The sequence below is a fragment of the Apodemus sylvaticus genome, chromosome 2, assembly GCF_947179515.1.
Source record: "Apodemus sylvaticus chromosome 2, mApoSyl1.1, whole genome shotgun sequence".
Classification (NCBI taxonomy): Eukaryota; Metazoa; Chordata; class Mammalia; order Rodentia; family Muridae; genus Apodemus; species Apodemus sylvaticus.
Window position 1 is genome coordinate 96,636,461 of NC_067473.1, and position 72,089 is coordinate 96,708,549.

General features: G+C 37.5%; 1 pseudogene and 3 gene segments (V, D, J or C); all 4 read right to left on the reverse strand.

Moving 5' to 3' along the window:
* Positions 1–4,256: 4,256 nt before the first annotated feature.
* On the reverse strand, positions 4,257–5,722 carry LOC127677979 (immunoglobulin kappa variable 2-29-like). The segment is given in 3 exon segments: positions 4,257–4,379; positions 4,995–5,311; positions 5,674–5,722. Coding segments are annotated over 3 exon segments (489 nt in total).
* A 10,342-nt stretch (positions 5,723–16,064) lies between these two features.
* LOC127677980 (immunoglobulin kappa variable 1-39-like) lies at positions 16,065–20,342 on the reverse strand. The segment is given in 3 exon segments: positions 16,065–16,384; positions 16,504–16,601; positions 20,308–20,342. Coding segments are annotated over 3 exon segments (453 nt in total).
* Positions 20,343–22,080: 1,738 nt separating this feature from the next.
* Positions 22,081–22,685, reverse strand: LOC127678743 (immunoglobulin kappa chain variable 12-41-like). The segment is given in 2 exon segments: positions 22,081–22,499; positions 22,626–22,685. Coding segments are annotated over 2 exon segments (372 nt in total).
* Positions 22,686–54,993: 32,308 nt separating this feature from the next.
* Positions 54,994–55,612, reverse strand: LOC127677981 (immunoglobulin kappa chain variable 12-41-like; annotated as a pseudogene).
* Positions 55,613–72,089: the final 16,477 nt, after the last annotated feature.

Consider the following 72,089-nt stretch of genomic DNA (forward strand, 5'->3'; position numbering starts at 1 on the left):
TATAATAGAAGGGAATAGACAGTTAAATGTTGGATCTATGTAAATCCTTGCATACACAATGTACAAGTCCCCAACGCTATTTTTCTCATAAAATTTATCTCTTCACAAAAAATCAAGGTCTCTCATGATTATTTATTTCACCTTCCTCTATGGCAGAGCTTCTGCCTGCCACAGAGGAATTATGTCTGTCTCTATGTGAGGCACATATAATTAATATACATTGCTGAAGTGTTTTCTTTGCAGTAAAATACTAAAAGTGTAAACCCTGCATTTATAATGACCAAGTTAATAATTTATTGCTGGGGAGATAAAAAGAAAATGCTGGGTAACCTTTTTTAATTTAAATTATATTATGGAGCTAGTACCATGGTTCATCTAATAAAGGTTTTTGCTGCTTTGGCCTGGTTACATGAATTTGGTCCCTGGAACACATAGAGAAGGTAGAAAACTAACTCCTGAGAATTTTTCCTTAGACTTTCACATACATGCCATAATATATATATATGTGTGTGTGTGTGTGTGTGTGTGTGTATGTATGTATATGTATATGCATATGTATATGTAAATGAATATGCATATGCGTATGCGTGTGCATGTGCATGTGTATGTGTATATGTAATGTATATGTATATGTAAATATATACATATACATAAACTAATAATGAATAGAAAAAATTTAAATCATTCTTACTGGGCTAGCATTATACTCAGTTGGTTGAAGAATTGTTTAGCATGATCAGGGTCCTGAATTCAATCTATACCTCTGCATAAACCTGGGTATGCTGGTATACAACTATGATTTCAGCGACTGGGAGATTGAAGCAGGAGGATCAGGATCTCAAGACCATCCTCATCTACATAGCAATTTAAGGGTAGCCTAGGCTATAAGAAGCTGTCTTCAAACAAAAAACAATATTTAAAAATATACGATGCTCAGAGCTTCTGGGTTAGTTAATATCCACTTATCAGTGATTGCATTCCATGTACATTCTTTTGTGACTGAATTACCTCACTTATGATGATATTTTCCAGTTCCAACCATTTGCCTACAAATTTCATGAATTCATTGTTTTTAATTGCTGAGTAGTATTCCATTGTTTAAATATACCACACTTTCTGTGTCCATTACTCCATTGAGGGACATCTGGGTTCTTTCCAGCTTGTGGCTATTATAAATAAGGTTGCTATGAACATAGTGGAGCATGTGTCCTTATTATACTCCGGGGAATCCTCTGGGTATATGACCAGGAGTGCTATAGCAGGGTCCTCTGGTAGTGTCACGTTCAGTTTTCTGAGGAACCTCCAGACTGATTTCCAGAGTAATTGTACCTTCTTGAAATCCCACCAGCAGTGGAGGAGTGTTCCTCTTTCCTCACATCCTCTCCAACACATGTTGTCTACTGAGTTTTTAAACTTAGCCATTCTGACTGATGTGAGGTGAAATCTTAGGGTTGTTTTGATTTGCATTTCCCAAATGACTAATGATGATGAGCATTTCTTAAGGTGCTTCTCAGTCACCCGAATTTTTCATGTGTTTAGATCTGCACCCCATTTTTAATAGGGGTATTTGGTTCCTTGGGGTCTAACTTCTTGAGTTCCTTGTTTATGTTGGATATTAGCCTTCTATCAGAAGTAGGGTTGGTGAAGATCCTTTCCCAATTTGATGGTTGCCGTATTGTCCTTTTGATGGTGTCCTTTGCTTTACAGAAACTTTGTAGTTTTATGAGGTCCCATTTGTCAATTCTTGATCTTAGAGCATAAGCTATTGGTGTTCTGTTCAGGAACTTTTCCCCTGTGCCCATGTCCTCCAGGGTTTTCCCCAGTTTCTTTTCTATTAGTTGCAGTGTGTCTGGTTTTACATGGAGGTCCTTGATCCACTTGGAGTTGAGCTTAGTACAAGGAGATAAGAATGGATCAATTCACAATCTTCTGCATGCTGACCTCCAGTTGAACCAGCATCATTTGTTGAAAAGTCTATCTTTTTTCCACTGGATGTTTTCTGCCCCTTTGTCGAAGATAAAGTGACCATAGGTGTGTGGATTCATTTCTGGGTCTTCAATTCTATTCCATTGGTCAACTTGTCTGTTGCTGTGCCAATACCATGCAGTTTTTAACACTATTGCTCTGTAGCATTGCTTGAGGTCTGGGATATTGATTACCCCAGAAGATATTTTTACTGTTGAGAATAGTTTTAGCTATCCTGGGTTTTTTGTTATTCCAGATGAATCTGAGAATTGCTTTTTCTTTCTTTTTTTTTTATTCGATATAATTTATTTACATTTCAAATGATTTCCCCTTTTGTAGCCTCCCCACTCCCCGATAGTACCGTAAGCCCCCTTCTCTTCCCCTGTCCTCCCACCCACCCCTTCCCCTTCCCACTTCCCCGTTCTGGTTTTGCCGAATACTGTTTCACTGAGTCTTTCCAGAACCAGGGGCCACTCCTCCTTTCTTCTTGTATCTCATTTGATGTGTGGATTATGTTTTGGGTATTCCAGTTTTCTAGGTTAATAACCACTTATTAGTGAGTGCATACCATGATTCACCTTTTGAGTCTGGGTTACCTCACTTAGTATGATGTTCTCTAGCTCCATCCATTTGCCTAAGAATTTCATGAATTCATTGTTTCTAATGGCTGAATAGTACTCCATTGTGTAGATATACCACATTTTTTGCATCCACTCTTCTGTTGAGGGATACCTGGGTTCTTTCCAGCATCTGGCAATTATAAATAGGGCTGCTATGAACATAGTAGAGCATGTATCCTTATTACATGGTGGGGAATCCTCTGGATATATGCACCAGTCAGAATGGCTAAGATTAAAAATTCAGGAGACAGCAGGTGTTGGAGAGGGTGTGGAGAAAGAAGAACACTCCTCCACTGCTGGTGGGGTTGCAAATTGGTACAACCACTCTGGAAATCAGTCTGGCGGTTCCTCCGAAAACTGGGCACCTTACTTCCAGAGAATTGCTTTTTCTAACTCTAAGAAGAAGTCAGTTGGGATTTTGATGGGGATTATGTTGTATCTGTATATTGCTTTTGGAAAGATGGCCATTTTAACTATATTAATCCTGCCAATCCAAAAGCATGGCAGATTTTTTCCCCTTTCTGAGGTCTTCTTCGATTTCCTTCTTCAGAGACCTAAAGTTGTTCTCATACAGATCTTTTATATGTTTGGTTAGAGTCACACCATGATACTTTATATTGTTTGTGGCTATTGTAAAAGGTGTCATTTCCCTAACTTCTTTCTCAGCCTGTTTGTCCTTTGATTATAGGAAGGCTACTGATTTGCTTGATTTGATTTTATAACCAGCCACTTTGCTGGAGTTGTTTATCAGCTGTAGAAGTTCTCTGGTGGAGCTTTTTGGGTCACTTAAGTAGACTATCATATCAATTGCAAGTAGTGATAATTTGATTTCTTCCTTTCCAATTTGTATCCCTTTGACCTCCTTATGTTGTCTAATTGCTCTAGCGAGAACTTCAAGTACCATATTGAAAAGATATGGAGAGAGAGGGCAGCCTTGTCTAGTCCCTGATTTTAGTGGGATTGTTTCAAGTTTAGACACAAGAAGCATATCAAATGACTCCCATGAAGAAGTAAGGAGAGGGCCCTGGTCCTGGAAAGGCCTGATCCAACATTGTAGGGGAGTACCAGGACAGAGAAATAGAAGGGAGGTGATTGGAGTATGGGTATAGAGAAAGCTTATGGGACATATGGGGAGGGGGGAACTGAGAAAGGGGAAAGCGTTTTGGAAAGTAAACAAAGAATTTAGAAAATAAATTTAAAAAAAAACAAAAATATAGGATGACAGAAATTAGGGAGGGAAGTTACATTAACAAATAACATAAATGCTATTTTATTTGATTATGTATTTTTGAGACAGAATCTCATGTATCTCACAGTGGCCGAAAATGGCTGTGCATGCCAGGGTGGTCTTGTACTCATAGGGATTTACCAGTCTCTGCCTCCCAATCTCTGGGGTTTATAGGTGTGTACCACCACAGTCAGCATGTATAATTTTAACACTGATAGCTGTGAGTGTTCCAGCTCAAATAATTATTTATGTGGTCATCATCTTCCTTGAAATATTATGACAATAAATTTCAGTCCTGAACTTTAAGTTCTGAATTCAGTCCTGAATTTTAAGTCTTTATTATATTTAGCTAAATAAGAAAAGAAAAAAAAGAAGGTATACAATAATAAATGCGTTGGCAATTCCTACCTAAGAAGCCCCTTCATTTTTCTCTTTCTAATACTTTACATTGCAACTGCAATTTCTTCTCCCTCCACTTTTCCCAACTCCTCCACTACCACTGCTGCAGCCTCTGCCTTCATTGCCACTGCCTGCACAACCACAACCATCATTACCACCACCACCACCTCCACCAACAACAACAACACCATCATCAACAACAACTTTTCTGTAGAGATATTCCTCCTCCATTTCTCTTCAGAAAAGAGTAACTCAAGTGCTCAGAGAGACTAAAGAAATTATCACAGAGCCTGAACAGATCTGAGCGAGGTCCTCCACATTGATTTTATCTTTGTTTGTGTTCGTATTCTTGTGGTACTTCTTTCTAACAATGTAATTAGGGGTGTCTTTGACCCTTTTGCTTCTCTTAGGAGTATTCTCCTCCTTTCTCATTGGTCCCTCTTCATTTCTTTCTCTGCTTGCCAGCAACACAGAACATTAGCAACCCCACTTTTGAGAAGGGGAATTGAGAAGTGTGTTCAAGAAGGCAAAAGTACACCTCAGCTTTTACCTTAGACTTATAAGAGAAGGTCCTCCCTTGACAGCAATATACAAGTTGTCAAGGTAATGAGTCAGGATTATTATTTTGAAAAATAATAAAATGATTTCTATGCACAGAGTAGAAATATTAAAACCAAACTAACACCCTCAGAGGAAAAGCCTGTGAGGAACCTCAAATGAGCAACATATTTTGGCAGTTGGGCCATCTGAAGCAAAGAAGTTTTTGTTAGTGTTTGTGTTACTCTGGAAAGAACATGTGTAGATTGAAAACAGTAATATATTCCAACATCACCAGCTTCCACACTGCTGATTTTCAGTGTGAAATCTGTCTCTGATACACTGCCACTAAACCTATCAGAGACTCCATATTCTTGGAGATATACCCCATAGATGAGGAGCTGCGGAGACTGTCCAGGCCTCTGCAGGTACCAGTTCAAATAGGCGTACCCTTCCATATCTAGGAGACTTTGAATAGACCTGTAAGAAATAGAGGCTTCATCTACTAAAGTGACCAGCAAGGAAAGTGAAGTCTGGGTCCTCATAGCATTAGTACTGGAACCTAAAAAAGTAAGAGAATATACAAAGTCATGTAGACTCCTCAAAAGTAATATTTTAGTTTTCCTTTTTGTTATTTATTTAAAGTGAAAATTTTATATCTTTGTGTGGAGTTTTTGTTCATATACCAAATACTTTGTCACAAAAGAAGTGACAATTAATTCATAAAAGGAGACTAGACAGAAGGCACAAACTCCAGATACATCTGCATGAAAATTATCTGTGGAGCCAATTTTCTCTCTAGAATATTTTTCACACAGACCTAAATCTCAAACACAAATAATGCAACTGGAGAACTGCTATCTTGTTTCTCACTGAGCACCTTTTCCAACCACATTTTCCTTTGCCATTTCTCTCCCTCCTTACCAGGAAACCAGAGCATTAGCATCCCCAGGAACTGGACAGGAAAACTCATTTTAAGAAGAAAAACCCTAAAGATGTGGTCATTCAAGGCAAAATTATAGCTGAACTTTTATAGCTCAAACCAACAAGGAAGGCACCACTTTAGGAATAAATATGTAAATATCATGGTGTGTGAAAAATATAGACACAAGGAAGAGTAATGTAAGTCTCTTATGTTTATAAAAATTAACAAATATGATCTTTTATGTTAGGGGTGAAATTGGTAATACAAAATATGTTGTTTGATAGGACAATTGCATGACAATGAAAAATCTCAATATGGAAGTAACAGAGGTTTGTATTGCTGGTAATGAAGACAAATATACCCTGGTCATCCTCTGGGGGATGCTGCTTACTCTACACAATGTGACACAGTAAGAGTTGGCCTTTATTCTAGTGCTGATCTAGACAGTCCATCTGAAAACATTATAGTACATGTCTGTGTGGATGCCTGTCTGAAAAGGTAAAACTTTTAGGAATATTACATGTAATTATTAGGAAATGTCATTCCCTAAGGAGAAGTGAATTACTCCATATGAGCAGAAAAGTAAGCAAAGTATTTTAAGGTTTCTTTTTCCTTTTGGTCAGAATGTTTTATTATATTAGGCATTTTGGTATTGACCTACAACTATTCTTTTTCTTTTCCATATTCTTTGTTACATTCCAAATAATTTCTCCCTTTCCAGGTTCCCCCCTCTCCATATGTCCCATTAGCTCAATTCCTTCAACCCTGTCCCCAGCAACCCCCTCCCTCTTCTTTGGCCTAGTAACCCTCTACATTGCTTCATCAAGCCTTTCCAGGACCAGGGCCCTATCCTTCCTTCTTGTTGGGAATGATTTGATATGTGAATTGTGTCTTGGGTATTCAGAGCTTCTGGGCTAATATCCACTTATCAGAGACTACATTCCATGTGTATTCTTTTGTAATTTTGTTGCCTCACTTAGGATGATATTTTCCTGTTGCAACCATTTGCATAAGAATTCCATAAATTCATTGTTTTTCATTTCTGAGTACTATTACATTGTGTAAATATATCACATTTTCTGTATCCATTCCTCTGTTGAGCTTATATAAATAAGGCTGCTATGAACATAATTGGGATGTGTCCTTATTGCATGCCAGGGAATCCTCTGGGTATATGCCCAGGAGTGGTATAGCAGGGTCCTCTGGAAGTATGCCCAGTTTTCTGAGGAACTGCCAAACTGATTTCCAGAGTGGTTGTACCAGCTTGCAATCCCAACAGCAGTAGAGGAGTTTTCCTCTGTCACCACATCCTCACCAATACCTGCTGTCTCCTGAGTTTTTAATCTTAACCATTCTGACTGGTGTGAGGTAAATCTCAGGGTTGTTTTTATTTTCATTTCCCTAATGACTTGTCCCGACCCGCAGGACAGTCAACAGGGTTCCTTTAAGCCACCTAGAGGAAAGGCGATGGGGCAACAAGACACAAGAGAGAGAGGCCGGACAGCCTGTCTAGTTCTGATCAAGCTGTCAAACTTTAATTTCCAGACAAGTCAATATAAAGGGAAGCATACAAGGTTTGGGAGGGGTAAAGGGGGGAACAATCTCAGGGGGTTGGCATCATTTCTAAGAAACAGTTTCTCATAATTCCTGGTAAAGCTAGTTATTGCTGTTGGAATGTTGGCATGATAAAAGAGGGGTCATGAGGCGGTGAAGTGGAAAGGGGTTGCTATAGTAATGTATCTACAGATGGACTTCAAAGGGAGGGGGTTTTGAGATTTATGTAGGAACAGTTCTTGGCATCTACAGATGAATTTCAAAGGGAGGGGGTTTTGAGATTTATGTAGGAACAGTTCTTGGCATGGAGATCTAAGTGAGAATGACTCCTGGTATCGAAGTCTCCTGGCATTGGGAGCCAGGTGGGGATGGCTCCTGGTATGGAGAGTTCTTGGCACTGAATTCTGAGGATGGCTCCCGGCAATGACTAATGATGTTGAACATTTCTTTAGGTGCTTCTCAGCCATTTGAAATTCTTCAGGTGTAAATTATTTGTTTAGCTCTGTACCCCATTTTTAATAATGTTATTTGGTTCTCTAGAGTCCAATTTGAAGATATCTGGGAAGTAATAGAAACATATTTTGTCCAAGAGCTGATAATGTTAGGTCAATGTGTCTCAATCATGTGATTTTATAGGCATTAAATATCACATTTTATGTGCAATCATAATTCTGTGAAATGATTTTAATGCAAAACAACAACAGAGGGTACAAAATCTCTCTCTAGCATATCAATACATTTAATAGCTCTACTACCATATGAAATTGAAAGGGTTTTATGTGGTAAAGTAAACTATGGAGCATTCACTATATGGATCTGGCAAATACCCACCATATGTCCCACAGGACTTGCATACGTAATTACAAGAAAGACCTCATAAAGGAAAGATTTTTTCTTAAGAGAAAAACTCCCTTAGAATTTCAAATGATGTACAAGAAGAACATAGGAGTGCCCTGGTTCTGGAAAGACTCAGTGTAGCAGTATAGGACAAAACCAGAACAGGGAAGTGGGAAGGGGTGGATGGAAGAACAGGGAGAGGGAAGAGGGCTTGTGGGACTTTTGGGGAGTGGGAGGCTAGAAAAGGGGAAATCATTTGAAATGTAAATAAAAATATATCGAATAAATAAAAAAAACATATACAACTAAAATAAAAGTATTTCAGAAATGAATAAATAAATGTTCTACATTTGTTATTTGTGTTCTTACTGAATTTCAGGAAAATGTTTTCCATTGTGCCAGTATTGATACCTCATCATGAAAAATGAGAATATATTTGTTTCATGTTAGATATGAATAAGAACCTAAGCTGTCAAGACCACATGCTGTCACCCACTTCAAGGAGTCTGAGTTCAAAGAATGCTATTAGTGAGAATAGTTTGGATTTTCTACTTACAGTTTCAGGATTGCTTTGACTCTGACTGTCATTACCTGGGGCTTTATGTAGAGAAGTTCACTGGGGAGTAATGTCATTTGTCAGAGCAGATGAGAATTGACAGTATACCTCATCCACATCACTAAGTAGGGGGAAAAATATTAACTCGTCCATGCTTAAACAGATGCAGTTCATGTTGAACTGACGATTTCCTGAGCACTATACTCAGGAAGAGAGCTACTAGATGAAAACATCATTGAAATAACACTTCTGGGCATTAGATAATCTTGATTGAAAGGAACCCATTTACCCAAACTGTCCCAATTCAGTACTTCAGTAAATTAAATACAGAAATGCTGTTGTACCACTTGTATTCAATGAATGCTATCCTTAAAGAAAAAAAGGAAGGGTTTTTTATTTGATTAGAAAATTAATAAGGGTATACCAGAATGAATATGACCACAGGAAACCTTTTCAACTGAGGTCTATATTCTGGTATTGACTGTAATGATGCCTTCGCGAGCTTGTACACTGGCTTACAAAAACTTCATATTGCATACATGCAGTTTAGTTAACTATCTTCTAGTAAACTTAATTTTAGAAGAAGACAGAGAAAATCAAGGAATAAAGGGAAGATATAGCAATCTCAGTTTGGTAGAGAAGAGTCTGGACTTTAAGCTCCTGTGTTAGACACTGGTGGGTTAACCTAAGAAATAAAAATTCTTCTATGCTTTTCTTATAATCACAAAACTTTTACCTGATACTCATTTTACTATGTTTCTTTACTATGTTTCATTGGTTTGGATTTTTTCATTTGTTTACATTTTCATTTAATTAAATAAAATAAGGACTAGTTCTTTGAAAATGTAATATATGTATATAACAAGTTCCGATTATTTCCCCTCACATGCCTCTTGTCTTCCTCTAAATGCTACCTTGCATTTTTACCAGGACATTTCCTAGGTTAATGACAAAATGTTTGTGTGAGTGTGTGTGTGTGTGTGTGTGTGTGTGTGTGTGTGTGTGTGTGTAACACATCCTACCAAGACCCATCTACATCGACACTGAATTGGAAATATTCATTGCAGGCTGTCAGAACCATCAGTGGGTAGAGAGTTAAAAGTAATAATTTTCCCTGTCACAGAATCACAGAATTAGTCCTTAGTTCATCAGTAAGTGCTAAATTCACAGATATTCCCTCTGTCATCCATTATTCACTGTTATCAGATATATTTTTGGACAGACCCAATGTGTACGTTCCTAGCAGATGAGAGATTGTAATTGTGATAGCTGTGTTTTGTCCAGAAGATGACAATTTGCATACATTCCACTTCTGAGAATCTTTTCATTCCATGGGTATTTGATGTTATTTATATGGTATAAATGACTTGCTGATAGTTTAGCACTCATTTGTCTCTTTCAGCACTTTGAACAGCCATAAATCTATTCATTTGGTACTCTGCTCATGAAAATGACTTCTTGGTTAAAAACAAAGGGTAGATTTCCCTTAAATATATAAATATAAATGTTTCTAGAGAGAGAGAGGGAAATTTAGCACGTGGTCAATTTACCTGACAAATATGTGATTCCGACTGAGAGCCTGTGATCTCAACACCAAGTGTGTTTGTCCATATTAATGTTTTCTTCTCTGGGATGATTATCAAATAAAGTAAGAAGCATTTTGTTACATAACTGTACTGACACTGATGGGCAGATCGGTTTGCTTGTCAGTTTTGGTTAGTAGATGGTCAAATTTCTGTAAGGCTGAGAGCATCAATGACTTCTCTTCGCCTGCAAACTTCAAACTATAAAATCTAACTCTCTTCCACCTTGATTTCTTGTTATTGTGAATCCAAAGTATATGCTATCATCAGCATTGTGACTGCATCACCTTTATTTTGTAGACAAACAAGAAGCAAGACAAGCCACTATTTGTTTGGTGGCCTCTGTCACCTCTCTGACCAAAAACTCAACATATTTTAGTTACCACTGCACTGGAATTTTGTTTAATAATATAGTTCTGGTGACTTTTCCAGCCAACAGGATACTGCCCTTAAAACATTTCTACATTTAATAAATAATACCTTTGTATGGTAGAAGAATATGGGCTTTCATGTGGTTCCTTCATACTTATGGCCAATTATTTATTGAGTTGTTTTCTATATAGTTTGCTTTTTCAGTACTTTATGTATTCTAGATATTGATCATCTGTCAGATATACAATCGATAAACATTTTCTACTTTTCCATAGAAATGTACTTTTGGTACATATTTTGCAATGTTTGTATACTGTTATCATTATTAGGGACTTATCATAGCAGCCCTATTTATAATTGCCAGATGCTGGAAAGAACCCAGGTATCCCTCAACAGAAGAGTGGATGCAAAAAATGTGGTATATCTACACAATGGAGTACTATTCAGCCATTAGAAACAATGAATTCATGAAATTCTTAGGCAAATGGATGGAGCTAGAGAACATCATACTATGTGAGGTAACCCAGACTCAAAAGGTGAATCATGGTATGCACTCACTAATAAGTGGATATTAACCTAGAAAACTGGAATACCCAAAACATAATCCAAACATCAAATGAGGTACAAGAAGAAAGGAGGAGTGGCCCCTGGTTCTGGAAAGACTCAGTGAAACAGTATTCGGCAAAACCAGAACGGGGAAGTGGGAAGGGGTGGGTGGGAGGACAGGGGAAGAGAAGGGGGCTTATGGGACTTTCGGGGAGTGGGGGGGCTAGAAAAGGGGAAATTATTTGAAATGTAAATAAATTATATCAAATAAAAAAATAAACAAATAAACAAATAAAATATTTTTATTAATTATTTTTATACACTCTATATTTTATTCCCCACCCAGTCTACCCTTGTCCACTCACTGATTGTTCCACATCCCATGCCTCCTCCCCTCCTTCTGTCTCAATGTGGATGACTGTACTCCATACCCCACCTGACCTCTCAACTCCCTGGTGCCTCCAGTTTCTTGAGAGTTAGGTGTATCATCTCTGAATGAGCACAGATCAGGCAGTCCTCTACTGTATGTGTGCTAGTGGCTTCATATCAGCTAGTGTAGACTGCCTGTTTGGTGGTCCAGTGTTTGAAAGATTCCGAGAGTCCAGATTAATTGAGACAGCTGGGCCTCCTACAGGGTCACCCTCATCTTCATTCAGTCTTCTCTAATTCAACAGCAGGGATTAGCTGCTTCTGCCCATTTATTGGGTGCAATATCTGCATCTGACTCTTTCAGCTGATTGTTGAGTGGTCCAGAATGCTGTCGTGCTAGGTCCATTTTTGCCAGTGCTCCACAGCTTCAGTAATAGTGTTGAGCCTTGGGACCTCCCCTTCCACGAGATTCCACTTTGTGCCTGTAGCTGGACCTTCTATTCCTTGGGCTCCTCTCCATTTCCATCCCTGCAGTTCTTTCAGACAGGACCAATTATGGGTCAGAGTCATGACTATGGGATGCCTACCCCTCTTCCTCACTTGAAGTCTTGTCTTCCTATTGGAGGTAGGCTCTATAAGTTCTCTCTCCCTACTGTCAGGCATTTCATCTAAGGACCCAGCCTTTTAGTTCTATTTGTTTCTCATGTCCCAGATGTCTGGTGTGTTCTGGAGGGTACCCCCAAACTCCTGTCTCCTGAGGAGGCCTGTATCCATTCTTTCTACTGGCCCTGAGGACTTCATTTCTTTTCCCTCCCCTAATGTCAGATCAGGTTACCCTCTCCCCTTCTCTCCCCCTCCCACTCCATCACCCCTCTCCTCTATGAATAACACCATGGTCAAAGTAATTAATGAGGAAATGGTTTATCTCACCTTACATATTTCAGATTACCTTTAGTCACTGAGGAAGTTCATTGCAAAAATAAAGCAGTGCAGGAACCTAGATATAAGAGCTGATGTAGAGGCCATGAAGAAATCTCATTAGCTTATTCCTCATGACTTGCTCAGCTTAATTTCTTATAACATTCTAGACAAAATGCCCAAGGGTGCAGAAAGTTAGCTATAGGACATATTTATGTAGAAAAATTTTCAATTGTGATTTCCTTTGCTCAAAAAACTCTAGCATGTGTCAATAATAGCCTGTCACATGTATGACATTTATACTATTCTATATGCTTGCTTATCAGTCAACAAACAAATAATGTACATTTTGTATTTAACCACAGGTGTTGAAGTATCATTTTCACATTGAATCCTCATGTTCACATTTTAAAAAGTATACATATTTTTTCAAATAATAAATTTATTTTTAATTACCACATTCTAAAATTAATATGATATTTTTAAATAGATGAATGGATGAATATGATATAAAGTAACCATGGATGGAATCCCAGTCAGAAAAAGAAGAAATCATGGATTGGAAACAGAAACTGCATGAATCAACAAGGTCATCCAGAAAAGACAAAATTAAAACTATTTATTTTTGGTTATTTTATTTATTTACATTTCAAATGTTGTTCCCTTTCTTGATTTCCACTCTGAAAACCCCCAACCAACCCCCTCTTCCCTTTGCCTCTATGAAGGTACTCCACACACAAACACCAACCCATTCTGGTCTCACTGCTCTAGCATCCTCTTATGCAGAGCTATCAAGCCTCCACAATACCAAAGGCCTTTCCTCCCACTGATGTCAGATAAAAAATTTTCTGTTACATAAGCAGCAGCTGCAGCCATGCATCCCTCTATGTGTACTATTGATTGGTGGTTTTGTTCCTGGGAGCTCTGGCTTGTCCCGTTAGTTGATATAGTTATTCTTTCTGTGGGGTTTCAATCCCCTTCAGCTTCTTCAGTCTTTCCCCTAACTCTTGTATAGGGGTCCATTTTTTCATTAATACAAAACTTTATCAAATGTTGAGAAAGTATGAAGTATAGAAACAATAAAATAATGATTTAAATGTCAGTTATTACTAGAAGAGAAAAAAATGATCAGGGCTCAGAGGATCGTGAAACAAGATTGTATGAAATTACAATGAAAAATATTTTCCATTATAGATGTGTTGAAAGTTATGTTATGTAAAACTAAGACAGAGTCATAAGGTAAGCCCTGTTTTCTGAAAGATAATGGTGGACCAGTGTGGGCCCATTGATTGTGACAAGTATACCTCTGTAATGAGGGATTCTGATAATAGTAGGCACTGCACATGAATAGGGGCTAGTGATATGTAGGATATTTCTGAATTGAATTAATCTATGATGGAAAATTTTCCTGAATATAAACACATTAGTGTAATCTAACAATCTCTTAAAGGATAAAAAATATAAAAATAACAAACAACATTATAAAGTTATATTAATAGGTGTTATCAATACAAAATACACAAGCTATGTGAGAATGACAATTATTTACTACTCCACCATAGAAAAAATGTCTCTTCCAATAAATTGTTGCTGTTGGATAAGTTTGAAGAAGCCAGTCTGGGAGGCAGTTGTGTAAGTGTTTTCTCTAAGCAGTATTTTTCTTTAGTTGTATATGTTTTTTATTTATTCAATATATTTTTATTTACATTTCAAATTATTTCCCCTTTTCTGGCTCCCCACTCTCCAAAAGTCCCATAAGCCCTCTTCCCCCCCCCCTATTCCCTCATCTACCCCTTCCCAATTCCCTGTTCTGGTATTCCCCTATACTGCTGCACTAAGTCTTTCCAGAACCAGGGGCCACTCCTCCATTCTTCTTAAACATCATTTAATATGTGGATTATGTCTTGGGTATTCCAAGTTTTTTTGCTAATATCCACTTATTAGTGAATGCATACAATGATTCATCTTTTGAGACTGGGTTACCTCACTTAGTATGATGTTCTCCAGCTCCATCCATTTGTCTAAGAATTTCATGAATTCATTGTTTCTAATGGCTCAATAGTACTCAATTGTGTAAATATACTACATTTTTCTTTGTATCCATTCCTCCGTTGAGGGACACCTGGGTTCTTTCCAGCTTCTGGCTATTACAAATAGGGCTGTTGTGAACTTAGTGGAGCATGTGTCCTTATTACATTTTGGTGAATCCTCTGGATATATGCCTAGGAGTGGTATAGCTTCTTTAAGCATTAAATATAAAGAATAGAAATATATATCTATGTATGATATTTTAAATCACTCTCACTTCTAATCTTTTTAAAATTTAAATTTTGTTTATTTACATTCCAAATATTGACCCCCTTCCCAGTCCCCTTTCAAGGAGTTCTTCACTCCAGCCCCACAATTGCCTCTGAGATGGTGTTTTCAATCTTACTCACTGCCCAATGACCTGCCTCCCTCAACCACCTACACTCCCTCACCCACACAACTCCCCACCTTATCCCTCTACCACCACATCCCTTTTCCCTGGAGCATAAATCTTTTACAAGATTAGGCACATCCTCTTCCACTGATACCAGGCAAGGCAGTCCTCTGCTACGCAGGTGCTAGGGGCTGTGGACCAGCCCATGTATGCTCTTTGGATCTTGGCTTAGTTTCTGGGAGCTCCCAGGAGTACAAGTTAACTGGAACTATTGGTATTCCTATGGAGTTGCAGTCCACTTTGCTTCTAACAACTAGCTAGCAGCACAAATGACATCCATAATATCAGTATGACTAAAAACATGCCAGCATCTTCCCTCAGTTCTAAAGATAGTACAGGTAGCCTATATCTCAAACTCAAGTTCTTGGAAGAAATGACATTTACTGTAGGTTGATTTTCTATGGAATTATACTTCTTTGAGTACTAGATATTATATTACTCTAGGAAACTTTTTTTCCAAACTATACTATGTTTAAACTTCTTTGGAATATACCACCTGACACCAGATACCCCAAGTCTAATCCAGGTTGATGAAGTCAATTTAAACTGAGTCTTCTTCTCAAATCTTTGCAGTTTTCTTACTCTCCTATACACTGATAGGATTACCCTCCCTCAGAGGATAGTAGAGTGGTTAAAAAATTACTTGAATTGGAATTATCAGAAGCTAGGAATCATATGTGATTTGGAACTCAAACCCAGATATACTGGAAGAACCATGATCATTAAACCATCTCCCTAGACTCCCTTCCAAGATATAATTCCTATACAAAGATAAAAATGTTTTGGCTGAAATAGCTCCACCTTGGATTATGTGTGTGTGTGTGTCTGTGTGTCTGTGTGTCTGTGTGTGTTTGTGTGTGTGTGTGTGTGCATGTTGACAACCCTGTAGAATGAAGCACAGCTGCTTTCATGATTCTGTTATTCAGAAACAGTGGTTTATTTGTTGTTGTTTTAATTTCTGAGTCATGAGAATCATTCCCTTGTTTTGATACTAGGGCTGGGGAAAAGGACAGAGATTCCTTACATATAAATGTTATTCAGATTCCAACACAAAAGCATCACATTTACATTTAAGCCTTGGCAACAATAAGCACTCTCAGAGACTGATCAGCCAGTGACATCATGAGGAGAAGTTGGGCAGCCTGTGCTCTCACTTCTGCTTCCTTGGGTGATTTATGTCATGGCTTGAATCACTGTGAGAGGGGTACTTACACTATTTTGACAGTAATAAGTTGCAACATCGTCAATGTGCAGGCTACTGATCTTGAGAGAATATTGTGTACCAGATCCACTGCCCCTGAACCTTGATGGGATCCCATCTGCCAAGCTGGTTGCAGCATAGATCAGGAGCTGAGGAGATTTTCCCTGTTTCTGCTGATACCAATTTAAAGCATTGTACTTATTCTCACTTGCTCTACATGTGATGTGACACTTGGTCCCATATGTAGCCAGGGAGTCTGTAGACTGAGTTATCTGGATGTCACATCTGGCATCTACAATTGGAAAACTGAAAGCAAATATCCACATGATTCTGCTGCAAGAGGATTTTCACTGACATCAATGAGTACTGATTACACACCGATGAATGTATTTCCAGTAGTGTCTTCCTTACCTGAAAGCCACAGCAGCAGCAGCCCAAAGAGCTGAGTGGGCACAGTCACTTCTGTTATGATCTGTGTGAGGTTGACTTCAGCACAAGGTGTGACCTGACTATGAAGAATTTGACACAACTTCATAGCAAACTCATTGATCCTCTGGCTATGTCAATCTTTCCACTTTCTTTTTTTTTAATGTTCTCTGAGCATTGGGTATTGAAGTCTTTTATAGATGTATCCCCTTGGATTGAGCAGCAGACCTCACCTCACAGTTTCTTCCTCACAGTGATTCCCAGAAGAGTAATAGAATAATACTGGAAGGTGTGGCTAGTCACTAAAGAGAGAATCTCACATAAATAACCCATATTTTCAGGTAAATAAAATACATTTTAATTATGTATGACAGCTCAGCTACTCAAGAATTGCTTCCATCAAGCCCAAAAAATGCTGTGGATTGTCTCTTCACTTTCTATGCTCATGAGCTCCCTTCCTAGATTCATGTGGGATCATATCTATATCCAACATTCCTATGAGTCTTCAGATTATGGTGAATGACTTCTCTCCAGTTTTAACACAAGATATTATATTAAATGTATGAATATTCACTCAGAAAAGATTAGTTATATCCTAAATTCTACAATAGTTCCTATACTTGCATATGCTCTGGGCTCCATATCTTTCTAAACATTAAGGAGGATGTGTATAATAGTCTTAGTTTAGGACAGAAGGACAACAGACTATGTGGGGAAAAAGCATTATAATAAAGTATAGGTAGAAAGTATACATGGGGAATTAAATCTACAAAAATCTCCAGATTTAGTGTGAGTCTCCAAGAACAGTTGAATGGGAAAAGTTTTCATATACAGACAACCAATCTGTAGGAGAGAGATTTTACAGTATGAGACTGACACCTATTCATGGCCTGATGATGACAACAGGCACCGAAAAAGTGTCAGAAATAATGGAAAAGTGGATAGCTCAATAAACTGACTGATATGAAAAACTAATGATGAGGGTGAATCTGAGGTCACAGTGTTTCCATAGAGATAAAAAGTGTTCATATAGAGCTAATTCTATCCAATAATATGAATATAGTTTATGTACAGACAACATATATTCATGCTTTGATTAAACAATAAAACCATGCCAAGAAACATAGTGAATCAAAATGCTAATTTATTTCAACATTTAATTAAACTGTAGCCCAGAACACTCACACACATGGTCATTATATGGGCTAGATTCGTTTTCTATATAGAAGTGAATTCATTGTTATTCACGTACCAAGTCAACAATGCAGCTGGTGCCGGCAGTCTCTGTGTGTGCTCTACCTGCTACACACTGGAGGAACTCAACAGAAAATACTATTTCCTGTCTTATTACCTGGGATGTTTTACATCACTTGCAACACATGTGCTTTATGGATAGATTGACCCAATGCCTATGTTTTTTCAGGTGACTTCCTCTAACTTAACCTCCTTCAGGAAGTTGCATTCTCAGAACATTTTACATTTATTCTTGGATACCAGTCAGTATAAAATTCATAGAACTTTGTGGGTCTCTCACCACTCTAAATCAGTCCTTTTCACAATCCTCTGGAAGCACGTTTCCTAGCACACTTCATTATCTTAATGAAAATATTAGTATGGTCCTTCTTGAACTTATGGTTAGACTTCCATGACATCCATATTTTCTTATCCATAGAAATATGTAAAGCAAAGGGATTACTCAGAAGAAAAATACATCACCATTAAGAAAGAAAGCTCACCTAATTTTAAAATTGTTGGTCCTGTGCCTGGATTGTGGTCTGTCTTGTTGAATAAAGAATACTGGTAAGCCAAAGGATAAAGTGCTACTTATTCAGTGTGGAGAAAGTAAAACTGCTCAGATCCTTCCAACAAAGGTAACAGGAGAATTCAGAGATCTGATGTTCAAATAAATATTGATTGGTAGCCAATTTCTTCAAGACCCTAAATATAGGAGTGTTGTAATTTACTATCTCATTTGTGAAAAGCTGCAGATAGTCTCCCAAAATAGATAAAAAAAAAAACAGAAAATGGCATTGGCATTTATTCATGCTATCATAAATATTCAAGATAGAAAATAAATAGAGAAAAGGAAGTTCTCAAAAGCCAATGAATGTCACACTTTGATGGTCTTTTCACTTTCTATAATGATCCTTTGATGTCAAGCTGGAGATATTTTATGTCAGCTGCATTATTTCAAGTATTTTTTCTTAGAATTACTTCCTATGCCCTTTAATTTTTTCAACATTGTCAAATCTTGAGATTGCTAACAAGCACACTCTATTCAGGTTATAAGGATATATAGGTTTTGGTTCTAATTGCTTTAAGTTGATTTCCATTTATAGAAATTTTGTCTTCAGACCCATTTAAAAATTATATTTATATTAGCTATAGTATAGTATAGTATAGTACAGTATATTAGTTTCTTTTGTTTTAAATCTTTCAGGTGTTCTGTTAAGCTGCTAGTGCATGCTCTCTCCAGTTTCTTTTTGAGGCACGCAGAGGTATAAGTTTTCCTCTAAGCACTGCTTTCATTGTGTGCCATAAATTTGGGTATATTGTGCCTTCCTTTTTTTTTTAATTCAAAAAAAGGTTTTTATTTCTTTCCTTATTTCTTCCTTGACCAAGGTAATATTGAGTAGAATATTGTTCAGCTTGCATGTGTATGTGGGCTTTCTGTTGTTTTTGTTGCTATTGAAGACCACCCTTACTCCATAGTGTTCTGATAAGAGGCATGGAATTATTTTGATCTTCTTGTATCTGCTGAGGTCTGTTTGGTGCCCAAGTATATAGTCAGTTTTGGAGAAGGTACCATGAGTTGCTTAGAAGAAATTATATTCTTTTGATTTAGAATGAAATGCCCTATAGATATTATTGAATTCATTTGGCCCAACACTTCTGTTAGTTTCACTGTGTCTCTGTTTAGTTTGTTCCTCTGATTTGTCCATTGAGGAGATTGGGGTATTGAAAACATGCACAATTATTGTGTGAGGTGTGATGTGTACATTAAGCTTTAGTAAAGTTTCCTTTACAAATTAGGGTGTCAATATATGTGGGGCATTCTTCCTGGTAGATTTTTCCTTTGATGAGTATAAAGTATCCTTCTGTGATGAATTTTTGTTGAAAGTCTATTTTATTGGATATTAGAATGGGTACTCTAGGTTGCATTCTCCTTGAAGCTGGAGAAAATCTGGTGGTGGTAGGATATGGCATAGAACATAGAATATTAAAGAGTCAAATGAGCCTTGGTTGACTATGAAGATCTAGTTTTGAAAATAGTGGATTATGTGAAGACTGTCCCAATAAGTACATCTACCTCATGATAGACTGTATATGCATTTTTGTCTACAAAATTAAATAGAAAATCTTGAGTCTTAAGATTAGCATGCTGTTTTTAATAACTCCAAGTTCATTGTGTTCTTTCCTTTTTTTCTGTCCCATTTAGAACAAAGTTTTTTTTACCACAGTATACACTCAGAAGTACAATGAAGATCACAAGCAGTTTTCACTGTTAATTGTTACCATCTGAGCTTTATTCCCTGCAATTCTTAGTATGAAATCAAAGTGTAGAACAACAACCTAAGGAGAATTTTTCTTTAGTTCATTTGAAAATATTCTGAAGTTCCCTAAAGTGTATCTCTATTGCTTTACAATATTCTTGTGCCTTAAACTTCTGCCTTTCCCTCACATTCCTGGAATGATAATCTTCCCTCTTCTCTTGTTTTTCTTCCGTATCCAGCCAGTTGGAATTAAAGTATACTGTACTGTCCAGGCCTGGGTCTGTGTTTAATTCACCTGCTGATTTTTGCCAAAAATTTCTCCACAGTCATTGCCTCATAACAGTTCTCACTTATTTTCTCAGCTCACTTATTTATCCTCACAGCATAAACTGTTGTGCAATGATGCTGGCCTTGACAGCCCAGTGCATGAACCTTTCATCTAGATATATCACAGAATAATTCAATAACTTACCCAATTTTGTGAGATTGCCTGACATAGCAATTAATAGATCTGAATTATGCCTTCACTCCAGAGTAGAGAAAATATATTTAAGTGGTAACACCAGCACACAATAATGCTTTTAATGCCCAACAAGAATGAACCAAAAAATATTCTATTCACCAATCCTCATTGGATATACTATGCAATTTCAGAAGATACATTAAAACAAGGTTGACAAATATGTGCCTCCTGTCAGGAAAAGAAAATCAAAAGGCATTCACTTGGAAACAATAAGAGCTTACTCTTTGTGAGAATGAATATTTTGTCTTTTATGTATTTTGGTTATCAAAACCATAAGTAAATATATCCATCTGATCTTGGTCACTGATGAAAGAAGATTATATATTCACGTTCATTTATGTGTAAGATGAGATTTCAAATGCCCAAGCCACTCCCAGTTATCTCTCTGCCTCTCTGTGTCTCCTATTTGCAGGTGAATATTTAAATTTATCAATTACCATATCAGGTCCACCCCTGCATGTTTGCTGTCATGCTTCCCACCATGTTAATCCTGAACTAATCCTCTGGAACTGAGAGCTCCTCAATGAAATTATTTCTTTGACAAATTCTCTTCGCCATGATGTCTTATCACAGCAATAGAAAGGTAAGCTATTAAATAGATGATAAATAAGGTATGAACCATAGACACAGAGAAGAAAGTCACAGAGGAAGAAATGGATGGGGTAACTTAGATATCCCAGGCAGGGAAAAATAGAATAGGTATTATGTGTGACACTTACATTATCTCTATACCCACAGTCTCTTTCAAGCTCTAACAACCAGGTGGCTAATGGCAAAAATGGCATCCCTATTATCTGTATGACCATTAACATGCCAGACCCCAGACCCTTCCTTTACCTCTTAAGAGAGTACATGTACCTTACCTCTAAATCTCATCTTCTTGTAAGAAATGACATGTACCCTAGGTTGAGTTTCGATATATGACACTTCTTTGTCTATCAGGGATTTTATTTAACCAGGAAACTTTTTTTTTCTCCAAACTATATTATGTTTACATTTGTTGGGATTACACTGAGTGATATCAGAATCCCTAAGCCTGATCCAGGTTGAAGAAGCAAATTTAATCTCAGTTATATTCATGACTTCTTTGAAGCCTGGTTACCTGCCTCGACATTGACAGGATTTCCCTTATTCATAGGCAGGAATAATGGTGTAAAAATTCTTGAATTGAAGTTTTCAAAAGCTAGAAATCAAGTGAGTGTTACATACTGAATTCAGATCCTCTGCATGTTCTTAATCATTAAACTATTTCCACAGACTTCTTCCTCAATATAATAGATATTATAAAATTATCTATAAATAGATAATTTTTCATGCCCAAATAACTTCACCTCAGTGTAATGTTTGTGTGTGTGTGTATATATGTGTGTGTTGACAAGCATGTTGAATGAATCTCAGCTGTTGCAATAAATCTGTTCACACATAAAACGTGTTTTGAATTTTTTTTTACTCATGTAAAGAATTATCCTGTTTTGATTCTAGTGTGGGGAAAAAAGGCAAGGATTTAAGACATAGAAAAGTTTCTCTTACCCTTTTATAGAAGCATTCCATTGAATTTTAAGCCCTCACAAAGTGAAACACTTAACAGTTGAGCAGCTGGAAACACCAGCCAGCATTCTCACTTCTGCTTCTATGGGTGGTTTACGTCATGGGATAAATCACTGTGGAAGGGGTATTTAAAGCACTTTGACAGTAATAAGTTGAAACATCTTCAGTCTGAAAATTGTTAATCTTGAGAAAATACTGTGTGCCAGATCCACTGCCACTGAACCTCGATGGGACACCATGTGCCAAGTTGGTCGCTCCATAGATAAGGAGCTGAGGAGATTTCCCTGCTGTTTGCTTATACCATGCTAAATACTTGTAAATGTTCTCACTTGCTTGACATGTTATGGTGACACTTTCTCCCAGAGATGCAGCCAGGGAGGCTGGAGATTGAGTCATCTGGATGTCACATCTGGCACCTATTATTGGAAAATTGAGAACAAATCCCCACATGATTAATTCTCTCACAAGAGGAGTTTTCATGAGATTTTCAAGCAGAACTGAATACAAGAAACTGAATAAGTTTCCAGTGCTCTCTTCCTTACCTGTAAGCCATAGCAGCAGCAACCCCAGGAGCTGAGTAGGCACACTCATGTCTATGTATGATCAGTGTGAGGCTGATTCCAATATAGTGTGAGACCTGATTATTAAAAATACCTCATGTCAGTGGGCTGTGCTTTGGGAACATGCAAATCAGTAAAGGGTAGACACAGCTGCAGGAAACATCAAGTCAGTAGCTTATTATAGACCTGTAGCTCTTTATGTATCCAATTGAGATGCAGTATAAGTTTATTTGTAGGGAATGTGCTTCTCTTTGAACAAGAAACAACACTAATAGTCTATGAGTTACAATTTACTTTGATTTCTATCATGTTCTGTGTAGAGTTTCCTTGTGCTGTTTTTCTCCATGTTGGGATGTTTCAGATATCACATTGTTCTAGGCAGTGTATAAATGGTTTCATTGTCCTTTCAAAGTTAGGTGCAGACCTTATTGTGACCATGCAGCTTCTTCTGTTTTTCCCCTATGTTTGTGAGCTTGAATTATAGTTACTTTTCCCCTACTCTTTGCATATTTCATATTATCCCAAAATATATCTCTGTTCTCTTTCAAATTCATGGTCTCTTTTACCATTAATTGTTTTTTATGCACTTATGTATTTGCATACAAGCACGCGAACACATACACACTCCTAAATATAATTCATGAGTGCTTATTATTTTATGTGTGTTTTCAGGGTTTCTTATCATCTTGGATAATCAATTGGTGGGCTATTCTCTAAGGAGGAGAACTACTACTTCCAGCTTTACACACTTCTACACAGTACTCTTTGTAGAAGTGAGTACGGGTATGAAAACCTAATGTAGATGTATCTTCTTGGATTGAGCACCAAAACTGACCTTGTAGCTTGTTGTTCACGGTGATTCCCAGAAGTGTAATAGAATAATACTGGAAGATGTGGTTTGTAAAGGAGGACCCAATTTCACATAAGTAACCCATGTTTTCAGGATCCAAATTTGACATTACTTGTTTATGACAGCTCAGCTACTCAAGAATTTCTTCCATCAAGCCAGAAAATGACACGGTTTTTGTTTCCTCTTTCTTTATTTTTTAATAATTAATTTATTTTTTACACTCCATATTTTATTTCTCCCCCATACACCCTCCAACTGTTCCACATCCCATTCATTCTCCCCAACCCCTGTCTCTACATGGATGTCCTCATCCCCCACCCCACCTGCCCTCTGAATTCCTTGGGCCTCTAGTCTCGTGAGAATTAGCTGCATCATCTCTGAAAGAACACAGACCCAGCAGTCAGTCCTCTGTTGTATTTGAGTTAGGGGCCTCATATCAACTGATGTATGCTGTCTGTTTGGTAGTACAGTGTTTGAGAGTTCTCAGCAGTGTAGATGAAATGAGACTGCTGGTCCTTCCACAGGATCACCCTTTTCCTCAGCCTCTTTCACGCCTCCCTAATTCAACAACAGGTGTCAGCTGCTCCTGTCCATTGGTTGGGTTCAAATATCTACATATGTGTCAGCTGCTTGTTGGGTTTTCCGGAGTACTGTCATGCTAGGTCCCTTTTTGTGAATACTCCATACGTCTAGGAGCAATAGGAGTCCTTAGGATCTCCCCTTGATCTGGATGCCACTTTGGGCAAGTCACTGGACTTTCTTTTCCTCGGGCAACTCTCCATTTCCATTCCTGCAATTCTTTCAGACAGGAACACTTATGGGCCAGAGTCATGCTCTTTCTATGCATATGAGTTCCCTTCCTACATTCATCTAGCATTATATCTATATCCAATAACTCTGTAAGTCTTCAAATTATGTTACCTGACTTCTCCCTTTTAACACAAGTTATTGTATTTAATGTATATGCATATTCTCTCAGAAATAATTAGTCATGTCCTTAAATGAACAATTAATCCCCGAATTACATGTTCTATGGGCACCTTAACTTTTCTAAGTATTTAGAGGACATATATGTTAGTCTAAATTTAGTATAGAAGGATTCCGGCTATGTGGTGAAAAAAGCAATTAAGGAAGTAAATGTAGAAGCTATACATGGGGAGATATAGCCATAGTAATGTCCAGCCATAGTGCAAGTTTCAATGAACAGTTGAATGGTAAAAGTTGCACATGTGTGGACAAGCATTTTTTAGGAGATAGAGATTTTACAAGGTGAGACTGACACCCACTTATGCCTTGAGGATGATGATGGACAAAGAAGAGTTGTAGGTGGATAGGTTAATCAAGAGATCGATTTGAAAACTTAATGACCAGGGTGACTCTGAAATATATAGTCATAGTGTTTCAATTCAGGGATATATCAAAGATGTATTTATCTGCAATAGAGTCAAAATTTTGCATCTAGCCCTAAGTCTATCCACTAATATGAATATACTTTGGGTATTGGCACCATATATGCATCCTTTGATTAAGCAATAAAATCATGCCAATAAACATATTCAATCAAATGATGCCCAAGATAAAGAAAGGAGAGGCCCCTAGCCCTGGAAAGGCTCAATGCAGCAGTGTAGGGGAATACCAGGACAGGGAAGCAGGAGGGGGTTGATTGGGGAACAGGGGGAGGGGAGAGGGCTTATCGGACCTTCAAGGAGGGGGGAACAAGGAAAGGGGAAATCATTTGAAATGTAAATAAAGAATATATGTAAAAAAGAAATGTAAATGAAGATTATATTCAATTAAAAAAAGTTAATTTACTTCCCAGTTTTATAAAAGTGTATCACAGAATACTAATATATATGGTAATTATGTAGGCAGAATTTGTTCTCTACATAGAGCTAAATTAAATTCACTGTTACCTAGGACCCAGGTCAGGAATGCAGCTGATAGACTACAGTCTCTGTGTGTGCTATACCTGCCCCAAACCTGAAGCACTCAACAGAGAAGTCTATGTCCTGTCTTATTACCTGAAATATTTGACTTCACTATTCTCATATCTGCTTTATGGACAGATTGACACATTGCCTAGGTTCTTTCAGGCGGTTACATCAACCTTGACCACCATCATGAAGCTACATTCTCAGAACATCCCACAGTTATTATTAAATACAACACATGATTAAATGAATAGAAGTTAGTGAATTTCTCATCGCTCTAAATCAGCCCTTTAGACAATCCTCCAGTAGCACATTTTCCAGCACATTTCAATGCCTTAAAGCAAATAATTCTATAGTCCATGTATAATCTAAGTCTTGGACTTCTCATTAACCTTCCACAGCATCCAAAATATTTATCCATAGAAATATGTAAAATGATGAGATTACTCAGAGGAATAAATGTATCTATCACTTATAAAGAGACTTGCCTAGTTTTAATATCTTGGAAGAGCTGTGTAGATTGTGGTCTATGTCTTGATGACTGAAGAGCATGGAGGAACCAAAGGATAAGGTACTACGTATTTAGTGTGGAGAAATACACGCCCTCAGATCCTACCCACCACAGTGAAAAGAGATACCATAGATTGAAGTTCACAAGAGAAAAAATGTAGTCAAAAGTAATTGTATGAAAAGTCTATTTTTGAATGAAAAAATTAAAAAAATAAAAAGGGTGCACATAACTTATAAATTAGCACAGAAATCTTATTCAAAGTGAATGGAATACACTGTCAGGTTTTACTACATGCCATATGTGTGAGGGTATTCTGTGACCCTGATTATTGTTCAATAATTTTTTTTTATGGTGGAAGAAGTGGCTCTAACTTTATATCTTACTTTCATTGTAATATTTTATTTTTATTGTAACTTTTAATATTATTTCCTTGTTCTACATATTTAGTGTTATAATTGTTATGTGTCTTGGGGAAATTAGTTTTTGGTTCTGTCTATTTGGTGCACTGAATGTTTCTAGTATTTTGGTAGGCAGCTCACTCAATAGTCTAGGGAAACTTTCTTTTATGATTTTATTGAAACTATATTTTATCCCTGCAACCTGGGCTTTCTTCTTCATCCTCCATTTCTATAATTTTTAAAATTGCCTTTTTCATTGTATCTAAGACTTCTTATACTTTATTATTATTATTACATTATTATTATTATTGTACATTTTTAGCTAAGGTATTAATTCAACTTTTTTCAACTAGTTAAAGTCTTTCTTACATTTCTTGTACTCTGCTAATCAGTTTTTTTTTTGAAACAGTCTAAAATTTTTCTTTCTACTCATATCAATTTGGGTTTTCTTTAGTGATTATATTTCTATCTTTATGTCTTAAACTGTTTTGCATTATTTGATTCACCATTGGTTTGTCTTTTCAATGATTTAATTACAGGATTTTTATTACCTCTTTTTGGTCATTAAACATAATCGTAATTAATAAATTTTAGACCTTATCTTGTGATTCAGTTATATTATATTTGTTATGTACTAATGTAGATGGGATACTGGAAGAATTTTGTACTGGGGTTCATGAAGCACTATGAAAATTGTCTCCTTGAGTCCCAGTCTTTTACAGTCCACTGGGGATCCTAGGTATGTGTGGCTGACTCAGGAAATTGGAATGAGCTAGAAGGGAGTGCTGATAAAGTTGGGAAATTCTGATTCCAAAGCAAGGTCCAGCAGAGTCCATAGGGAATTAAGGTAGGGTATGAAGAGAGACAACTGAATGTAAATGCAGCAATTTTTAGGAGACTGTTTTCCAGCAGAATTTTTGGAATTAGTTCCCTTAAAATATTTCTGCCCTTCTCTTCCATGATGTTCCTTGATCCACAGACACTGATGTGGTAATGTAGATTCGTTCATTATATTTTGGTTTCAGCAGGTTGTATTTATATTCTTTTATTCAGATATACATACATATGCACAGATTCAGACACAGACACATGCACATATAGATGTGCATTCACATACATGTATACATATACATCATATACATATATATTTATGTGCATTTACACACAAACACACATATATAATATGTTGGGAGAGGGTGTTTCAAGAAGGGTGCCTATGAGGACATGAGAGAGGAAAGAGTCACAGTTCCTTTGTAATTTTGTTTTTCTGTTTGTTGATTCTTTGTGATATTCACATCATGGACCTTAATTCCACTCATCTTATTGCCACTTCTTATCAGCCCTTCACCCTTCCAACTTCCCCCTGAAAGAAAATTTAAAAAAATAAAAATTATGAAAATAAACAAGATCCATCACCCTTCTGGTCTGCACCTCCACCTGAGTCTGAAGGAGAGCAATTTGCCAGCCCCGTGACCTCATATCCCTGCCTGTATCCCAAGAGGTACGCCCCAACCAGGGTCACAGGTGAGACCCCTGACCAATACACACCCCAGCTGGGACAACCTCAAAGCCCAGCAGACATGGGATCAGTGCCTCCATGACAAATCTCCAATGCCTTTCCAGTCTGAACTTATTCCACCTTCTGTGGCAGATTATCATGTCTGCTCCCCAACCCTGCAACACTTTCCCAAGAGGACTTCTCTAACCAGTGACATAGGAGTCCTGTTCTAACCAGAGACAGCACTGACTGCCTCTGAGGAGATGTGCTTTAACCCAGGTTGCAAAGCTCCACCTACCTGCCTCTGAGGAAGCTTACTCCAATCCATTACACTCAGGTCACTAAACACCAGAGATAACCATATGGTAAAATGCAAGCAAGAGAATGTAATTAACATAATCTAGTGTAATTTGATACCATTAGAACTCAGTTTTCCTATGATAGCAAGCCCTGGATACCCTAACACACCTGAATAGCAAGAATTGAATGTGAAATTGTATCTCATGAAAATGATGGAAGATAATTTAAAGAGGAAACAGATAATTCAATTAAAGGAACAGAAGAGAACAGGGGAGACATGTAAAAGTACTTAAGGAGGAAACAAATAAATCACTTAAAGAAATAAAGAAAAATGCAATCACACAGGGGAAGGAACTGAACAAAACAATACAAGACCTAAAAATGAAACTAGAAAAAATAAATAATTCACAAATAAAGACAATCCTGGAGATGGAAAACCTAAAGACGATATCTGGAACTACTAATACAACAGAATATAAGAGACATAAGAAAACATTTCAAGTATAGAAGATACAATAGAAGACATAGACACAGCAGTCTAAGAAAATACAAATGTTAAAAAGTTCCTAATACAAAAAAATTTAGATACAATGAAAAGAACAAACCTAAGAATAATATGAATAGAAAAGAGTGAACAGTCCCAGTTCAAAGGGCCAGGCAATATCTTAAACCAAATCATAGCTGAAAACTTCCCTAACTTAAAGAAAAGCATGGTGTGAATGAACAAGAAGCCTAAAAACAACAAATAGATTGAACTAGAAAAGAAAATCCTCCCAACACATAATTAATAAAACACTAACTTTATATAACAAAAATATTATTAAAAATGTAAGGGAAATAGGGTAATTAATATATAAGACATACCTGTCAGAATTATATACAACAGAGACTCTAAAATTCAGAAGATACCCACCAGCTGTCATGCGGACCCTTATAGACCACAGATCTAGCTAATAAACTCTCAATCTTCATATATGGAAAAACCAAGGTATTCCATAACAAAATCAATTTTCAACATTATTTTTCTACTACTCCATTCATACTGAGGATACTCAAAATAAAAGTTCAACACATACAGAGTAAATATACCCACAAAAACACAAGAAATTAATTATCTCACAACAAAACCCAAAAGAAGAGAATCATACACATATAACAACCTCTCCAGCTGAACAATATGACAGGAAATAACAATCATTGGGTCATTAATATCTCTCAATATCAATGGACTTAATTTCCAAGTAAAAAGACAGAGGCTAAACAGACTCAATATGTCAACAAGATTTACCATTCTGCTGCAAACAAGAGACATATCTAAGCAACAAAGACAGATATTACCTCAGAGAAAAGGCAAGAAAAGGTTTTCGAAGAAGTCCCAAGAGACAAGCCAGAGGGTGACCTTAGACAAAATCTCTAGCAGTGGAGAGATGGAACATAAACAGTCCATCTCCAGTAGATAGAAAGGTCCCCAAGGAAAGGGTGTGAAGAGCAAGCACCTTCCAATATCTGACCAAGTATTGTTCCTATCTAATGGAAATGCATGGACCAAAAAAGGCAGCAGATACAGAAGGGACAGCCAATTTATGGCAGGCCAACTTGGGAGCAAACAGGGACACTCTCATTGATGCTTTTTTTGCAATTTAAGACATGAGCAGAACATGCCTATCCTCTTAGAGACTCTACCAGCAGCTGATGGAGACACATGTATATCCAGACAACCAACAATTGAACTGAGATCATGGACCCTATGGATGAATAGGAGGAAAGATTGATAGAACTCAAGAGGATGGCAGCCTGAATAGGAGCCCAACAGTGTCAACTAACCTGTACTCCTGGGAGTACCCTTAGACTAAGCAACCAACCAAAGAGCATACAAAGGCTGCTCAAGAACCCCTACACATATGTAGCAGATGACTTCCTTGTCTTGCCCCAGTGGGAGCGGATGTGACTAAACTTGTAGAGACTTGATGCCCTAGGAAGAGGGGTAATTCCAAATGGAGAGAGTCGCAGAAGCAAAGAGAAGGGCAGAGGAGCTCTGGGAGGTAGGACCAGGGTTAGGAAAACATTTAGGATGAAAGTAAAAAAAAAGTAATTAATTAATAAAAAATATTAGAAAGTGGTCCAGTGTGGTAGCTTAGATGATATAAGCATTTGTTGATCCTGAGAACTTGGTTCCAGGAAACTGAAACTGCCATTGTAAGAAAGAACCAGTTTCCTACATGATTACTTTGGCTTTAACATGTGTACCATGGCATATTTTTCACTGAAATTAATTCAGAAATGAGATAAAATTGTAATGAAATGAAAGAATGGGGCGGCGGCAGCAGCGGCTGTGCAGCAGTGGCATGTTCAGCTGAAGGGCCATCAGCAGTGGAACCAAGGCGACGCAGGGTCCAGTTAGGCCCTGCGCCCACGACCACTGACCTTCGCTGACCAGCCAGGCTGCAAGCAGCTGCGGTTTTGCAGCACCTTTTGCTGCAGGGAAGCCACTTCAGAACTAGGCCTCCCGCCAGTCAGGAGAGGCTCAACTCCATCTTGGTTTCAGACTCCAGAGAGATCGAACAGACTGAGGTACACAAACATAATCCAAGGCCAACACCACGGGGGTCTGAGCCCGATGGGTGTTGGCCTGCACCCAGGCCCTGGGCTGTTCGGGGGGCCATCGGGTTGCCAACCCAGCCAGGAGGTTTTTTGCCCTGGCCTGCAAGCGCGCTGCCATTTTGCCTACAGGACTACAGAGAGCTCTGGTGGGCAGAGCCGTAACAGGCATAGCCTGAGGCTAACAAAGCGGGGTCTAGGCCCCAAAAGGCCCAGTACTGACCCCAAGAACTGGGCGGCTTGGTGGGCCATCTGTGTGTCAACCCGCCCAGGAGGTTGTTAGCACAACAGACTCTCCCGGCACTTTCGGGAGCGCAAGCACGCACGCCCGCCATCCTGGTCACCTGGGGGACCCAGTTAACAGTCATAGCCCGAGGGGAACTTTGCTCGGACCTTGGCCTCCCAGGCTTTTGCCTGGACTCAGGGCCTGGGTGGCCAGGCTAACTTTGTGTGACCCAGCCCGGTTGGGGGGATCGGCTGCCCAGCGGAGTGATCAGAATACAGGGGAGGTCCTGGCAGCATATACCGGTGCTCCCTGGGGGTGCACAAGGGCTCCATCTGGTCCACAGACACAATCTGGGGCAAGGCCTCAGGCGGGAGCCCTCATCTCAACTCTCTCTGCTTCCGGATCCAGATCAGCCTGGGCGGCGGCACCACATCTCCAGGTCATGCAAGAGGCTAGAGGGGCTTCCAGGCAGCCAGCAGGGAGAAGTCGGTGTGCTCCAGTGAATCCAGCCGGCCCCAGCTGGAGCCTTCGGGTGCCTGCTTCGGGATCTGAACAGTCTGGGCAGCAGCAACCTGTCTACAGGCAGTGCAGGAGGTAAGCTGTGGACCAGAGGCCAACTGGGAAGGGGCAGCTTGCACTGGTGAGTCCAGCACTGACAAGACCAACTAACACCAGTGAGAACTAGATGGCAAAAGGCAAACACAGGAACGTCACTAACAGAAATCAAGGCAATATGGCAACATCTGAACCCAATTTTCCTCTACCAACATGTCCTGGATACCCCATCACACCAGTAAAAAAAGATTTGGATTTAAAATCACTGGTCATGATGCTGGTACAGAAACACATGAAGGACATACTTAAAGAAATTCAGGAGAAAATGGGTCAAAAGTTAGAAGCCCTTGCAAGGGAAACACAAAAATCACTGAAAGAAATCCAGGAGACTACAAAAGCAAACAATGAGGAAACGCAAAAAACACTTAAAGAAATACAGGAGAACTTTGGTCAACAGGCTGAAGTCATGAAAGAGGAAACACAAAAATCTCTTAAAAAATCATAGGAAAGCACAAACAAGCAAGTGAAGGAGCTAAGCAAAACCATCCAGGATCTAAAATCAGAAGTAGAAACAACTAAGAAAACTCAAAGGGAGACAACTTTGGAGATAGAAAGCCTTGGGAAGAAATCAGGGGACAGAGATGCAAATATCAACAACAGAATACAAGAGATAGAAGAAAGAATCTCAGATGCTGAAGATTCCATAGAAACCATGGACTCAACAGTTAAAGAAAATGCAAAAAGCTTGTAACCCAAAATATCCAGGAAATCCAGAACACAATGAGAAGACTAAACCTAAGGATTATAGGCATTGATGAGAGTGAAGATTTACAACTTAAAGGTCCAGCAAATATCTTCAATAAAATTATGGAAGAAAACTTCCCTAACCTAAAGAGAGATGCCCATGAATATACAAGAAGCCTTCAGAACTCCAAACAGACTGGACCAGAACAGAAATACTTCTCGTCACATAATCAAAACACCAAATGCTTTAAACATAGAAAGAATATTAAAGGCAGTAAGAGAAAAAGGCCAAGTAACATATAAAGGAAGACCTATCAGAATCACAGCAGACTTTTCACCTGAGACTATGAAGGCTAGAAAGTCCTGGGCAGATCTCATGCAGACTCTAAGAGAACACAAATGCCAACCAAAACTACTATATCCAGCAAAACTCTCAATCACCGTAGATGGATAAACTAAGATATTTCATGACAAAACCAAGTTTACTCAATATCTATCCACAAACCCAGCTCTACAAAAGATAATAGGAGGAAAACACCAATACAAGGAGGGCAACTTCACCCTGGAAAAAACAAGATAGTAACCTTTCATCAAACCCAAAAGAAGTTAAGCAATCAAATATAAAAATTAACGTCAAACATGATAGGAAGTAACAATCACTATTCCTTAATATCTCTTAACATCAATGGTCTTAATGTCCCAATAAAAAGACACAGACTAACTGACTGGATACATAAACAGGACCCTGCATTTTGCTGCTTACAGGAAACACACCTCAGGGTCAAAGACAAACACTACCTTAGAGTAAAAGGCTGGAAGACAATTTTACAAGCAAATGGTCTCAGGAAACAAGCTGGAGTAGCCATTTTAATATCAGATAAAATTGACTTTCAACCCAAAGTCATCAAAAGAGACTCTGAGGGACACTTCTTGCTGGTCAAAGGAAAAATACAACAAGAAGAACTCTCAATCCTGAACAACTATGCTCCAAATGCAAGGGCACCCACTTTCTTAAAAGAAACTTTATTAAAACTCAAAGCACACATTGCACCTAAAACAATAATTGTGGGTGACTTCAACACTGCACTTTCCTCAATGGACTGATCAGGAAAACAGAAACTAAACTGGGATACAATGAAACTAATTGAAGCTTTGGACCAATTAGATTTAACAGATATATATAGAACATTCTATCCTAAAACAAAAGAATATACCTTTTTCTCAGCACCTCATGGTACCTTCTCCAAAATCGACCATATAATTGGTCACAAGGCAGACCTCAACAAATATAAGAAGATCGAACTAATCCCATGCCTCCAATCAGATCACTATGGAGTAAAAGTGGTCTTCAATAGCAAGAAAAACAACAGAAAACCCACATACACGTGGAAAATGAAAAATATTGTACTCAATGATACCTTGGTCAAGGAAGAAATAAAGAAAGAAATTAAAGACTTTTTAGAACACAATGAAAATGAAAACACAACATACCCAAATCTATGAGACACAATGAAAGCAGTGCTAAGAGGAAAACTCATAGCCCTGAGTGCCTCCAAAAAGAAAATGGAGAGATCATACATTACCAGCTTAATGACATACCTGAAAGCCCTGGAACAAAAAGAAGCTATTTCACCCAGGAGGAGTAGAAGGCAGGAAATCATCAAACTCAGGGCCGAAATCAATCAAGTAGAAACAAAGAGAACCATACAAAAAATCAACAAAACCAGGAGCTGGTTCTTTGAGAAAATCAACAAGATAGATAAACCCTTAGCCAGACTGACCAAAAGGCACGGAGAAAGTATCCAAATTAACAAACTCAGAAATGAAAAGGGAGATATAACAACGGAAACTGAGGAAATCCAAAAAATCATCAGATCCTACTACAAGAGACTGTACTCATCACAACTGGAGAATCTGGAGGAAATGGACAATTTCCTTGACAAATTCCAAATACCAAAATTAAATCAGGACCAACTAGACCATCTAAACAGTCCTATAATGCCTAAAGAAATAGAAGGAGTCATAGAAAGTCTTCCAACCAAAAAAAGCACAGGACCAGATTGTTTCAGTGCAGAATTCTATCAGACCTTCAAAGAAGAGTTAACACCAATACTCTTCAAATTATTCCACAAAATAGAAACAGAAGGAACACTACCCAATTCCTTCAACGAAGCCACATTTACGCTGATACCAAAGCCACATAAAGATCCAACAAAGAAAGAGAATTTCAGACCAATTTCCCTTATGAACATCGATGCAAAAATACTCAATAAAATTCTTGCCAACCGAATCCAAGAACACATCAAAATGATCATCCACCATGATCAAGTAGGCTTTATCCCGGGAATGCAGGGTTGGTTCAATATATGGAAATCCATCAATGCAATCCACTACATAAACACACTCAAAGAACAAAACCACATGGTCATTTCATTGGATGCTGAAAAAGCATTTGAAAAAATTCAGCATCCTTTCATGCTTAAAGTCTTGGAGAGAACAGGAATTCAAGGCCCATACCTAAACCTAGTAAAAGCAATATAGAGCAAACCGGTAGCCAGCATCAAACTAAATTGAGAGAAACTTGAAGCAATCCCACTGAAATCAGGGACCAGACAAGGCTGCCCCCTTTCTCCTTATCTTTTCAATATTGTACTTGAGGTACTAGCTCGGGCAATTCGACAACATAATGAGATCAAAGGGATACAAATTGGAAAGGAAGAAGTCAAACTGTCATTATTTGCAGACGACATGATAGTCTACCGAAGTGAACCAAAAAGCTCCACTAGAGAGCTCCTACAGCTGATAAACAACTTCAGCAAAGTGGCTGGTTATAAAATCAACTCCAGCAAATCAGTGGCATTCCTATACTCAAAGGATAAGCAGGCTGAGAAAGAAATTAGGGAAATGACCCCCTTCACAATAGCCACAAACAGTATCTTGGGGTGACTCTTACCAAACATGTGAAAGATCTGTATAACAAGAACTTCAAGACTCTGAAGAAGGAAATGGAAGAATACCTCAATAAATGGGAAAACCTCCCATGCTCATGGATCGGTAGAATCAATATAGCTAAAATGGCCATTTTGCCAAAAGCAATATACAGATTGCAATACCCATCAAAATCCCAATTCAATTCTTCACAGAAATAGAAAGAGCAATTATCAAATTCATCTGGAACAACAAAAAACCAGCCAGGATAGCTAAAACTATTCTCAGCAACAAAAGAATGTCTGGGGGAATCAGTATCCCTGACCTCAAGCAATACTACAGAGCAATAGTGTTAAAAACTGCATGGTATTGGTACAGTGACAGGCAGGAGGATCAATAGAACAGGATTGAAGATGCAGAAATGAACCCACACACCTATGGCCACTTGATCCTCGACAAAGAGGCTGAAAACATCCAATGGAAAAAAGATAGCCTTTTCAACAAATGGTGCTGGTTCAACTGGAGGTCAGCATGCAGAAGAATGGGAATTGATCCATCCTTGTTACCTTGTACTAAGCTCAAATCCAAATGGATCAAGGACCTCCACATAAAGCCAGACACTCTGAAGCTAATAGAAAAGAAACTGGGGAAGACCCTTGAGGACATCGGTACAGGGAGAAAGTTTCTGCACAGAACACCAATAGTGTATGCTATAAGAGCAAGAATTGACAAATGGGACCTCATAAAATTACAAAGTTTCTGTAAGGCAAAGGACACCATCAAGAGGACAAATCTGCAACCAACAAATTGGGAAAAGATCTTCACCAATCCTACATCAGATAGAGGGCTAATATCCAATATACATAAAGAACTCAAGAAGTTAGACTCCAGAAAACCGAACAACCCTATTAAAAAATGGGGTACAGAGTTAAACAAAGAATTCTCACCTGAAGAACTTCGGATGGCAGAGAAGCATCATAAAAAATGCTCAACTTCATTAGTCATTAGGGAAATGCAAATCAAAACAATGCTGAGATTTCATCTTACACCAGTCAGAATGGCTAAGATTAAAAATTCAGGAGACAGCAGGTGTTGGAGAGGGTGTGGAGAAAGATGAACACTCCTCCACTGCTGGTGGGGTTGCAAATTGGTACAACCACTCTTGAAATCAGTCTGGCAGTTCCTATGAAAACTGGGCACCTCACTTCCAGAAGATCCTGCTATACCACTTTTGGGCATATACCCAGAGGATTCCCCACCATGTAATAAGGATACATGCTCTACTATGTTCATAGCAGCCCTATTTATAATTGCCAGATGCTGGAAAGAACCCAGGTATCCCTCAACAGAAGAGTGGATGCAAAAAATGTGGTATATCTACCCAATGGAGAACTATTCAGCCATTAGAAACAATGAATTCATGAAATTCTTAGGCAAATGGATGGAGCTAGAGAACATCATACTAAGTGAGGTAACCCAGACTCAAAAGGTGAATCAGGGTATGCACTCGCTAATAAGTGGATATTAATCTAGAAAACTGGAATCCCCAAAACATAATCCACACATCAAATGAGGTACAAGAAGAAAGGAGGAGTGGCCCCTCGTTCCGGAAAGACTCAGTGAAGCAGTATTCAGCAAAACCAGAACGGGGAAGTGGGAAGGGGTCGGAGGGAGGACAGTGGAAGAGAAGGGGTCTTACGGGACTTTCGGGAAGTGGAGGGGCTAGATAAGCTGAAATCATTTGAAATGTACATAAAGTATATCGAATAAAAAAATTAAAAAAAAAAAACAAACAATGGCATGGCCTGGGGTAATTCCAAAATGACTTTGTTGATACTGAAAGCAGTCTTAATATGTGAACAGTTTTTTAAATTAAAAAAAAAATATCAAAATGAGAGAATATTTTGCTGCCAAAGCATAGAATTAACAAGGTGAAGGAGATGCCATAGCCTCTTCTTCTACTAAAATCTCAAAACGTCTTTCAAAGCTAGGATGAATCTGAAAAGTACTATCAACAGATAGAGATACAGAAAAGAATGGCTGGGCATCTTAACCAAAAATGTTGGCTTCCTTTGAAGGTTTCGTTTTGACCTATAAACTTGTAGGAGAAAACTCATCAAACTGGTCACAGTAATAGTGTGCAAAATCTTCATACTGCACACTATTGATGTTGAGTGTGAATTCTCACACTCAGTTCCTTACACACTTCCAGTCAACCTTGATGTTACACTATACTTCTTTGATGCATCATAGTACAGAAACTTAGGAGCTTTCCCTGATTTAAGCTGGAACCAAGATATATTGTTGCTAATGTGCTGAACGATGAAGTAGTGCGTGATAACATTTTCCTCCAAAAATGCAGCCAGAGATTATGGTTATTGGGTCAATACAATTATACCTTAGACACTTGAGTTTAGAAACACAACAAATATGCGACTGGGAAATTTTTAGAGAGCATCCTCTACAATCTTGAACCTGTGATCTGCAGCTAAAAATGTACTTTAATCAGTTTAGAATTTCTTTCATTGTGGGTTGGCAAAGTAAGGTTTTCCTCTATTCTCATGTGAGGAAGCTGGATCTCCTTCCCATATCTGCTTAAAATTCCATGCAACTCTCTCTAGTATTCCTAGAGAATATAGATTATTATATATAATATTCTTATTTTTTGTTATTATTATTATTATCATCATCAAAATAACGCATTCTCTACAGATGTGGAAGTTCTTTTGGTAACATGAGTTCATTCAAGCATTGGAATCTGCTATATTTGCTAATGTTGCAAAGGTTTGTCATAACTGGATTGTTTATTTATCCTAGAAAACAAACTTTCCAATTTATCTGTTTAGTACAGTGGAGCATAAGGAGTGTGAATAAAGGAACATTCAAGAAAAATAGTAGAAACTCTTCACAGAGAGTTATAACCATAATAAAGTTCAAAGTGACCTTCCACAGTAAAAGTTTTGTTTCTATGGACTGAGACTATCTAAGCAAGAGAAATGAAAAGGATAAGATCAACAAAAGTAGTTTCCTTCTACATATGAGTTACTCTAAAACTGTGAGCAGTATTCCTCAAAAGCAGAACATGGAGGTTCTGTATGTGTACATATGAAGATGTGTAGGATATAAAAATAAATTGTGATAGATTTGATCGAGACTGATACAATGAGTGAGTGAAAGAATGAATGAATGAATATAAGAGCCTTGATATCAATGTTAGGAGAGCCAGTTGAAAGAAAATATATAAATAAAATAGGAGTTCTTAAAATAGCTTTAGAGGTATTTATCATTTAAACTCACATTTTTTTTTTTTTACTAGAAATATGAACATGCTCCTCTGGATTTGTGTGGCTATAATTTTATTGCTCAACAATGTCCATTAGCATAGATAAAAGCACTTGCTTAGTCATCCAAAAATTCTAAAATCCACGAATTGAAGAGATATCACTCAATTTTGTGAGGAATATCAATTTCTGAATCTTGAATTATCAACTAAGAAATTCTTCAAGCATTAAGGATCTAGAGCATCACAAATAAAAGCTGATTTGGAGGAGACATATGTTGGTCAAGCCTGAATAGTTTGAATAACACAATAATTACCATAGCATATTAATTTACTGAACATAGCCATCTTGACTTAGAATAATATTTTAAACAGTAATGGAAATGTAATAAAATATCAAGGACTTTTACATAATTCCTTGTTTATTTAAAGGGAGAAAGTAAGTCTTCACCAGAAAGGTTTGGCAAATACTTTCTTAACCAATGACCAAAATGAACATTTCAAAGAGATTGGGTTACCATGCCTTATATGATATGCCTCTCATTTGGACAAGTGTTTGACTCAAAATTATTTTCAACTAATGTCTAATAGACAGGATGTGTTCATGCTAGGTCTGTGTGGTAGAACTCTAACGTCTAGCCAATATATTCTTTATGGTATCTTCCAATTTTCAGTTTTGTGTCCAAAGTGAGAGGGATAGCAAGAATAAAAGGTATGTAATCTTCAAAAACAGCAATGTCTGAAATAAAGGAAGGCATGCAGAGTATTACAGATAAAGGGAGACTGAGTTGACTGGGGCTAATACATCTGTTTAGATTGGATCACTCTGTGTGTGCAGATATAAAGAAGTTTGAGTAGGAGGTGTAGGAGGACACTCGGCACAAAAATACAGTGGGAATAATTAACCCAAAATTGCTTTCTTTCCTTAGATCTGTTCTCAGAAATAATGACTCTGGTACTCAAATATATTTATATAGAATTAAGCCATAAGCTTTGCTATTCAACAACTAGCTCATAATTTAATATCCCATTTATTCTAACCTGCATTCTGCTATGTGGCTGCTTACCTCTGCACACCTGTCTTGTGTTTTTCCTTTCTCGTGTTCCAGTGTGATACCACCCCCCAACACAAGTGCTATGCCTGGCTTTATGCCAGAATCCCTTCTGCCTACAGAATGTCTACGTTCAATTCTATCATTTTCCATAAGCCATACTTTTTATTGACAGGTGATATACAAATGTCAGTAATAATATACAAAAACGTTATTTTCTAAAAACATACTGAACAAAAATAGGACAGTATATAAAAGAATCTTGCTATACAATGTGGAATCATATGAAACCTATAGCAAAAATGTAAAATGCTGATTATCTATTGTGTGTTTGCATTAGAGTCTCAGAGAGTGAAGCAATTGGTAGGAAATACACCTTAAATTATGGAAATTGAACTTAGCCTTGTATAAATGGCTCTAATGAGAAACACATTCTTATATTATTTGGTTCCTGAGAGTATGATTTTCCCAATTTTTGCAAAAATGGGCTTCAGTTCTGAAAAATATACCTTATCTTGAGAGTGAAGATGATTTTGGATATTAAATTTTTCTCTTCAGACATCCATTGTCAGATACAAAATTCACAAACTTAGGAAATTTTATAATATAGGTTGAAAGAAGACTCCTTGAGGTACTATTGATGAGGGCACTTGAAAGTTACAATCAAGGTTCTTTATAAAGGCACACAGTAAACCAAAAATGGATAAGTGGCTTTAATATTTGTAAATCTTTAAAGCTCTCCTTTATTTTAATATAGGAATATTCTTATGAGTTTTATTTTCTATCTTGTAGTGACTCGAATCAAACAAATAAAAGATCTGTATGACAAGAACTTCAGGTCTCTGAAGAAGGAAATCGAAAAAGACCTCAGAAATTGAAAAATCTTCCATGCTTGTGGATTGGCAGGATTAATATAGTTAAAATGGCCATCTTGCCAAAAGGAATCTACAAATTCAATGTGATCCCCATCAAAATCCCAACTCAGTTCTTCATAGAGTTAGAAAAAGCAATTCTCAAATTCATCTGGAGTAATAAAAAACCAAGGATAGCTAAAACTATTCTCAACAGTAAAAGAACCTCTGGGGGAATAAGTATCACAGACCTCAAGCAATACTACAGAGCAATAGTGTTAAAAAAACTGCATGGTATTGGCACAGTGACAGGCAAGTGGAATAATGGAATAGGATTGAAGTCACAGAAATGAACCTACACAACTATGGTCACCTGATTTTCAACAAAGGAGATGAGAAGTGGATCAAGGACCTCCACATAAAACCAGACACACTGAAACTAATAGAAAAGAAACTGGGGAAGACCATTGAGGATATGGGCACAGGAGAAAAGTTCCTGAACAGAACACCAATAGCTTATGCTCTAAAATCAAGAATTGACAAATGGGACCTCATAAAATTACAAAGTTTCTGTAAGGCAAAGGACATTGTCAAAAGGAAAAAACAGTAACCAAAAAAATTGGGAAAAGATCTTCACCAACCCTACATCTGACACAGAGCTTTTATCCAATATAAACAAAGAACTCCAGAAGGTAGACCCCAGAGAACCAAATAACCTTATTAAAAATGGGGTACAGGGCTAAACAAAGAATTATCACCTGAAGAAATTCAGAGTCTGAGAAGCACCTTAAGAAATGTTCAACATCATTAGTCATTAGGGAAATGCAAATCAAAACAATCCTGAGATTTCACCTCACACCAGTCAGAATGGCTAAGATTAAAAACACAGAAGACAGTAGGTGTTTGGGAGAATGCAGAGAAAGAGGAACACTCCTCCACTGGTGGTGGTATTTTAAGATGGTACAACCACTCTGGAAATCAGTCTGGCAGTTCCTCAGAAGATTGGGCATGACACTTCTGGAGGACCTTGCTATACCACTCCTGGGCATACACCGAGAGGATTCCCCAGCATGCAATAAGGAAACATGCTCCACTATGTTCATAGTAGCCTTCTTTATAATAGCCAGAATCTGGAAAGAAGCCAGATGTCCCTCAAAGGAGGAATGGATACAGAAAATGTGGTATATTTACAGAATGGAATACTAGTCAGTAATTTAAAACTATGAATTCATGATCTTTTAGGAAATAGTTGGAACAGGAAAATGTCATCCTAAGTGAGGTAACCCAATCACAAAAGAATACACATGGAATGCAATCACTGACAAGTGGATATGAATTAGCCCAGAAGCTCTGAATACTCAAGATGCAATTAGCATATCAAATGATCCCTATGAAGAAGTAAGGAGAGGGTCCTGGTCCTGAAAAGGCTTGATCCAGCATTGTAGGGAGTATCAGGACAGAGAAATGGGAGGGGGATCATTGGGGAATGAGTGGAGAGAAGAGGGCTTATGGGACATATGGGGAGGGGGTAGCGGAGAAAGGGGAAATCATTTGAAATGTAAATAAAGAATATAAAAAATAAAAAAAAATCTGTTGGAGATTTCTGTAATAAAGTTAATCAATAATCTATTATTTTCTAACATGTTTTTTTTTATAGAACTGCTCAATGAGAGAAGATCATGAAAGACAATAGAATAATGTACTACTGACAATTAAGGGCAGAGTGGTATAGCAAGGTCCTCCAGAAGTGTGTAAGGTAAATGGCAAATCCAGACCAAATCTAGATTATGAAGAAAGGCCTCAGAAGCAAGTGATTGGACATCACATGTGGTCATTAATAAGAGCTTTTCAATTTTTTAATTTTTTTTCCTTTTTGTAGACATGTTTGTTTTACTGGTCTTTTGCCTATTTATTATGTTTTCTATTCTAGTGTTTTTATGCTGTGTGTGTGTGTTTATTGTTACTTTTTCATTCTGCTTTTTGTTTGCTTTTGAAAGAAAAATAGGGAGAAAAAAGGACAAAGTGTTGAATGAGTGAGGAACTGAGTGGGACTTGAAAAGAAATTATTGAGGAAAAGCCATGATTATAATACATTATATGAAAATTACTTTTTCAATTAAAACCTAGAAGGTATTACTAATATTTTGTCCTGTTACAGCTTAATAATCTCAACTATGTTGGGATCATACTTTCATAGATAATATTCAATCTAGTTAACTGAATATAATATTTGGAGGCATTTTGTCTTATTGTTCCTTTACCTGTATATTATGTTTTTTGTACTTATGGTTTGGGTATTTTATGTGTGTATGCATGCTATTTTCATTTCTTCTATCCTTTGCTCTTGTTATTGTTTTCTTATTTGTCTGTTTGATTATTTTTTTCAAACAAACAAAAGAAAAATATTCAAAGTTGAGAGAATGTGGAAATAAGAAGGATGTGGGAGGAGTTGGGAAAAGAGAAACAGGGAACAGAATATATTATCTGAAAATCAATTTCTCAATTAAAAATTGAGAAAAAGCCATCAACAACCACTTGTTCTATGAAAGCATATTGGTGTGCTTAAGTATAGTGTCAGTGCATATTTTCAAGTCTAATCTTCCATCTAAAACGAAGCTTGTTCAGAATAACACAACCCTAGAACTTGAAAATTTTTCCAAACTCCTTTCATAATTGTATGCCAAAACTATTAATTACAAGCTAGCTACCTCTTTGCTTTATTTCTTCAACATTTTTGATGTGAAATAAAGTCCAAATCCAGGCACAGTAGACATTAATTAATGATATACAATGAAATTCAGAGTCTGGATCACAAACATATGATACCTTGATCATCCACTACCAGGAAAATACACAGGCATTCAGTTTCTAAAGTGGGGCACAAATAGGCAGACCAGGAGACTGAAGACCTCTGGCTATTAATACTCTCACTGTTCTGGGAGCCAGAGCTGATCAATTTTGACTCCTACTGACAGCAGTGATTAGGAAAAGAAACATAATTATGTGGATTTTTTACCATTTAACTTAACTCTTCGTGAGCCAGAGAAAAATAAATAAGATGATGAGAAATTCATGCATACACACACACACACATGCACACATTGGGCTGGTCCCAACCACCAGCTTCATCAATTTAAAAAATGCACATGCATAATTATATACATTGGTATATACATACATACATACATACATACATTCATTTATCCACATGTACATAATTCATACATACATATAGACAAACACACATATATATATACATATAAACATGTACATATGTATATATTTACATGTATGCATATTTGACTGATAGAGCAGAGCCTCAACAGCCACAATTATTTTTTAACTCAGCCTTTATATACCTTCTTAGATAAAATGATACGCAAAAGCAGAGTTACAGAAAGATGTTGAAAGCAAGTTCAAAGCAGTGCATGATTCTATAAGCTCATCCTAAGTTCAAAGCAACAGCTTCATATGACCTTGCACTATCTTAGTGCAAACCTATCACTTCATCTTTGGGCATGACTTAGAATGATTATTTTTCCTTGATCACAAATTTGTCCCAAACCCTTTTCTCTTCTTAGTGAAATTATGAATGATCAGTGTCTTCCTTATTATGAAAACTTTATAACAAAAATATGAGAAAGTAGCATATTATATTCTTGAAACAAACATATCTTTCTGGAAAAAAAGTTAAAACTTTCACCTTTAAATATCTTCTTAAGATTATTTTGATAAAATAAGACTTTCATGAAGTCATGCATTCATCAAAACAGCATTATTATATGAAAATATATCTCCAAACTAATCTGCAGGATATTGGCCCATTAGAGGGTGCTGATTCCAGGAAACATTAAGTTAGGTAACAGTGACAGGAAAGATATATTATCTACTGTGTAAATCAGTCCTGGGACAAGGATTTTGGTGTCCATCTTCTCAAAAAAAATTACCACTGGAACCATGCAAAATTGAGGGGCAGCTCCCGAAAACTTACTAGCTTGCCATAACCTTTCCTTCAGGGTTTCTGTGAACATAAAAAGAATATTAATTATCATAACACCTATGTGAACACACCTTAGTAACTATACTCAGGGCTGAATCTCCTGAAAGTACATCTCTCAAATTCATTACTATGAATTTGTTCCTTCCTCTTATTGTATATATTCAGCAATGGAAAATGTGTGTCCTTGAAGCTGCGGAATATTGGGTGGTAGTAGGATATGGTATAGAGGAAAGAATCTTAAAGAGTCAAATGAGCATCAGTTATATTTTAAAGATATAGTTTTGAAAATGATGAATTATTTAAACAGTGGAGAAGTAGCCTCACTACTCGGGCTGCCCCACCAACTGCAGCTATCATATGATAGACTGGAGCTCACTTCATTTTCTACAAAATTAAATAGTCAATCTTGAATCTTAGAGTAGCATGGTGGTTTGTTCTGTTTTGTTTTTTTTCTTTTTTTATTCTAATATTTGTTATTTACATTTCAAATGATTTCCCTTTTTCAGGCCCTCCACTGTCCGAAAGTCCCATAAGCCCCCTTCCCTCTCCCTGTTCTCCCACCCACCCCTTCCCACTTCCCTGTTCTGGTTTTAGCCTATACTGCTACACTGAGTCTTTCCAGAACAAGGGGCCACCCCTCCATACTTCTTGTACCTCATTTGATGAGTTGACTATGTTTTGGTTATTCCAGTTTTCTAGGCTAATATCCACTTATTAGTGAGTGAATACCATGATTGATCTTCTGAGACTGGGTTACCTCACTTAGTATGATGTTCTCCAGCTCCATCCATTTGCCTAAGAATTTCATGAATTCATTGTTTCTAATGGCTGAATAGTACTCCATTGTATACATATACCACATTTTTTGCATCCATTCTTCTGTTGAGGTATAACTGGGTTCTTTCCAGCTTCTGGCTATTATAAATACGGCTGATATGAACATAGTGGAGCATGTATCCTTATTACATGCTGGAGAATCCTCTGGGTATATGCCCAGGAGTGATATAGCAGGATCTTCTGGAAGTGAGGTGCCTAGTTTTCTGAGGAACCGCCAGACTGATTTCCATAATGGTTGTACAAATTTGTAACCCCACTAGCAGTGGAGGAGTGTTCCTCTTTCTCCACATCCTCGCCAACACCTGCTGTCTCCTGAATTTTTAATCTTAGCCATTCTAGCTGATGTAAGGTGAAATCTCAGGGTTGTTTTGATTTGCATTTCCCTAATGACTAATGAAGTTGAGCATTTTTTAAGATGCTTCTCAGCCATCTGAAATTCTTCAGGTGAAAAATCTTTGTTTAACTCTGTACCCCTTTTTTAACAGGGTTATTTGGTTTTCTGTGCCTGCTACTATGCTTCCCACCATGTTACTCCTGGATTAATCTTCTGGAACTGATAGGTTCACAGTTAAAATCTTTTATTGATACATTGCCTTGGCTCTGATATCCTATCACAGCAATAGAAAAGTAAGCCATTTTATGAAGTCCCATTTGTCAATTCTTGATCTTAGGGCATAAGCTAGTGGTTTTCTGTTCAGGAAATTTACCCCTGTGACTATGTGTTCAAGGATCTACAACAGTTTCTTTTCTATTAGTTTCAGTGTGTTTGATTAAGTTTCTGTAAGGAAAAGGACACTATCAATAGGACAAAATGAAAACCAAAAAACTGGGAAAAGATCATTCCAAACCCTACATCTTAGAGAGGGCTAATATCCAACATATGCAAAGAAGTCAATAAGTTAGACTCTAGGGAAACAAATAAGCCTATTAAAAATGGGGTGTGTAGCTAACATAGAATTTTCATCTGAGGAATATTGTATGGCAGAGAAGCACCTAAAGAAATATTCAACATCCTTAGTTGTCAGATAAATGTAAATAAAAACAATCCTAAGATTTCATCTCACACCGGAAAGAATGACTAAGATAAAACTCTCAGGAGACAGCAGGTGCTAGAGAGGTTGTGGAGAAAAAGGAACACCTCTCCACTGCTGCTGGTATTGCAAGCTGTAACAACCATTTGGAAATCAGTTTGCCAGTTCCTCAGAAAACTGGGCATAATACTATGAAAGGATCCTGATGTACTACTCCTGGGCATACACCCAGAAGATTCTCCAGCATGTAATAAAGACACATGCTCCACTAAGGATACATGTTCATAGCAGCCATATTTATAATACCCAGGAGCTGGAAAGAACCCAGATGTCCTTCAATGAAGGAATGGATATGGAAAATGTAGTATATATACAACAGAGTACTATTTAGTCATTAAAAACAATGAATTCATGAAATTCTTAGGCAAATGGATGGAACTGGAAAATATCATCCTGGGTGAGGTAAACCAATCATAAAAGAACACCCATGGTATGTACTCACTGATAAGTGGATATTAGCTCAGAAACATGAAGTACCCAAGACACATTTCACATATCAATGGATGCACAAGAAGAAGGAAGAAAAGAGTATGGATGCTTGTGGCCTTTGTAGAAAGGAGAACAAAATACTCACAGAAGAATATACAGAGACAAAGGGTAGAGCAGTCTGAGGAAAAGACCATCCAGAGACTACCCCACCCAGGTATCCATCCTATATACAGTTACAAAACTCAGACTCTATTGTGGTTACTCATGAGTGTTGTCTGACTTGAGCCAGATATAACTATCACCTGGGAGGCTATGCTAGTGCATGAAAAATACTGAGGGGAACACTCTCAACCAGCCATTGAACTGAGCACAGGATCCCCAATGAGGGAGATAGAGAAATGACCCAAGGAGCTGATGGAGTGTGCTGTGCCAGATGAGGAACAACAATATGAGTTACTCAGTACTTCCAAAGCTCTCAGGGGCAAAATCATCAATCAAAGAGTACACATGCAGTTACCCATGCTTCCAGACTCACATGCAGCAGAGGGTGGTCTTGTTAAACACCAAATGGAGGAGAGGTCCTTGGTCCTGGCAAGACTTGATGATGTAGTGAAGAGGAATACCAGGACAGGCAAGTGGGGAAGGGTTGATTAGGACAGGGGAGATGGCTAATAGGATTTTCTGGGGAGGCGGGGACCAGGAAAGGGGACAACATTTGAAACATAAGTATATATCTAATAAAAAAAAGCAAAGTAAGCCATTGAATAACTGATAACTAAGGTATGAGACAGAAATAAGTCATAGAGGAAGAAACTGGACGGGGTAACATAAATCTTGCAGGAAGAAAAAGATAGAATAGATGTTATGTGTGACCCTTACATTATCTCTATACCTAGAAGCTCACCAAACTAACAACCAATTGGCTCATATCACAAACAACGAACATATTATCTGTAGGACCATGAACATACCAGATCCTTTCTACACCTCTTAAGATAGTACAGGTAAACTATCTCAAAAACTCATCTTCTGTTAAGAAATAATATGTATCCTTAGTTGAGTTTCTACACAACTATACATTATTATGTACCAGGGAGAGTATTGCATCAGTGAAGATTTTTTTCCCCAACCTCAACTATGCTTAAATTTGATGGGAATACAGTGAATGAGATCAAACTACCTCATTCTGATCCAGGACAAAGAATTCAATTTCCTAATGGCTTCTTTGCAATTTGCTTATCTGATTTGACAGTGGCAGGAATTCCTTCACTCATAGGCAGAAAGAGTGGTTTAAACATAATTTTTGCATTGGAGTTCTCAAAAGCTAGATATCAAGTGAGTGTTTTGACTTGAATCTACATCTGCTTAAAAAAGAGCTAATGCTCAGAATCATTATATCTCTCCAGACATATTCCTCAGTATATAAATTGTATGATAGACAAATTTTTATTAGATAATTATTTATTCACAATTCAAATGTTGACCCCTTTCCTGGTCCCCTCAACCCAAAAATACTCTAGCCCATCAATGCTCCCCCTGCTCATCAATCCACCCTTTCCCACTTCCCTGTTCAGGCATTCCCATATACTGAGGCATTTAGGTTTCTCATGTCCAAGGGCCTCTCCTCCTTTTGGTGTCCAACAAGGGCATCCTCTGCTGCATATGCATATGGAGCTATGGATCCCTCTATGTGTACCCTTTGGTTCTTGATTTTATCCCTGGGAGCTCTGAGGATTCTGGATGGTTCTTACTGTTCCTCCTAAGGTGCTGCAACTGTCTTCAGCTCCTTGGGTCATTTCTCTAGCTCCTCCAATGGGAACCCTGTGCTCACTTCAATGGTTATCTGATAATATCCCTCTCAGTATTTGTCATGCACTGGCAGAGCTTCCCAGGTGGCAGCTATATCAGGCTCTCATTAGCAAGCCCTTGTTGACATAACCACTAGTGTCTCGGTTTTATAGCCATATATGGGATGGATCCCTAGGGGGTGGCAGTGTTTGTATGGTCTTTCCCTCAGTCTCTGCTCCACATTATGTCACTGTATCTCTTATGTGTGTATTTTGTACTCCTTCTAAAAAGGACCAGAATATCCATACTTTGTTCTTTCTTCTTGAGATTCATTTGGTTTTTGAATTGTGTCTTGGGTATTCCAGATTTCTGGTCTAATATCCATTTTTCAGTGAGAACATACCATGTGTGTGCTTTGGTGATTGGATTACTTCACTCAGGATATTTTCTATTTTCATCCATTTGCTTAAGAATTTCATAAATTCACTGTTTTTAATAGCTGAGTAGTATTCTATTGTGTAAATGTAGCACATTTTCTGTATCCTTTCCTTTCCTCCTTTGAGGGACATCTGGGTAATTTCCAGTTTCTGGCTATTGTAAATAGGGCTACTATGAAGATAGAGGAACATGAGCCCTTATTGCATGATGGAGATTCCTCTGGGCATATGCCCAAGAGTGGTATAGCAGGGTCCTCCAGTAGGATTATGCTCAGTTTTCTGAGGAACCACCAAATTGATTTCCAGAGTGGCTGTACCAGCAGGTAATCTCACCAACAGTGGAAGAATGTTCCTTTTTCTCCAGGACCTCTCTACCACCAGCTGTCTCCTGAGTGTTTTATCTTAGTCTTTATTCTGACTGGTGTGAGGTAAAATCGTAAGGTTGTTTTGATTTGCATTTCCCTGATGACTAAGGATGTTAAACATTTCTTTAGGTGCTTCTCATCCATTCAGTATTCTTCAGTTGAAAATCCTTTGTTTAGTTCTGTACCCCATTTTTAATAGGGTTATTTGGTTCTCTAGAGTCTAAAGTCTTGAGTTCTTGTATATATTGGATATTAGCACTCTGTCAGATGTAGGGTTGGTAAAGATCTCCCAATTTGTTGGTTTCTGTTTTATCCTATTGACTGTGTCCTTTGCCTTACAGAAACTTTGTAATTTTATAAAATCCCATTTGTCAATTCTTTTTTGATTGTTTGTTTTTTAAATTTTTGATATATTTATTTACATTTCAAATGATTTCCCCTTTTCTGGACCCCCACTCCTCAAAAGTCCCATCAGTCCCCTTCCCTCCCTCTGTTTTCCCACCCAACCCTTCCCACTTCCCTGTTCTGATTTTGCTCTATACTGCTTCACTGAGTATTTACAGTACAAGACGCCACTCCTCCGTTCATTATGTACCTCATTTGATGTGTGGATTATGTTTTGAGTATTCCAGATTTCTAGGTTAATAACCACTTATTAGTGAGTGCATACCATGATTCACCTTTTGAGTCTGGATTACCTCACTTAGTATGATGTTCTCTAGCTCCATCCATTTGCCTAAGAATTTCATAAATTAATTGTTTCTAATGGCTGAATAGTACGCCATTGGGTAGATATGCCACATTTTTTTGCATCCACGCTTCTGTTGAGGGATACCTGGGTTCTTTCCAACATCTGGCAATTAAAAATAGGGCTGCTATGAACATAGAAGAACATGTATCCTTATTACATGGTGGGAAATCATCTGGGTATATGCCCAGGAGTGGTATAGCAGGATCTTCTGGAAGTGAGGTGCCCAGTTTTCAGAGGAACCGCCAGACTGATTTCGAGAGTGGTTGTACCAATTTACAACCCCACCAGCAGTGGAGGAGTGTTCCTCTTTCTCCACACCCTTACCAACACCTGCTGTCTCCTGAATTTTTAATCTTAGCCATTCTGAATGGTGTAAGGTGAAATCTCAGGGTTGTTTTGATTTGCATTTCCCTAATGACTAATGAATTTGAGCATTTTTAAAGATGTTTCTCCGCCATCTGAAGTTCTTCAAGTGAGAATTCTTTGTTTAACTCTGAACCCCATTTTTTAATAGGGTTGTTTGGTTTTCTGGAGTCTAACTTCTTGAGTTCTTTAAATATATTGGATATTAGCCTTCTATCTGATGTAGGATTGGTGAAGATCTTTTCCCAATTTGTTGGTTGCCGATTTGTCCTCTTGATGGTGTCCTTTGCCTTACAGAAACTTTGTAATTTTATGAGGTCCCATTTGTCAATTCTTGCTCTTAGAGCTTACGCTATTGGTGTTCTGTGCAGAAACTTTCTCCCTGTACCGATGTCCTCAAGGGTCTTCCCCAGTTTCTTTTCTATTAGCTTCAGAGTGTCTGGCTTTATGTGGAGGTCCTTGATCCATTTGGATTTGAGCTTAGTACAAGTTGACAAGGATGGATCAATTCGCACTCTTCTGCATGCTGACCTCCAGTTGAACCAGCACCATTTGTTGAAAAGGCTATCTTTTTTCCATTGGATGTTTTCAGCCTCTTTGTCGAGGATCAAGTGGCCATAGGTGTGTGGGTTCATTTCTGAATCTTCAATCCTGTTCCATTGATCCTCATGCCTGTCACTGTACCAATACCATGCAGTTTTTAACACTATTGCTCTGTAGTATTGCTTGAGGTCAGAGATATTGATTCCCACAGACTTTCTTTTGTTGCTGAGAATAGTTTTAGTTATCCTGGGTTTTTTGTTATTCCAGATGAATTTGATAATTGCTCTTTCTAACTCTGTGAAGAATTGAGTTGGGATTTTGATGGGTATTGCATTGAATCTGTATATTGCTTTTGGCAAAATGGCCATTTAAACTATATAGATTCTACCGATCCATGCACATGGGAGTTTTTCCGATTTTTTGAGGTCTTCTTCCATTTCCTTCTTCAGAGTCTTGAAGTTCTTGTTATAAAGATCTTTCATCTGTTTGGTAAGAGTCACCCCAAGATACTTTATACTGTTTGTGGCTATTGTGAAGAAGGTCATTTCCCTAATTTCTTTCTCAGCCTGCTTATCCTTTGAGTATAGGAAGGCAACTGATTTGCTTGAGTTGATTTTATAACCTGCCACTTTGCTGAAGTTGTTTATCAGCTGTAGGAGTTCTCTAGTGGATTTTTTTGGGTCACTTAGGTAGACTATCATGTCATCTGCAAATAATGATAGTTTGACTTCTTCCTTTCCAATTTGTATCCCTTTGACCTCTTTATGCTGTCGAATTGCTGAAGCTAGTACCTCAAGTACAATATTGAAAAGATAAGGAGAAAGGGGGCAGCCCTGTCTAGTCCCTGATTTTAGTGGGATTGCTTCAAGTTTCTCTCCATTTAGTTTGATGCTGGCTATCGGTTTGCTGTATATTGCTTTTACTATGATGAGGTATGGACCTTGAATTCCTGTTCTTTCCAAGACTTTAAGCATGAAAGGATGCTGAATTTTGTCAAATGCTTTTTCAGCATCCAATGAAATGACCATGTGTTTTTTTTTCTTTGAGTTTGTTTATGTAGTGTATTACATTGATGGATTTCCATATATTGAACCAACCCTGCATTACCGGGTTAGAGCCTACTTGATCGTGGTGGATGATCGTTTTGATGTGTTCTTGGATTCGGTTGGCAAGAATTTTATTGAGTATTTTTGCATCGATGTTCATAAGGGAAATTGTTCTGAATTTCTCTTTCTTTTTTTGATCTTTGTGTGGTTTTGGTATCAGCTTAATTGTGACTTCGTAGAAGGAATTGGGTAGTGTTCCTTCTGTTTCTATTTTGTGGAATAGTTTGAAGAGTATTGGTGTTAACTCTTCTTTGAAGGTCTGATAGAATTCTGCACTGAAATCATCTGGTCCTGTGCTTTTTTTGGTTGGAAGACTTTCTATGACTCCTTCTATTTCTTTAGGCATTATGGGACTGTTTAGATGATCTATTTGGTCCTGATTTAATTTTGGTATTTGTTATCTGTCAAGGAAATTGTCCATTTCCTCCAGATTCTCCAGTTGTCTTGAGTACAGGCTCTTGTTGTAGGATCTGATGATTTTTTGGATTTCCTAATTTTCTGTTGTTATATCTCCCTTTTCATTTCTAAGTTTGTTAATTTGGATACTTTCTCTGTGCCCTTTTGTCAGTCTGGCTAAGGGTTTATCTATCTTGTTGATTTTCTCAAAGAACCAGCTCCTGGATTTGTTAATTCTTTGTATGGTTCTCTTTGTTTCCAATTGATTGACTTCAGCCCTGAGTTTGATGATTTCCTGTCTTCTAATCCTCCTGGGTGAATTGGCTTCTTTTTGTTCCAGGACATTCAGGTGTGTCGTTAAGCTGCTAGTGTATGCTCTCTCCATTTACTTTTTGGAGGCACTCAGGGCTATGAGTTTTCCTCTTAGCACTGCTTTCATTGTGTCCCAGAGATTTGGGAATGTTGTGTCTTCATTTTCATTGTGTTCTAAAAAGTCTTTAATTTCTTTCTTTATTTCTTCCTTTACCAAGGTATCTTTGAGTACAATATTGTTCAGTTTCCACGTGTATGTGGGTTTTCTGTTGTTTTTGTTGCTATAAATACCACTTTTACTCCACAGTGATCTGGTAGGAGGCATGGGATTAGTTTGATCTTCTTATATTTGTTGAGGCCTTCTTGTGACTAATTATATGGTCTATTTTGGATAAGGTACCATGAGGTGCTGAAAAAAAAGGTATATTCTTTTGCTTTAGGATAGAATGTTATATATATATATATATATATATATATATATATATATATATATATATATATATATATATATATATATATGTTAAATCTAATTGTTCCAAAGCTTCAATTAGTTTCATTGTGTCCCTGTTTAGTTTCTTTTTTCCTGATCGGTCTATTGAGGAAAGTGCAGTGTTGAAGTCACCCACAATTATTGTGTCAGGTGCAATGTGTGCTTTGAGATTTAATAAAGTTTCTTTTACGAAAAAGGGTGCCCTTGCATTTGGAGCATAGATGTTCAGGATTGAGAGTTCTTCTTGTTGTATTTTTCCTTTGACCAGCAAGAAGTGTCCCTCAGAGTCTCTTTGATGTCCTTGGGTTGAAAGTCAATTTTATCTGATATTAAAATGGCTACTCCAGCTTGTTTCCTGAGACCATTTGCTTGTGAAATTGTCTTCCAGTCTTTTACTCTAAGGTAGTGTTTGTCTTTGACCCTGAGGTGTGTTTCCTGTAAGCAGCAAAATGTAGGGTCCTGTTTACGTACCCAGTCAGTTAGTCTATGTTTTTTATTGGAGCATTGAATCCATTGATGTTAAGAGATATTAAGGAATAGTGATTATTACTTCCTGTCATTTTTCATGTTATTTTTTAAATTTGATTGGTTACCTTCTTTTGGGTTTGATGAAAAGTTGCTATCTTACTTTTTCCAGGGTGAAGTTTCCCTCCTTCTATTGGTGTTTTCCTCCTATTATCCTTTGTAGGGCTGGGTTTGTGGATAGATATTGGGTAAACTTGGTTTTGTCATGAAATATCTTAGTTTCTCCATCTATGGTGATTGAGAGTTTTGTTGGATATAGTAGTGGAGGACAAATTATGCATGGAATGTGGAAGTACAGAATTAGGAAGTCAGGCAATAGTTTATGCATTAAAGAAAGTTAGAGATTTTCTGGAGCAAATGTCCTTGGGGTATTGTATAGTTAAATGTCGGAACTAGAACAGGGTGGGCTATTTTTCTCAAGTTGAAAGCAGAAAAACAAGTTATTCTGTGCTAGGGTCTAAAATCATTGATTAGGGGTCTCTCATGTTCACTTGTCTTTTGACAAATGAGCTAAAACTTTCCAGTGGGGAAAAAGCCTCTTCAACTAATGGTGCTTGTTCGCCTGGCAGATTGCATGCAGAAGAATGTAAATTGATCCATTCTTATCTCCTTGTACAAAGCTCAAGTGCGAGTGGATCAAGTACCTCCACATAAATCCAGACAAATTCTTGATCTTTCTTTCTTTCTTTCGTTCGTTCTTTCTTTCTTTCTTTCTTTCTTTCTTTCTTTCTTTCTTTCTTTCTTTCTTTCTTTCTTTCTTTTATTTCTTTCTTTCTCTTCTTCCTTTCTTTCTTTTGTTTGTTTTTTCTTTCTCTTTCTCTCTCTCTCTTTCTCTCTTTCTCTCTGTCTCACGTGTCTGTATGTGTGTGTGTGTGTGTGTGTGTGTGTGTGTGTGTACTCGCAAAGCTGTTGAATGATTCTAAGCTATTGCCAATATTCTCCTACAAATAAACTGGTATTTAAATAGTTTTTTCCCTCTTTTTAATGAGTCATGTAAACTCATGTTTTGACATTAGGCCTGGAGAAACGAACAGTTATTTAGGGCATATAAAACTTTCTCTGACTTCTATAGAAAAACATCACACTGAATTTTAAGCACTGGCAAAGAGAAATATTTGTAGCAGCTGGGCAGCTAGAGACATCATGAAGGGCAGTTGGGGCAGCCTGTGCTCTCACTTCTGCTTCCCTGGGTGGTTTATGTCATGGCTTGAATCACTGTGGGAGGAGTACTATAATAATGTTCGCAGTAATATCTTGCAACATCGTCAGGCTGCAGACTGTTGATCTTGGGAGAATACTGTGTGCTAGATCCACTGCCACTGAACTTTGATGGGACACCATCTGCCAAGCGGTTTGCTTCATAGATCAGGAGCTGAGGAGATTTCCCTGTTTTTTGCTGATACCATGCTAAACTACTGTAAATGTTTGCACTTGCTTGACATGTGATGGTGACACTTTCTCCCACAGATGCAGACAGGGAGGCTGAAGACTGGGTCATCTGGACCACATCTGGCATCTACAATTAGAAAATTGCAAACAAATCTCCACATGATGAATCCTGATGCAAGGGGATTTTCAGAGACCACGCCACACTGACTACAGTAAGCTGAATAAATTTTCAGTGCTGTCTTCCTTACCTCTAAGCCACAGCAGCAGAAACCCCAGGAGCTGTGTGTGCACATGCATGTCTATGTGTGATGAGTGAGAGGCTGACTCCAGCATGGGATATGACTCGACTATGAAGAAGTCCTCATGTTAGTATGCTGTGCTTTGGGTACATGCAAAACATCTGGTCTTAGGCACAGCTGCAGGAAGCATCAGTTAGTAGCTCATTAGAGATCTGTGATTCTCTATGTCTCCAATTAAGAAACAGTACAGGTTCATTTATAGGGAATGTGGTTCTCTTTGGACAACAAACAACATCAATAGTCTATAAGTTACATCTTGTTTTTATTTTTATCATGTTCTCTCTAGAGTTTCCTTATGATATTTTCCTCCATTTTGGGGTATTTCAGATATCATACTGTTCTAGGCAGTACATAACTCTTTCAATTTTCTTTTCAAAATTAGGTGAAAATGTCATTGTGGCCATACAACTTCTTTTATTCCTTTCCTTTCCCTATGTTTGTTTGTGAGCCTGAACTTTAGTTAGAAATTTTCCCTTACTATACCTTATTACAATTCCCTCCCAAAAACTTGTCTCTGATCTCTTTCAAACTCACGGCCTCTTTTTTCATTCTTTTAAGAACATATATTACAACATACACACACTTCCATGCATTACTAAATGTATCTCATAGAATCCATATAACATTAATTCTATGAAGGCTTTCAAGTCTGATTTTTTCAACCAAGACAATCCATTGGTATGCTCTTTCCTAAGGAGAAGCACCTGTTCTGCTGTCAGTTTTAACTGTTTCTCCATAGTTTTTTTTTTTTTTTTTTTTTTTTTAGATGTGAGGCCTCATGTGCTATTGCCCCTTCTGTTTGTCATGCTCTGTGTTCTTCTTTTTCAACTCACATGTGAATAGTCATGGTATTACACTTTAAAGTTAGAGCTTATGTTGTTACTAGGAGATACAACCTCACAACAAACTACCTGATCCTCTGGGTCCATCAGTCTTTCCACTTCCTTTTCTTCAATGTTTCCTGAACTTTGTGTATGAAAGCTTTCTGTAGCTGAAATGATGGACTGAGCACAACTCACCTTGCAGCTTCTTGTTCACAGTGATTCCCCAAAGAGTAACAGGATACTACAGGCAGGAGTGGTTTATAAGTGAAGACAGATTCTCACATAAATAATTCATCTTTTCTGATAAACTATCACTCTTTATTTACTTATGACAGCTTGGCTACTCAATAATTCCTTCCATCAAGCCAAAAAATATCATGGGTGTTCTTTCTTTCTTGCATATGAACGTTCTTCCTAGATTCATCTGGGATTCTGTCTATATCAAATATTCCTCTGAGTCTTATGATTTTGCCACTTGATTTTCCCCCCTTCTAAAACAAGTTATTTTATTCAATTTGTATGAATACTCTCTCTGAAATAATTAGTAATGTCGTTAACTTTACAATGGATCCCAAACTTCCATTTGCTATGGGAACAATATCTTATCTAAATATTAAGAGGATATATATGTTAGTCTATCTTTAGATAAGAAAGACTAGGGTCAGAAGCTGTGTGGTGAAAGAAGTATGTAAAAAAAACAAAAGTACAAGTATGTATGAGAAGTTATATTTATAGTAGTGTTCTGACTTAGTGTGAGTTTACATGAAAGTTTGAAGTACCCTGCTTGAGTACTTCACTTATATGCACAAATCCTCATGTTCCCATATAAACTTCCACTTTAAAATGAAATATTGAAATAAAACATATGTTGTTTTTACAGAAAGGCAGAAATAAGTTTCTAATAGGTGTGTATAATTAATAATAATCTACACAAATTAAAATATAATAATCATTTTTAAAAACAAAGAATATTATATTGGTATATAAAAGTGGAACTATGTTATTCATAATAGTCCATATAGTGAAATGGATTGCAGACATAATCAACAAGGGGCCATCTGAATGAAAGATCAGGCTGGGGCTATGAAAAAGGAGACCATGAAAAGGATTGAGAAAACATCTTAGAGTTGGGAAGACAGAAATCAAATTGTCAATGCTGAGTCTCTAAAACAGCATAGCACTTTGGACTCTTGAGTTTTTTAATGACCTATTTATTCTTATTTTATGAGTATATGTGATTGTCAGTATATGCGTAGGTGTAGTGTGGGCAATCCTGGTACCTGGAAGGGCTGAAAGATGTGATCAGATTATTTGAGGCTAGAGTTACAGATGATTGTAAATTTACGATATGGGAATTAAACCCAGGGCCTCTGAAAAAAATAACCAGTGATTTTAACCAATGAACCATCTCTCTAGACCTTTTGATTCCTTGATTGCTTCTAATTATGTTTCCAGACTTATATAGCACTGAAATGATCAGGTTGTACTCTTTGAAGATACTACAACTTGGAGAATAAATTAGAAGAGCGAAAAATATTCAATCGGAGAATCTGGGTCTATTCTGTTCTCTCAAATGATTCCACTGCATCAATATTGTGTGGTTGACAAGCAAAACAGAACATTTTATTGTAAAATAAATAAATGAATAAATAAATAAGTAAATAAATAAATAAATAAATATTAGGTGATCTTGTCTTTTTTGGAGGATGTGTGACCTTATTAGAGTAAGCATGTTGCTGTGGAGGCAGGACTTTGAGGTTTTAAATACTGAAGCTACACCCAAGCTGAAACATGTTTCTCCACTCCTAGGCTGCCTTTGGATCAAGATATAGAACACTCAGCTCCTCTAGTACCATGTCTTCTTGCATGTTGCTCTGCTTCGCATCATGATGATAATGGACTGAACCTTTGAAACTATAAGCCAGGGCAAATTAATTGTTGGTCTTTATAAGCATTGCTTGATCACGGTGTCTTGTCACAATAATAAAAAATCCACAATAAGACAGAAGTATATTAGAGATAATTGATGGAGATGGCATAAGGAGCTAATACATTTATTTAAACACATTCCACAATTTTCAGCACTGCAAAGACATGTTGGGTTTTCTTCCATTAATAATGCCATTTCTCTTTTTAATATAAATATAACTAGGTACTTGATTTATATAGAACTAATGGCATTGATGAATAGAAAATAGAAACAGAATGGGTTAGTACTATTTATTAAATATTAGACTGCTGAGGCCCAGTCACAACAATGTCAGGTACTGAAGTGAGACTCTGCATTGGAGAAGTGCCAAATGTTGATGGCCACTGTCCATCTCTTAGGGTTTTTGGGGCCAGATGCGAAAGTTTCACTTTTGCTCTCCTGAGGTCAAAAGCTGATGGCTTCTGGCAATTTATCTCCTGTAGATAGTTGCTGCACGGAATTCTAAAGAAAAAAAAAAAAAAAGAAGTCCTAGTTACTTGGACTCTTTAACCCTTGAGTCAAAGGAAGAAAGGGACTCTTGTTGATCGGTTGGTTAATTCTTCCTGTCCCAGAGAAAAAGAAAAAGGAAGAAAAACAACCAGGCACTCAGACACAGGAACACTTGACAAAGCAGAAAAGGGTTACACCTCAACTTTATTAAAACTTTCAGCCTATTATAACTTTTTAGGCAAAAAGTATTCTACGTACAAAAAATTATTCAGAGATAAAATATTGTACAATAGGGGAGTTACAGAAGACTGTGGATAGCACTTTCTAAGGAGTGTATTAGCCTGTAAGCCCATTATAATTTCTAAGCAATAGATTCATTTTCATGTGATATTGTTTTATCACAGTGCACACCCGTGGCTTCATCTTGGGTGCTGATGTAGAATGGATTTTTGTTGTTGTTGTTAATGATGATGATGATCACAAATCTGCCCCAAACCTATTGGTCATCTTAGTGAAATTTATAAAAGGTAATGATATACCTTATTATGCAAACTTTACTTACTATTCTAGGAAGAGGAGGCACATTTTATTTTTTATTCTAACTTTATTCATAACTTATAATTTTAGTTCTTTTAGTAAAACAAGACCATCTTCTTAAATTTCTTTCTAATATTAATTTAATCAAATCAGGAATTCTATAAAGTCATTAATTCATCTAAATACCATTATTTCATGATGTTTATCTTCACGTTGATTTACATTACATTTTTCCAATAGGAAGGGATGCCACCCAGGACATAATCATACCAAACTATAGGCAGTTAGGGCATCCCAGTATCCACACACACCAATCCAAATGAATGAGGAATGTGCAATGACAACATGAGAAAACACATCAGTAGCAAGAAGCAGTTCTGAAAGAAAAGTCTTTGGGGCTGCAAGAAGCTATCCTAGAGGAAGACTTTGTGGCCATGCCTCACAAAAGTACATGCATCACAACTGAGGAAAAAGGTGGGAAGTCTCCAAGGAAGTCACTTGCCCACTGATACTCTTCCTGAATGATTACCACTGTTAGGATTCTGTCTAAGATCTAACCCACAGTTACCTGGCAACAACCAGGTAGGTCTGGGGCACTATACAAGGGGCTTATTGCCCCTCTTCTCTACCTTGCCTCTTACTCTTGCCTCACTTGCCCTCTTGGACTCTTCCCTCTCCCCTAAATTCCCCCTCCCTTCCCTCCCTCTCCAAGTGGACATGGCCTGCCTCTGCTTCTCTACTCTCTCCCTCTCTCTACCTCTACTTGATCTTAACTACCCTTCCCATGCCATGAATGAACTCTATTCTATGCTATACCATTGTGTGTGTGTGTGGGGGGGTCTCGCTCAGGGGAAAAGAAAGCCTATGCATGGGCCCAATGCGGCATCCCCTTCCCCCTCATGCTCATAGATCATATTCTCACAATACTTTCTCTTTTTATGATCACAACAACCACCATTAGACATTTTACTTTAAAATTATATTGAGTGTGCCATGCATCAGTTATTAGTCAAAGTAACAACTGGCTTCAAATCCATAAAAATACACATAATCCTGTCATTATTTTATTGTAGAAATATTTATCTTCTATGTAATCATATTTATTCATTTAATCACATTATGCTTCAATCTTTCCTATTTTCTTCTCTTTCTTCCTTTCTTTATGCTTGCCTTCCTTCTACACTTCTTGAAAATTCTAAGCAATTGAATAATAATTGATTCCCATCAACACTCCTGTATATTCATTTAGTGTAAAAAAGCTGATGTTGCTTGTGACTCCGACCAAGACCCTTGGGGAAAAATTGGGGTCTGCAGGAGTCAGAAAAGTAGCAAAAGCAGAGTCATTTACTTCAGAAAGTTGGCAAGCCTTTATACCCTCCACCCAGGTCCCATTGGCACATTACTATTCGCTCCATGTAGTTGCCACCATCTGAATAGTTATTCTGATCATTCACTCTATCATCATTCACGTCCAAATGTCAGGCAGCCTATAGAGTTTAGCATGCACAAAAGTTACTGTTGCACACAAGTGGGCCAGTGTAAGCAACCAGTCATGCTTTTCTGATTCATTCCTCCTTCATACTGTAATACATATAACCATAAATACTTTCTAGATTTCCAGGTGATGTTCAATCACATGAAATATTTTTATTTTTTCAAATAATTATTCTATCTTTATTCTAAATATTTAAGAATCTTTTCTAGTTCCATAGAAATGTAAAGTGAATCAGTGCTATGGATTCCCAAAATACTGTAAATGGAATTCGACAGCCTCTTGTTTGCAAATAAGTGAGATTTATGTCAAACTGATACTGGCTTATGTAAAGCATAAATGACATAATAAATTACACATGAATTATTCAGTGGCTTTTCATGCTCAGGACATTGGACACAGTTATTCAGTATATTTACCACTGAAATGTAAAAATAATATTTTATAATACGCTACATACTTATTCACATTTGTGAAAGTAGTTCCAAGCTTTAAAATATCACTAGATTATGGCTGGGGAGATAACAGAATGGTTATAAAGTACTTGCAACACAAATGTGAAAACCAGAGTTTGGATTCCTAGCCTAAATCAATGATTTGTGGGTTGGCACACCTATAATTCCAGCATCAAAAATGCTAAGAAGTAACATTCAACCCAAACTGCCTACAAAACACACCATAACACCTAGTTCTGGCTTTAATTGAGAAGATGTGCTGCAATGAATAAGGGGTAAGAATGATGTAGGACAACTCCTAATATCAACATTGGCCCTTCAAGTGCACAGGCACATATATGCAAAATAATCATGCAGATAGACACAAATTTACACCAAACACACATATAATTCCAAAAATAATAAACTGTTACTATGTGATATGTTATTTCTTTGGCCTAGATCAGAGTCAAATTTATTAGTTATACTTTCTGAGTTGAACTCTGACTTGCCCATTCAGCTACCCACATTTTAATGGGAAATTCCTTTTAAATTTACACACCCCTTTAGTTGACTCTACTTTTAAAATGTTTACTAAGTCTTTGACAATCTCATAAATTCATATAATCAATTCTAATTATTCTCTTACCCTGTCTTCTCCCATCTATATCCCCCTGCCCTCTTGATCACTATCACGATATACAAAGTGACACAAATCTTTTCCCAAAAGATGGGTTACTCAGATGTATTTCTCTATATGTCAATAGTAATTATATTCTTATATGAAAAAAATATGCTGCCCTCATGCCAAGCTTGAGATGTATCAATTCCTGTTGTCTCTTTAGTGTCACACTTTACAGGAAATTAGGATAAAAAAATCTGACTTACTGTTGTGAGGTTTGGTGGTGTCCTCAATATATATATATATATATATATATATATATATATATATATATATATATGTGCGCATATATATATGCTTACATATACTTATAAATATACATATATACATATAGATATATACCTACACACATACATACACGCACATGTGCGCGCGCGCGCGCGCACACACACACACACACACACACACACAATTATTCTTTCTAAAGCCAAGAAGATTTCCCTCACATAGAGTAATTAAGGGACATGGTAAGCACAGAATATTTTTCATTTAGGACACCTGCAGTTAATTTTCTGCAAGTGGTCTGAAGGCCAAGTTCCATCTACACTGTAAACTATTTATTGTTTTGTGAGATCAGTAGGGAGTCAAAGTTGACAATCTAGATTGGTAATATATAACAAAGACATGGTATCATCAAACTTGTAAATTCTTCAAAAACAGCCTATATCTCAACACAGTGTGAACATTGTCTATGAACATTATCCAAGACTATTTATTTCAATTATGACTCAGAGCTCCAAAAATTCTGTCTCACTTTGTGTCAGTTGCTCTTTCTTGCTGGCTCGCTCTTGCTTTCTTGACTATTACTTTTTCTCTCTCTCCCTCTCTTGCTCTCTCTCACACATACATGCATACACACACAGAATTATACAGAACATTTTTTATTTATTTTTAATTTCTTTTTACACTCCAGATTTTATTTCCTGCCCCTGTCCTCCCTTCAATTATTCTACATCCCACCCCTCCTCGCAAACTCTCTGTCTCCACAAGCATGTCCCTAACCTCAGCCTCTTACTGCAACTGACTTTTAAACACCCTGGGTCCTCCAGTCTTTTGAGGGTTAGGTGCATCATCTCTGATTGACTACAGACCCAGATGTCCTCTACTGTATGTGTGTTGGGGGGCCTCATATCAGCTAGTATATGTTGTACAGTGTTTGTGCGATCTCGGGGTTCCAGATTAATTGAGACTGCTGTTCCTCCTAGAGGATCACCCTTCTCCTCATCTTCTTTCAGCCTTTCCCTAATTCAAACACATGGGTCAACAGCTTCTGTCCATTAGTTGGGTGCAAATAGCACATCTGTGTCTTTTAGCTGCTTGTTGGGTCTTCTGGAGTGTGTTCATGCTAGGTCACTTTAAGATGATTTCTTAAAAACAAGCATAAGAAAATGATAATGATTATCAAGATCTCTGAAGAGGGGAAGATAGTCGTGGCCTCGGAAAAGAATACCTACCCACACTTGTGACTATGTAGGCTGCAACAAAATGTATTTTAAGAGGTTTCATGTCAACGGACACCTGCAAACTCCTACAGGCGAGAAGCCTTACCACTGTGACTGGGATGGCTCTGGGTGGAAATTTGCCTGCTCAGATGAACTGACCATGCACCATGGCAAACATACTAGTCACAGGCCCTTTCATTGCCAGAAGAGTCCTTTTTCCAGACTGGACAACCTTGCCTTACATTTAAAGAGGCAATTTTAAATCCCACATGATGGGTATGACCCACACTGCCAGGAGAGAGTTCAGTGTTGTTGTTGTTGTTGTTGTTGTTGTTGTTGCTGTTGTTGTTTTAACCTTTCACACTGTCTTCCCACGAAGGCAGGAGCCCAGCTGGCAAGTGCTACAATCATGGTCAATTTCCCAGCAAGGCAGCTGTGAACTTGTGAATTGATAATCAGGAGAAAGTTAGAGTGCAAGTGGCAAAACAAAACAAAGCAAATTACTAAAAGCAAACAAAGAAAAAATGAAAGAAAAAAATCACAGAACAGATAGGGTCTGAGACTGGATCTTCGATCATTTCAATACCAAATCCAACATGAACATAACAGGATTTACAAAATGCCTAGGGGTGACTGGAAGTTTGTGGATGTTAGGGTATACATTAAATCAATGAGTTGGGGAGAGGGAAGCCCAGAATTACCTTAAATTGGGTTTCGATAATGCAGTATATATGTAAAAGATAACTTTGTATGCTCTTTGCATTCTAAAAATCCATTATTGTGTCAGAAGTAGAGTAAGAGGAAGCAATTCAGGTACAGAATATGTTATAATAATCTAAATGATAGTGCTTGGTGAATGGTGGTTGAAAAGGTTCCAAATGAGGAAGCTAAAGTCCTTTAACTGCAGAATAAAAAAAAAAGATAATATCTTCAAGAAATTGTGTTGGTCAAAATGGAATGCTAAATGTTGATGAAAGTGGAGAGATTCATACTTATCACTGTCAACAAATGTAATCCAAATAGAAAAAAAGACACCAATATAAAATCAGATACAGACTCCCAGGTTTGGAGTTGATACTACCATTTTCTCTCCAGCAACTGAGCAGGCAGGTACAGCCAGGAGCACATGGAACATAGGAGTGGCAAAGCAGCTGCTTTAGGATCCTTCCAGGCTCCATCTGCAACCAGGACCTGGGCTGAGCCACAGAACTTTGTGCCAGGGGATAGCCAGGCACCCAGGGGTGCAGGCACACAGGAGGCACAAGCACCTGCCAGAGACAGCAGGATCAAGTAACACCAGAAATAAACAGATGGTGAAAGACACACTTGAAGTATTTGCTAAAATAAATGATACCACGGGATATTGTTGGGCATGTACCTAATTTAAAAAGTTAACAAATGTCTACCTATCTGTCATATCTGCAATAGTTATTTACAGTTGAGAGCATCAATTAAATCTACTCAGGTTTGTGTTGGGAAATAGACATTTTGATATAAAAATACAGTAAAGAAATAATTATAGTAAAGAAACATTTTTTCTTCTGTTCATTTATACTTTGAATTTTTGTTTTTTAATAATTCTATTATATAAATATTTCAGACAATATATCCTTATCATGTTTTTCCTACTCCCAATGCCTCTCATATTCTATCTATCTTTCCAGATACCTAATTCATGCTTTCCTTTTGGTCTCTCTTTTGAAAAAAAAGCCAAAAACAACAAAGAAACAAAAGAACAGAATAAAAATCCTAACAGCAACAATAACAAAAATCCTTCAAGAAAAACAAAAAAAAAATCCTGAATTTACAAAGCAATACCAAACTGAAATAAGAAACATACCCTCACAAAAACGAACATATAAAACCAAAATCTAAGACAATAATATACAAGCAAAAGACCGACTGGTAATATAAGAAATTTCTAAGCAAAGCAATATGAGGCAAAAAGCAAAGAAAAATAGCAGAGTTGATTTTTGCTTGGCATCTATGGGAATGGCGCCCATCCTTAAGTTTGTTTTATATATCCGGTGAGACTCCTTTAGAGAAAACTAATTTTTGTTTACAAGCTGGTGTCCATTGCACATATTTTCTTGGTTACGGATAGAAATTTCTATCCACTTCCACTTTCAGTGTTGCTTTTCTCTCTAACTTTTTCTTTTCTTTTTTAAATTGATATATTTTTTTATTTACATTTAAAATGATTTCCCCTTTTCAGCGTCCCCACTCTCCACAAGTCCCATAAGCCCTCTTCCCTCCTCCTGTTCCTCCATCTACCCCTTCCCGCTTCCCTGTTATGGAATTCCCCTAAACTCTTGCACTGAGTCTTTCCAGAACCAGGGGCCACTCCTTCATTCTTTTTGGACATCATTTAATTTGTGGATTATGTATTGGGTATTCATAGTTTCTAGGCTAATATCCACTTATCAGTGAGTGCATACCATGATTGACCTTTTGAGACAGGGTCACCTCACTTAGTATGATGTTCTCCAGCTCCAAGCATTTGTCTAAGAATTTCATGAATTCATTGTTTCTAATGGCTGAATAGTACTCCATTGTGTAAATAAACCACATTTTTTTGTATCCATTCTTCCGTTGAAGGACACCTGAGTTCTTTCCAGCTTCTGGCTACTACAAATAGTGCTGCTATGAACATAGTCGAACATGTGTCCTTATTGAATGCTGAAGAATCTTCTGGATATAATCAGGAGTGGTATAACAGAGTCCTCAGGAAGTATCATGCCCAGTTTTCTGAGGAACAGCCAGACTGATTTCCAAAGTGGTTGCACCATCTTGCAATCCCACCAGCTTTGCAGGAGTGTTCTTCTTTCTCCACATCCTCGCCAACACCTGCTGTCTCATGAGTTTTTGACCTTAGCCATTCTGACTGCTGTGAGGTGAAATCTCAGGGTTGTTTTGATTTGCATTTCCCTAATGATTAATGATATTTAACATTCCTTAAGGTGTTTTTCAACTCTCCGAAGTTCTTCATGTGAAAATTCTTTGTTTAGCTCCGTACCCCAACTTTTAATGAGGTTATTTGGTTCTCTGGGTTCTACCTTCTTGAGTTCTTTGTATATATTAGATATTAGCCCTCTGTCGGATTTAGGGTTGGTGAAGATCCTTTCCCAATCTGTTGGTTGACATTTTGTCCTTTTGACAGTGTCCTTTTCCTTACAGAAACCTTGTAGTTTTATGAGGTCCCATTTGTCAATTCTTGATCTTAGAGCATAAGCTATTGGTATTATATTCAGGAACTTTTCCCCTGTGCCCATGTCCTCCAGGGTCTTCCCCAGTTTCTTTTCAATTAGTTTCAGTGTGTCAGGTTTTATGTGGAGGTCCTTGATCCATTAGGAGTTGAGCTTAGTACAAGCAGATAAGAATGGATTGATTCACATTCTTCTGCATGCTGACCTCCAATTGAACCAGCACCATTTGTTGAAAAGACTATCCTTTTTCCACCAGATGCTTTCAGCTCCTTTGTCGAAGATCAAGTGACCATAGGTGTGTTGGTTCATTTCTGGGCCTTCAATCCTATTCCATTGATCCGCATGCCTAATATTGTACCAATACCATGGAGTTTTTATCACTATTGCTTAGTAGTAAAGTTTAAAGTGTGGGATACTGAATCCCCCTGAAGTTCTTTTACTGTTGAGAATAGTTTTAGCTATCCTGGGTTTTTTGTTATTCCAGATGAATTTAAGAATTGCTCTTTCTAGCTCTATGAAGAACTGGGTTGGGATTTTTATGGGGATAGCATTGAATCTGTAGATTGCCTTTGGCAAGATGGCCATTTTAACTATATTAATCCTGTCAATCCACGAGCATGGAAGACTTTTCCATTTTCTGAGATCTTCTTTGATTTCTGTCTTCAGAGATCTGAAGTTCATGTCATATAGGTCTTTCACTTGTTTGGTTAAAGTCACCCCAAGATACTTTATGTTGTTTGTAGCTATTGTGAAGGGAGTCATTTCCCTAATTTCTTTCTCAGTCTGCTTATCCTTTCAATATATAAAGACTACTAATTTGCTTGCTTTGATTTTGTAGCCAGCCACTTTGCTGAAGTTGTTTATCAGCTGTAGAAGTTCTCTCGTAGAGTTTTTAGGGTCACTTAAGTATACTATCATATCATCTGCTAATAGTGATAGTTTGACTTCTTTCTTTTAAATTTCTATCCCTTTGACTTCCTTATTCTGTCTAATTGCTCTAGCTAGGACTTCAAGAACTATATTGAAAAGATATGGAGAGAGGGGGCAGCCTTGTCTAGTCCCTGATTTTAGTGGGATTGCTTCAAGTTTCTCTCCATTTAGTTTGATGTTGGCTACCGGTTTGCTGTATATTGCTTTTACTATGTTTAGATGTGGGCTTTGGATTCCTGTCCTTTCCAAGACTTTTAGCATGAAAGGATTCTGAATTTTGTCAAATGCTTTTTCAGCATCTAATGAAATGATCATGTGGTTTTTTTTCTTTGAGTTTGTTTATGTAATGGATAGCATTTATGGATTTCCTTATATTGAACCATCCCTGCATCCCTGGGATAAAGCCTACTTGATCATGGTGGATGATCATTTTGATGTGTTCTTGGATTCGGTGGGCAAGAATTTTATTTAGTATTTTTGCATAGATATTCATAAGGGAAATTGGCCTGAAATTCTCTTTCTTAGTTGGATCTTTGTGTGGGTTTGGTATCAGTGTAATAGTGACTTCAAAGAAGGAGTTGGGTAGTGTTCCTTCTGTTTCTATTTGGTGGAAAAGTTTGAAGAGTATTGGTGTTAAGTCTTCTTTGAAGGTCTGATAGAATTCTGCACTGAAACCATCTGGACCTGTGCTTTTTTTGGTCGGAAGGCTATCTATGACTCCTTCTATTTCTTTAGGGGTTATGGGTCTGTTTAGATGGTCTATTTGATCCTGGTTTAATTTTGGTAATTGGTATCTGTCTAAGAAAATGTCCATTTCCTCCAGATTCTCCAGTTGTGTTGAGTATAGGTTTTTGTAGTAGGATCTGATGATTTTTTGAATTTCCTTGGTTTCTGTTGTAATATCTCCGTTTTCATTTCTATGTTTGTTAATTTGGATACATTCTCTATGCCCTTTGTTTAGTCTGGCTAAGGGTTTATATATCTTGTTGATTTTTTTAAAGAACCAGCTTTTGGTTTTGTTGATTCTTTGTATGGTATTCTTGGTTTCTGCTTGATTGATTTCAGCCCTGAGTTTGATGATTTCCTGTCTTCTTCTCCTCCTGGGTGAATTAGCTTCTTCTTGTTCCAGGGCTTTCAGTTGTTCTGTTAATCTTCTAGTGTATGCTCTCTCCAATTTCTTTTTGGAGGCACTCAAAGCTATGAGTTTTCCTCTTAGCACTGCTTTCATTGTATCCCATAGATTTGTGCCTTCATTTTCATTAAATTCCGAGAAATGTTGGATTTCTTTCTTTATTTCTTCCTTGACCAAGGTATCATTGAGTAGAATATTGTTCAGTATCCATGTGTATGTGTGCTTTCTGTTGTTTTTACTGTTACTAAAGACCACTTTTACTCCATAGTGATCTGAGAGGAGGCATGGGATTATTTCAATATTCTTATATTTGTTGAGGTCTGTCTTGTGACCAATTATATGATCTATTTTGGAGAAGGTACCATGAGGTGCTGAGAAAAAGGTATATTCTTTTGCTTTGGGTTGAAAAGTTATATATATATATATATATATATATATATATATATATATATATATCTGTTAACGCCAATTGGTTTATAGCTTCAATTGGTTTCACTGTCTCACTGTTTAGTTTCTGTTTTCCTGATCGGTCCATTGGTGAGAGTGGAGTGTTAAAGATGTTCAGGATTGAGAGTTCTTGTTGGATTTTTCCTTTGACCAGCAAGTTGGGACCTTCCATGTCTCTTTTGATGACATTAGGTTGAAAGTCAATTTTATCTGAAATTCGAATGGCAACTCTGGCTTGTTTCCTGGGACCATTTGCTTGTAGAATTGTCTTCCAGCCTTTTACTCTAAGGTAGTTTTTGTCTTTAAAACTGAGGTATGTTTCCTGTATGCAGCAAAATGTAGGGTCCTGTTTACATAACCAGTCTGTTCATCTATGTCTTTCTAGTGGGGAATTGAGTCCATTGATGTTAAGAGATATCAAGGAGTAGTGGTTATTGCTTCCTATCATTTTTGATTTTAATTTTATACTTGTGTGGTTATATTCTTTGGGTTTGATGAAAGAAGCTTAATATCCTGCTCTTTCCAGGGTATAGTTTCCCTCATTGTAATGGTGTTTTCCCCCTATTATCCTTTGTAGGGCTGGGTTATGGAATATCTTGGTTTCTCCATCTATAGTAATTGAGAGTTTCTCTGGGTATAGTAGTCTCAGCTGGCATTTGTGTTCTCTTAGAATCTGTATGAGCCCTTCTAGGGATCTTCTAGCTTTCATGGTCTCTGGTGAGAAATCTGGTGTAATTCTGATAGGTCTCCCTTTATATGTTACTTGCCCTTTTTCTCTTACTGCCCTAAGTATTCTTTCTTTGTTTAGAACATTTGGGTTTTTGATTATTATGTGACAGGAGGTATTTCTGTTGTGGTCCAGTCTGTTTGGGGTTCTGTAAGATTCTTGTATATTCATGGGCATCTCTCTCTTTAGGTTAGGGAAGTTTTCTTCCATAATTTTGTAGAAGATAATTGCTGGCCATTTAAATTGTAAATTTTCACTCTTGTCAATGCCTATAATCCTTAGATTTGGCATTCTTATTTTGTACTGGATTTCCTGGATGTTTTGGGTTACAAGCTTTTTGCATTTTGCATTTTCTTTAACTGTTGAGTCCATGGTTTCTATGGTATCTTCAGCATCTGAGATTTTTTTCTTCTATCTCTTGTGTTCTGTTGTTGATATTTACATCTATGGTCCCTGATTTCTTCACAAGGTTTTCTATCTCCAAAGTAGTCTCCCTTTGTGCTTTCTTAGAAGTTTTTGCTCAGTTCCTTCATTTGCTTGTTTGTGTTTTCCTCTAATTCTTTAAGAGATTTTTGTGTTTCTTCTGTCATGACTTCTGCCTGTTGAGCAAAGTTCTCCTGTATTTCTTTAAGTGATTTTTGCATTTCTTCCTTTTTGGCTTTTGTATTCTCCTGAATTTCTTTCAATGGTTTTTTGTGTTTCCCTTGAAACAGCTTCTAACTTTTGATCCATTTTCTCCTGAATTTCTTTAAGTATGTCCTTCATGTGTTCCTGTACTAGCATCATGACCAGTGATTTTAAATCCAAATCTCCTTTTTCTGGTGTGTTGGGGCATCCAGGACTTGCTATTGTTGGAGAATTGGGTTCAGATGCTGCCATAATGCCTTGGTTGCTGTTAGTAACATTCCTACATTTGCCTTTAGCCATCTAGTTTTCCCAGGTGTTAGATGGTCTTATTGTCACTGGCTGGTGCTTCAACCTACTGTGGATCTTTAAGGTTATCTCTGCAACACTGGATGACTGGGATTCCTCTGGCACAGATTACTTGTATGCTGCCTTCCTCTTTTGTGCCTTTGGAGCCCTTCTCTGTCTTGCCTCAAGCAATGTTATACTTATGTTGTCAAGGTCAACCAGGTGTTCTCTGTCTGCTCTATTATGGAGGGAAGATGGTGTCGTGGGAGTCACTCCCTCTGTTGATTCTCACATAAGAAATAGGTCCCGCGATGGACTGGCTTGCAGATGAACCACCTATGTTCTCAGTTCCTGAGTGCAGGCAGATCCCTGGCGGTTTGTACCACCAGAAATCTAAAGCTCAGGGTGATATAGTACCTACTGACCCTTTTTTGTCCCGGCAGGCAGCGAGTATGGCCGCAGGGCTTCTCTCTTTCAGTAGTTCACTGGGCAGGACATAGGCCCTGTGCCTGGTGGGCTGGCAGACAAACCGCCTATGTGCTCAGCTCCTGAGTGCAGGCAGAACCCTGGTGATTTGCACCTCCAGAGATCTAAAGCTCAAGGTGATACAGTACCTAGTGATCCTTTTCTGTCCTGGCAGGCAGCGAGTATTGCTGTGGGGCTTCTCTCCTTCCACAGCTCTCTGGGCTTTTCTTTTAAAAGTAATAGTAATCTTAATTTTGACTGAACACAAGAAGAGAGGAGCTTTCCTCTTTTACAAGGCAGGATGTCAGAATATCCAAGAACAACAAAGCTCATGCTGATGAAGTAAGTTGTGGGGAAAGGGAAACAGCTGAGGGACATGGAAACTCTTAGAGCACTGTGGAAATATTTGTGGAGGTTGTTCAGAAAAATAAAATTAGGCTCTACTTCAAGATCCAGCTATACTGCATTTGGGTATAATTAAAGGACTCTTCAATCTACTTTAGAGCCACTTGATCAACCACTTCATTGCTGCTCTTTGTGTAATATCTAGAAATGAGAAAGGCCCTAGAGGACCAACAATGAATGGGTAGGAATAAGTTATATTTATGCTACAGAATATTATTCATTTTTATGAATATCTCATCTGGGATATTTGAGATGAGAAGATGTAACCAACAAACTTCTAGTTATTTTGGTTGTTATTTTCAAGAAATGAGTCAAAAACAGGAAGAACATTTCAGTGTTAGATTATCTCTTTTTAAATAGTAATAGAATTACATTTAAGTTTTACTCAAAAGTGACATGGTGAAGGATTGGAAAAATAAAATATAAAAGGCATGTAAAATTAGTGAGTTTGCATAATCATAGAATCAGACACAAAACCTCCAATATTTAAATCCATTTTTAAATATCAGATAAAATGTATGATTATGGAATTCTCTCCAGATATAAACA